This window comes from Denticeps clupeoides, chromosome 5 (genome assembly GCF_900700375.1).
Source record: "Denticeps clupeoides chromosome 5, fDenClu1.1, whole genome shotgun sequence".
Taxonomy (NCBI): Eukaryota; Metazoa; Chordata; class Actinopteri; order Clupeiformes; family Denticipitidae; genus Denticeps; species Denticeps clupeoides.
Window position 1 is genome coordinate 14,037,717 of NC_041711.1, and position 69,788 is coordinate 14,107,504.

At 44.8% G+C, this 69,788-nt stretch overlaps 3 protein-coding genes across 4 annotated transcripts; 1 reads left to right on the plus strand and 2 right to left on the minus strand.

The window, feature by feature from the left end:
• Window positions 1-17,012: 17,012 nt before the first annotated feature.
• On the minus strand, window positions 17,013-21,810 carry utp11 (UTP11 small subunit processome component). Its single transcript, XM_028981254.1, has 8 exons — window positions 21,666-21,810; window positions 21,461-21,522; window positions 21,267-21,369; window positions 19,423-19,536; window positions 19,216-19,309; window positions 18,992-19,122; window positions 17,450-17,560; window positions 17,013-17,223 (listed from the first exon to the last, which is right to left on the minus strand). The coding sequence occupies exons 1-8, from the start codon at window positions 21,723-21,725 to the stop codon at window positions 17,140-17,142; spliced, it is 759 nt and encodes a 252-aa protein (XP_028837087.1). The 5' UTR covers window positions 21,726-21,810; the 3' UTR covers window positions 17,013-17,139.
• A 5,465-nt stretch (window positions 21,811-27,275) lies between these two features.
• On the plus strand, window positions 27,276-55,763 carry fhl3a (four and a half LIM domains 3a). Its single transcript, XM_028981460.1, has 6 exons — window positions 27,276-27,513; window positions 48,766-48,944; window positions 50,606-50,780; window positions 52,049-52,218; window positions 53,296-53,482; window positions 53,949-55,763. The coding sequence occupies exons 2-6, from the start codon at window positions 48,789-48,791 to the stop codon at window positions 54,098-54,100; spliced, it is 840 nt and encodes a 279-aa protein (XP_028837293.1). The 5' UTR covers window positions 27,276-27,513; window positions 48,766-48,788; the 3' UTR covers window positions 54,101-55,763.
• A 5,910-nt stretch (window positions 55,764-61,673) lies between these two features.
• On the minus strand, window positions 61,674-66,785 carry LOC114790244 (chromatin modification-related protein MEAF6-like). Of its 2 annotated transcripts, XM_028980130.1 has the most exons (8): window positions 66,607-66,785; window positions 65,428-65,543; window positions 65,258-65,345; window positions 65,141-65,186; window positions 63,751-63,937; window positions 62,983-63,012; window positions 62,583-62,616; window positions 61,674-62,190 (listed from the first exon to the last, which is right to left on the minus strand). In XM_028980130.1, the coding sequence occupies exons 1-8, from the start codon at window positions 66,694-66,696 to the stop codon at window positions 62,182-62,184; spliced, it is 600 nt and encodes a 199-aa protein (XP_028835963.1). In that variant the 5' UTR covers window positions 66,697-66,785; the 3' UTR covers window positions 61,674-62,181. The 2 variants fall into 2 exon arrangements, with proteins under 2 accessions (XP_028835963.1, XP_028835964.1); XM_028980131.1 differs by lacking the exon at window positions 62,983-63,012.
• Between the last annotated feature and the right edge of the window lie 3,003 nt (window positions 66,786-69,788).

The following is a 69,788-nucleotide window of genomic DNA, read 5'->3' on the forward strand; positions in this document are numbered from 1 at the left end:
CATAATAATAAACAAGATTTTATCCTGATGCTGTTTATGTTATTACAGTGTTGAATTTAATGTCTTGCTTAACACATGTTTAAATGCCTCAGATGCTGATATTTAGCAATGGTCCAATCAGATAACTGGACTGGAACTACCTGACTCCTGAGTGAAGTGAAATAAAGAAATAACAGATGTGTCTGTAATGTGCATTCGCTGTGCAGATGTTATTGCCTGTAATAATAATAATAATTATGAATTATGTGCATAGGAAACTAGAAGCTGATTTTCAGGAGTCAGCCCAGAGCTTGAGTTAACAAAACCCCCCTCGCTCGCCGCTGCACTGAACTCGCCAGCGCAGAAGAGAAGAAGAGATGAGACACAAAGACGCAATTAATGAGGGGTCCAATTAAAAAAAAAAGGGGAAAAAAAAAGAAACTGCAGCCCTATTCTGGCTCCCCTCCCCCAGTTCAGTATGTTAAGCCTTGTTATTGATCACCTTTAACCTCAGCTTTCAGTGGTGTCAAAACTACCATTTAGGCTCTCCCCAGGGCTGAGCACACATCGATGGCACCCCTGGCCCATAAATCATTACCGGGGCAGGGAAAGTCGGCTGCCCAGGGGTCTGACATTCAGGGCCACAGCCCCGTGGATTTTCCACCCCCACACACCCATACACCAAGGGGTCAGGGGTCGCCCTGACACTCCCTGGTGCACCCCGGGTCTTCAGCAGCCCAGCGCCGACTCCTTTGATTTTTAAATAAGACAAAGGTCAGGAGGCGCATCCCCTCTCTCTTTCCCCCTCTGTCTCTGTGGCGCTGTGATACTTCCTGTCTGTTACTAACCTCCTCGTTTCAGGTCGAGACGAGGAGCGGCATCTTAATTCGGCGGTGGGGGGAAAGTTTCTGAAAGTTCGCCTTTCAGAGGGATGGGAAGATTGGCACTGAAGTTTGATTAAGGCCTGAAACTCCCAGGGCAGTGTACTGTCCTCCATTTATCATAAAACAAATCCTCAAACGCCGCCGCTTCAAACGGGACAGTTAAAGTGCTGACCAGCCAGAAATTCAACAGAACGCGCGTGCGCTCGCGAGCGTTAGAGAGGTTCTGAGAAGCTGGGAGTGGTTCCAGATTCAGAAAGACATAGGTGACTGCCGCTTCATCCTGTATGGCTTGCTGCTTTTTTTAAGGACAAATGAAAGAACTGTCTCTTTTTTTTCAAAAGGCTAAAAGATGCTTGGCCTCCTACGGACCATCCTGCACATCGTCCAGATGTCAAGCCACAGTGTGTGCGTGTGTGTGTGGGAGAGAAGGAGAGGATACACTTCGCTGCCTACCCCTTATGTCTTTCAAAGCCCACTGCCCACAGCGCACCTGCTGCTGTTGCCTGGTTGTAAAAGGGAGTCCAGCAGTGTCTCTCACACTCACACACAGACAGGACAGGACAGGACAGGGGGATGTGGAAGCAGTGCTAACATGACAGGAGCTTTGTCTGACAGACTAAAAGGAAGACAGTTAGACACTGGCCTGTACGACTACCCAGATTCTCACCCACAGCCCTGGGTGGAGGCAGAGAAGAGTGCAGAAATCACGCCACCAGTCCATATATTTTCTTATCCAGTTCAGGGCGCCCCGCTGAGGATGTCTATCACATGGAAACACCCACACACACACACACACTCACGGCACCTCCAAATCCACCTAAAATATCTGTCTTAGGACACTGGGAAGAAATCCACAAGTAGCAAACATTCCATGCCAGATAGCAACAAAACCAGGACTCCAAAACCTCTCTTCTACACCATGTTGCACCCCTGTAGGCCCAGTGATGGATGAGTCCCTGAGTGGGAAGCTTCGCCGTTCTCTCCTGTCAGTCTTTCTCTGTCTCAAATGGAGCATTAGCGAGGGGTCCTTATCCCAAGCAGGATCCCCTGTGTCACCCCAATTACCCACCATGTCATTGCGTAAATTATAGAGGTAAATATGAAAGGAACTAATCAATGGCATGTAATCAATGACATGAATGAGTATGACACCATGCCACTGACATGAAAAGATAGAATGGTTTTATAGCAGGATTTTATCAGGTATTCATGCAGAGACCTCCACGCAGGCCTCACACCTTCAGACACTCTCTTGTACCAGGATGGGGAATAGGGAGTAGGATGGGTTTGGCACCTACCTGCTCCACTTGACCTCCGAAATTAAAGGCTTTCCTCATAGGCCATTAATATGTGGGTACCTGTGCTCACCAATTGGCACTTTCATTCGCATGCATCAGTACAGTATTTGTGTGTGTGTTTGGGAAAGGAAGAGAGGGTCTTCTTTATAATTCAATCGGGAAAAGAAAATGGTTTCAATGATGAACAGAAAATGAGGAAATTTATTCAATTTATTTCTTAAAATGTGTGTTTGTGTGTAGATCTTTATACACTTGACTCGCAGAATTGATAAATTGTAAATACCACTTGCTTTAGATCCATGCTTGTGTGTTTGAGGGGACTTAAAAGAGGGCGTCTGATGCCTTTCATATCTCTCTCTCTCTCTCTCTAAATCCCTCCAGCCATCAATTAACTGCCTGGCCTTGTGAGAGTCTTATGCTCTTTCACACTGGCCTTTGTCTGCGCTGCATTGACTCTTTCTCTCGTCCTCTCTCTCCCTCCTGTTCCTCGCCCTGTTTGAAGGTTAAGATAAGAAGGCAGGCAGGTTACACTGAGGTCCCCTCTGGGGTGCTGGCTTCTGCCTTTAAGGGTAAATAAGGGACTGGAGTCTCTCAAACGAGTAGGTGGCCAAGCCGGGAGGCCTTTAAATCTGGAAAAGAAAGAGAGAACGGGGACAGAGAGAGAGAACAGAGTGAGAGAGAGACTGGACTAAAACTGGGAGGAAATGGGGAAATAGGGACTTTGGTGAAATCAAATCATTGAAAAAACATATAATAACAGGGTTAAGCATGCAGACAAATTCTAAACCCAGTTTCTCAACTCAGATCCAAATCCAGGAGCTGCTTTCAGTTTTCTCAGTTAGTTGGTTTCTTTTAGTTGAGTCCTCATTCCTGACTCACAGGTAAAGGAGGGTTGGAAGACCTCATCCCTTAATGAGTTGAATGAGTTGAAAAGCCCAGTTGTAAACCATTGTATCTTGTTCAAGTCAAGTCAAGTCAACTTTATTGTCAATTCTGCCACATGTACAGGACATGCAGAGAATTGAAATTACGTTACTCTCTGACCCATAAGAATAACATTAAATACAAAAACAGTAACAGTAACGAATACAGAGTATAAATACAATTTAAAAAGAAAGGCACAATATACAATTTTAAAAACACCATGTACAAATAAGGGCACTGGTGGAGAGTGCAACATCAGGAGAGTGCAAAAACCAATAGTGCAACAGAGTTTTTAGTTTAAAGTGACGAAGTGAAAGTGAGGTAGATGGCAGACCAGAGCTGCACAGAGTGACTGGTGCATGGTCAGTTTGTGTGATTTAGAGTTCAAAAAGTTTGTGGAGCAGAAGAGGGGAGTGAGGGGAGTGGGGGCAGAGCCGGGAGGGAGTTGAGTTTCCTGACCGCCTGATGGGTGAAGCTGTCCTTCAGTCTGCTGGTCCTGGCCTGGAGACTCCGCAGTCTCCTCCCTGATGGCAGCAGGCTGAAGAAGGTTTGCATTGGGTGGGTGGGATCAGCTGCTATGCAGAGGGCTTTTTTGTTGAGGCGTGTGCTGTAGATGTCTGGGAGGGAGGGGAGAGGGACACCGATGATTCTCTCAGCTGCTCTTACTATGCGTTGGAGAGTTTTTTGACAGGACGCATTGCAGGCTCCAAACCACACAGTGATGCAGCTGGACAGGATGCTCTCGATGGTTCCTCAGACCTTCAGCAGGTCTGTCCCAGAATATGGCACGATGAACACACCAGTGCATGAAAAAAATGACATTTATGCCCATTTATGACTGTGGGAGATAGCTGGCTAACTTGCATTATTGCGAGTTAACTTGCTGATTAAATTGCATTGATATGAAAATCATTAGTGCAGCAGTTCACATACGTTTTAGGAGAACTGAGTCACTCGTCATGGCTCATTGGCTTCACAAGAAATAATAAAAATCTACAGCAGCTCTACCTTACTGAATATTAACCATTTAAATGCAACAGGTTAAATATCATGATTAACATTATGTACTGTTATAATGTATTTTGTTTCTATGTTGAATATAGGATTTGAAACTGTGGAGTCGCCGTACAGAATTATTAGGCTTATAAATCAATTTTAACAGAAATGTTTTGGTGGACCACCCAGAATTATTTACCTCTAATATCATGAATAATGCACTGGGCTTACTGGACGAGGTCAGGAATCTGTGTGCATGTCAGGAAGACAATTGTAGAAGATTTTTTGATTCTGTGAATGGTCAGATGTAGGGTTAAAGCTCGAAATCAAGGTCTTCAAAAGTGTGGAATCGTTCACAGCGATGCTCAACTCTACAGCGAGCAAGAGACACCAGTAGAAAGAGAAATCTTCCCACCCAGGGACTCATCCATCATGGCGTCTCATGCCCCTTACCTTTCCTTCCCTCTGTCCTGAGGAGGCAGTGCTATCACTCACCTGCTGACACCTCTGTCGATGTCCAGCCACATCACACAGGCGGCGGTCGTTCACCCCACACACGCTGCTCACAGCCTACACCTCTATCCATCAACAGATGGGAACGTTCATTGTGTGTCTGTGTGTGTGTATGTTTCCGTCATTTCAGATGACAGCAAAGCCCAAGCAGAGCCATCAGGAATGATCTGAACGCTGAACGCTGAACACTTCCGAGACTGAAATGCATTTGTCGTCAACTCCATAGAAAACAGGCCACTCAGAGCCACCGAATCAGACCCACTGGCTCAGAATGCAAGAGAGGGCTGGACCATGACAAAGATCCAATTGTCCCCATGTCCTGGCTTTATTAAATATGTATGTGTCGATTGCTGGACAACAAGAAAACAAGTGCATGGCATTATCACTTACAATAACATTGACCATTGCTCCTACTCAGTGTTGGCTCAGAAATCCACGCTGCTGTGTCCGGTCCAAAGTGTCTGTTCTGTGTTCCCCAGTCAGGCCAGTGACTGGGCTGCTGTCCCAGTTTACAAGGATTTGTTTATTTCTCCACACAGGACAACACAGATTTTGGTCCAGAGAATCTGGGAATTGTAGAAGCTAGCAGAGCAGTGCAGCCGCGGCGCAGAACACTCTAACTCTCACAACTTCAGCACAGATAAAGGGATCTGATAGTGGCCCCTCCGGGACAATGGGCACCAATGGGCACTCAGGGGTCACAAAGGCCACCCACGTCACAACGGCAAGTGGGGCGAGATAGGAATGCCATGGGTCAGAGACCCCGAAACCTTAACACCAGACACACCCCTGGCCTGTGACACCCCCATCAGTGGACGGTAACCCCTCCGCCCCCCCGGGCCCCCGCTCACAGCGACGCGTGACGTGTATGTGCGGGCGCAGACAACAGCAAATTCTGATGGCCTTTAGCTTGTTATGCTATCACAGCATCTGGTCGGGGGGGTTTGGTCCACAGAGGCGAACCAGATAGTGTGAGTGTGTGTGTGTGTGTGTGTGTGTGTTACAGATGTGGTAATGAATGGCGGCCGTTGTGCACTCGACAGGGAAACGCGTCGGAGGGCTGGCCTACGCGCGGCCGCTGTCTCAATAGACGGAATTCAAGATGGACGACGACAGGAGCTGAGCGTGCAGACGTTAGACAAAGGCTTCTCTTTCTTCGCCTTTCTCCGTCTCTCCCTGTCACTGTGGCTTTTCATTACCCCCCCCATCGCTTGCCTCTCTGCATACAGCTCCTGCTCGCGTCCCATGCGACATTTTCGGCGGTGATGGGCTCATCCGTGAGCTCTTTCGGCGCTTCCTCTCTGGGCTTCATTACTGCGGCAGGCCCCGCAGAGGAGCCAGTAAATCATAAGGTCTGATAATGGATTTTTTATGACCGAGCTTGTGGGAGAGGGGAGATGAAGAACGCTTGAAGATGGCGATGGTGTTCCACCTGTGATCTGCCTCTCTTTGGTCTTACACCCCAGCGAGTGTGCCAAATCCAGCTTTGTTCCCTGCTCAGTTTGACATAGGTCTTTGTTTTATTATTATTTTATTTAAAGTTGGATGAAATGGATGTACTGTCTGAAGATTCGGGGTTCAGCCTGTTCCTCAAAATGCGTGGGAAAGTAGCACAAAACCAGAGCCATGGGCTGATTAATGACAGGCGATAATTTTATGATTGATCCATTGATTCTCTGCACAGTGGCGTGAGGCTCGTTAACGGTGGACATATGGCATCACTCACGGGAGGTTAAAGAGCTTCACCGGGACCCGTCCCCGTCCCATTCTCATGGGCAAACCTCTCCTGTCATGCGAGCTCAGAAAAGAGGAGAGGAAAATGTGTGTCAATGGCCATATGTCAATATGTGTCGCACTGCAATCTAGCATTGTTGGGGGTAGGCAACCTGGGAGTAGAAATTATGAATGATTGAATGAATGATTAATTAAACCAAAATACAACACACTGTTCTCTGGTTCTACGTTCGCATCTACCATACCTGCTGTCCCTGTCGGTAACCAGTCTAACAATAACACAATTTAATAGTTGAGTTTTAATCATTGACTTTAAGCATTCTGCTTAAATTATACTTTTAAATAAGGAAGATCATCAATACGCCACCGCTCAATAGTTCAGTACTGACACCGAAATGGTCCGGTACCATTTGCTGAATTTTGCCTATTTATTTGGAGGTTTGCATGAATTGAATAATTGCATTGGATTGAGTACAGCATGTGTGGACTTTACGTATGACAAAGTGAAACAATTAGACCTCCGCATTTCTCAGTAAAGAAAATAATTCATTCGCAACATAACAACAACAACATAACAAATTTGCCACAATAATTCCCTGATGACAATAAAATGATTATAGACACAAATATATAACATATGTATATAAGGCACCAGGGGCTAATAAAAAAAGTAAAAGCCAAGGTATTTTTAACATTTTTCATGATTCCTAATGTTTTCAGGGCTTTCTTAAAATCAGCTAACATTGATCATTAGAAAGTCAGATGAATAAATTTTGCCTTGCACTCGGAACAAATCCCAATGACGCAGCAGAACAAAAACGCTGTCTCCTCACCTCGGTGGGTCAGCAAATCTCCAGTGTACACACACAATTCTCCAATCCAACACAACAGAGCAGCTACTAGCCCTCAAATGGAAGCGATTAGGCCACTTGCTCCAGGACTTTGTGCGGTGAACTCATGGATGACTTCATTCAGACAGGAAAGGTTCAGCAGGATGATGAATCCTGGGAAACTAATTCAGCTGCTGTCAGAATAACAGGTCATCTACTCTTTGTATTTGCTCATTTAAGACTCATCGCAAAAAGCGATTGCGTCTCTTATTTTAATATCTGCTCTGCTGTCTGGTATACCTACTGCCTGTAAGATAAGCGCATGAAGATGAAGAACGATATCTGAATACATCTGAATATGACAACGTATAATAATCAGACAGATAACACCCCTGACTCAGAGACAAACAGATGAAACTGATCTGTACTTGTGGGTCTAAAAGGTCCCTTTCAATGACAAACTAATGAAAACAAAGGGAAAACCTTGCATGGAGAAGAATAGCAACCGCAAGATGTCCATTTCAGGTTTGGAATTTGGTCACTGACCACTGAGACGTCCTGTCATCTCAGGGTAGCTTTTGCATGAATTTCGCTAAAATAAGTAACATTTATGTTTTATTCTATGCAGCATGCGTCCAATTGAAGCAGATTTGAGAAGACTCAAGGGAGATCGTTTTCAAGTGCACAGTGCCTGTTGCAGTGTGGGGCAGGGAGACACAAAGTCAGAGAAGAGACAGAACAAGAAGTGGAAGACTGTCAGGCTCTGTGTGAATGAGAACGAGAGAGTAAAAGAGCACGTCTTGTTTGCCGGAGCTTTGTTCGGTTAGGTCCCCAACAGTTGGCGTACTGCTGTGAAGAGAGAAAAACATTATCTCACTCTCGCTGTGTCTCTCTCTGACCAAAATGAACGATATATGTATTATAAGAGAGGCACTACTTCTATTTAAACAAGATTTAACCCTTTGTACATCTTTAGGTGAAAAGCCTACAGATTTAAACATTCCCCTAAACTGAACCCCACCTCTTTTGCCTCTTTTAGTTTGTGTTTGTTCTTTTTCCTTGTAGGGACCAGCAAAATAGGGACTATTGCTCTTAGTCTTATGAGGACATTTGGTCCCCTGAAACACCTAAAACCATAATACTCACTTCCCAGTCTCTTGTCTGTGTGTTTGGGCCTGTCCTGGCATAATCTCCACTGCCACTGTGCCCTCTAGGTAATGTATTCTCCGAGTGGCTCTGGTCCCTCTGGAACAAAGTGCTCGGTTGTTGGGCAGGGAGACGCTCTCGGCCCTTCTTGCCCGGACGCAGTCCTTTGGGGTCGTGCCACGGGGCTAGTGTAGTTCAAGGCTGGCCACGTGCTGCCCATTAGGCACCCACAATGGAGTGCTTCAGCGCACCATTTAGAGTCCCATAAAAACATTATTGTCCAGCTTTGGGCATCATTTGTCCACTCCACAAAGGAATCGAAAACCAAAATGTTAACCCTCCTGTCTCAGTAGAGCACATTTTTGGGATTCTGTCCCTCCTCGCTTGCGGGCACTTTCACCCACGCTGACGTCCATCGGGGGCCTAACCCTCGCCGCTCCTACGCCACCGCACTCAGAACAAAGGTGCTTCCAAAGGTTACTGAGCTATGAATTGCCATTCATTTTTTCTTTTTTTCATCTGAAAAAAACTGAACAAATGTGTTTTTTATCCTCGTAGGGGTGGGAGGGTCGTTTTATTGGCCGCCTCCGCTCATACAAGTGCATGCGCACACATGCAAGCATGTCCCATTATGCCATACAGACACACTCCAGAAATTGTTCATCAATCAGGCTGGCTGAATTCTGCGTCATCACGGGAATAAATCTGGCCACGCAGCAAGGTTCGGCTCCGGCACAATATGTACCTGCAGAGTGAACGGCCAAGGTCATGCCAGCCTATTAACCATATTAAAATCTCCCAGTTATGCTAATTGCTGGCCTCCTAATGCAAGCTTTGCTAGCTCAACTCCCTGCAATTAATCATAATAGACGAGGCCACGATTGGGCGGAAGAGAACAGGCTCGCCTGTTTGCCCAGCAGCCCGCCATAACCCTGGCAGGCCTTCAACTGAAGCAGCGACCTGCTTGTCTCACCACTCGTTCTGCAGCGGTTATGAAATCATCAGGCCTCTTCATCCTGTCCCTATAAATACTGGAGCCATTAAATTGTCCTTGCCAATGTCTCCATTTACAGGGCTTGGAGTAAGAAGGGCTTTTTAGAAAACTTGACCATGTTAACTAAAACAGTGTCTTTCAGTGCAGAGTTGTGCCTTTTTTCTTTTCTTGCGATGAGAACCATGGAGAACATTTTGCCAGCTTTACGGGAGAACCAAAATGGTCAAAAATCTAGTCAGTTAGCAAAAATAGAGTCAAATAAACATATGATTTGCAGCTCTGGAAAAAGTTGTACCATGGTTGTACCATGGTTGTTATTTTGTTTGATAAAAAAATAAATAAAAAATATATGTAAAAATGTGGTGCACAAAAAGAAACGCTTTTAACCCATCACTTTAGTGAGCAGTGGGCAGCCATGAAAGGCAACCAGGGAGCAGCATTTGGGACGGTGCTTTGCTCAGTGGCACCTTGGCAGTTCAGGATTCAAACCACCAACCTTCTGATTACGGGCCCATTTCCTTGCCTGCTAGGCAAACTGCTGACCCTCATAATAACACTTCAACAGGATTTAACAGAAAAACAGGATGAAAGTTTCTTGTTATGTGAGATTTGGTTGAGCTGATCATCCAATCAGCATCTTATTATGTTGAAGGGGCATGGAATGGCTGCCGTATGCTGTTGATAATGTTGTGAAAATCCAAATTTACTCCTGCATCTTTCAATTGCATTTTTTATTGCTGCATTGTTTCATTGTTTTGACACAGCATTATAACAAAGTTCATATTAAAATAACAAAATGAAAATGAAAATATTCTGAAATGTTGTACAATTGTGAATGTCAGCCGAGTGTGTCAGCCAAAGTGGTGAATGCAAATGTAAACTGAATGAAAGTTTCTGTTGTAGATAGATCGATCGGATGAGATTGATTGATTTCCTTAACACACACGCACACACACACATTCACACTCACACAAACACCCCCCGTCCTCCCACCCCCCTTCAGAAACGGCCCTGGCTGGGCCCTTCTGGGAAGAGAGCGCTTTCTCCTTTCATCCCTCTTAGAGGACAAACATCAGTCCCATCTCTCCATGCATACATATTCATGAGCCTCTTATAAATATCTGATAGAAGCTGCCGCGCTCTACAGCTGTTTGGCTGTGCAAAGCGGGAGCCATACACACACACACACACACACACACACACACACACACAGGTCTGAGCCTGATCTCGGCCCCCGTGTCTGCCTTCATGCAGAGCGGCGTGTCGGCGGCCCACCGATAACATCGGCTCATTGCAGAGCTATCGTTTGTCGGCGTAATTAAAGCGAAGGCGTGACCGCCAAATGAGAGAAGAATTCTTAAGTGGCGAGTTTACCTTCCCCGGACAGCACGGCGCTTATCACCAGGCCAGACTCCACCAGGCAGGGACCCCGGCAAATCGGTGCTAATGCTAACATTCACCTCTTTCTCTTGCTCACGCACAGATAATCAAGAGTTGGAGGACAAACCTGACTTTTAAGAAACAGTAGTAATGTGATATCTGCATTGTATCTATTACTTTTGGCGCCCATCCAGAAGTATTGCCAGGTTTATGATCGGTACACTCATAAATGTACGACTGTCATGTACACATCGCATTTCTATTACTTACAATCATTGTACATTATCTACAAATGACCCTGTAACTACAAACACCTCTTTCAAGTTGCACAGCTTTCATGCCATTCACCGCATTTCCATTCATTTCCATTGTGTTGCTCCATTGATGTGCATTCTTCTTTAGCCCCTCCAATTAAATCTCATTCCTACATACAGGCTTTGCGCACAATTTTATCACAGCAGAATCTAAAAAAAAAAAAAAAAAACCTTTGTCCTTATTTTTTCCGACATTCATATAAATCCAGTATTTAGGTTAGATTCAGCCGGCCTTGTACACGCGTATAGATCACAGCGCGTGTTTTACATTTCCCCCCGTCCTCATACATAATCCTGCTCATAACACAATGACACGTTGATGGATGGACTGTAAAATTAGCGCCCTGTTCCTGACTGCAGGAGGTGCCGTCAGACTGTAATTTTAACATTACACAGCTGTTATCAGTGGACATGAAGCTGCTGATAATCTACACTCCAAATTTCCTACAGAACCCAGCAGGAAGATCCTCACACTGGCACGGACTGGCACGGACTGGCACGTCCAAACAGTAGCATTTGATAGTTTAGTTCATGTTATAAATTTGTAAATTGCAATTATTGCATCATGTTAAAGGACTTTTGCCTGCTTGAGCTCAAGTTAGCAATATATTTTGTTTTCCGATTATTGGCAAATTGTGATTTCTGTTAATATGTATTTCTTGTTCCGGGCCCCGTCCATGAGCCCGTCCGTGAGCCTGATGCAGGAAGGAGTGAACAGACCTCCATGGACAGTTGTGAGGACAGCGGCTCACGGTCCAACTGAGGCGGCAGCAGCGCAGAGTTTTTTTTTTTTTTTTTCCGCCAGTGAACGAGCGAGGGAGCGCTCACACTCCTACCCCACCAACTCATTAGAAACATCAGAAGTGCTGATCCAGGCAAGAAAATGCACTCTGCCGCGCTCTCCAGAATATCTTTGTTCTGTTTCCAATACAAATAGAAAGAAATTTAAATATTGCTCGTCTACAGAGTGTGTGTGTGAACAGAGATACTGTGTGTGGTGTCTGCGTGCGTACCCATTGTACTTGGAGAGAGGATGTTATCGGGGGTGTGAGTGTGTGCATATGAGGAGGCGTGAAGGCTTCTTGCAAAGAACACTTGGAGATTGAAGATAAGCATGGCGGTACCCAGTGGGCCCAGTACACAGCCCTGTGCTGTAAACTGCAGGAGGGGAGGATGGTAGGAGCAGGAGCTCCACGAACCACAGAGGACAGGGAAACCAGCTCAACCCACCAGGGAGAGCGTGAAGGAACACAGGCGCGCAAAAGACGCAGTCTGTCCAAAAAGAAGAAGAGTGAGAAACAGCGAGGACCACACCCACTTGCAGAATTTCATCAGGACACATGTAGGCACACAGTGCTGAATGACGAGAATAAAGGAGCAAAACCTGTGACAGAAGAAGAGTGAGAAGAAGAGCAGAGGAACGGAGGAGACATTGGGAGAAGAAAGCAGGACGTAGTTGGGACGTTCTCATTAGCAGTGGCACATGCTCTGATGTCTTGGCTCTTCTCCCGCACCTCCCAGGATCATTAGTGGCGGCCGCCCTGACTGCCAGCGCTGAACCCCCCATCCACCCAACCAACCCCCCCACAATCACACCCGCAATCACACGCTCTAATTAGGTTAATTAATTTGTATCAATGCTTGTAGGGACTTGGTTGATGAGGCAGGCATAATAGCATCAGAGCTTGGACTCCTCATAAAAGAGAGAGAGAGAGAGCGAGGGGGGAGAGAGTGTTTTCTCTATATAGTGGTCGCACCTCTGACAAGAAACCATAAACCATACGTCCCCGGCCCCATACCCCTCCCCAGCTGGGGGGCAGGTCCTGCTTTCCTCTGTCCCCATATGCAGGAAGAGCACGGGAAGTTCAGGGAGGTGTATGGGGGGACATTGTGTGTGTGGGGGTGTGTGTTGAGGGAGGACTAGATAGACGTCGCATTACAATCAGCCTCATCCTCTCATCAGGACACTGAGGAACACACTCTCTGATTAACACTGAGTCCTGATTACTCTAATCACACAGGACAGAATAAGAGGCCGAACGCGAGACACGCGAGAGGAGGAGAGAGAGGAGAACATGGTGAGGAGACCAGGAAGGAGTACACACATACATACAACAGGAGAGAACAAGAGGCCGAACGCGAGACATGCGAGAGGAGGAGAGAGAGGAGAACATGGTGAGAAGACCAGGAAGGAGTACACACATACATACAACAGGCTAGAACAAGAGGCCGAACACTACAAGAGGAGAGAGAGAAGAACATGGTGAGAAGACCAGGAAGAAGTACACAAATACACACTACAGGACAGAACAAGAGGTCGAACACGACAAGAGGAGAGAGAGAAGAACATGGTGAGGAGACCAGGAAGAAGTACACAAATACACACTACAGGACAGAACAAGAGGCCGAACAAGAGGAGAGAGAGGAGAACATGGTGAGAAGACCAGGAAGAAGTACACAAATTCACACAACAGGAGAGAACAAGAGGCCGAACACGACAAGAGGAGAGAGAGAAGAACATGGTGAGAAGACCAGGAAGAAGTACACAAATACACACTACAGGACAGAACAAGAGGCCGAACACGACAAGAGGAGAGAGAGAAGAACATGGTGAGGAGACCAGGAAGAAGTACACAAATACACACTACAGGACAGAACAAGAGGCCGAACAAGAGGAGAGAGAGGAGAACATGGTGAGAAGACCAGGAAGAAGTACACAAATTCACACAACAGGAGAGAACAAGAGGCCAAACACGACAAGAGGAGAGAGAGGAGAACATAAAAATAAATAAAAAAAATAAATGAAGTGATTGTCACATGATACACAGCAGCACAGCACACGGTGCACACAGTGAAATTTGTCCTCTGCATTTAACCCATCACCCTGAGTGAGCAGTGGGCAGCCATGACAGGCGCCCGGGGAGCAGTGTGTGGGGACGGTGCTTTGCTCAGTGGCACCTCAGTGGCACCTTGGCAGATCGGGATTCGAACCGGCAACCTTCTGATTACGGGGCCGCTTCCTTCACCGCTAGGCCACCACTGCCCCAAAGAGTAAAGTAGCAGAGGATGGTTGGAGACCAGGAAGAAGTACACAAATGGTGAGGAGACCAGGAAGAAGTACACAAATACACACTACAGGACAGAACAAGAGGCCGAACACAACAAGAGGAGAGAGAGGAGAACATGGAGGAGAAGTGAAAGGGAAATTAAGAGAGTACACTGAAATGTCTCTGCATTGAACCCATCACCTTGGTGAGCAGTGTGTGGGGATGGTACCTCGATCAAGGGGACCTCAGTGCCACTTTGGCGCCTCAAGATTCCCAGTTACAGGTCTGCTTCCTTACCTGCTAGGCTATCACTGCCAACACTACACACATACACAACACAGGGAAGAAGTGGAACATTCGAGCTCCAAATTCCAGTTTACCAGAAAACAATGCAGACGTGTTCTGAATAGTCTGTAGAAACATTATTCAGACACCAGACGCTCACTTTCTATGTGAGTTTTTGCCAAAACCTGCTGGAAAGGACGAAGTGAATCTGCTGTGAATCTGTGAATCGGTAAAGTATTTTTAATGTTTTCTCAGTGGGTTTTTTTTTTTTAAGAATGGGGTATTCTGGTCCATAAAGTAAATACATTAATAAAACCATCATGGATTATATTTAAACTCAAATCACCAAACATTTTGGCTGAGCAATCCATGGTTGTGGCTCCTTGCATTCAAAGCGTGTGAGTAAGTATGTGCGAGAAAAGGAGCGAAAGAAACGTGGGGTCAGCTGAGTGTCTAGGAAGCCCGGGCTGAGACAGACACCACTGCGCGGTGAGACGGCAGACAGACAGGGACAGATCCGGTAGTTAAGGCGTAATGAACACGTCCCAGAGGCTGCGCTGCCACCAGCAAGACTGATGGGCCGGGAGTGGTACCGGCGCAGATGGGTGCCAGGCAACGGCCCCTCCCCCCCAAACACATACACACCCGCGGCCCACCCCCTGCGGCTCTGACATGACGGTGGGTATAAGGGAGGGGTGTGTTCTTTTGGCTCTGCGCTATGATTTAGACTCCCATGCAAATTTAATCAATTCGAGTGCCTCTTTCCACCCCGCCACACGCCTCATTAGTGGCAATTTAAAGAGGTTTCTGTGATCCTACCTCTCTCACTTTCTCTCTCTCTCACACACACACACACATATGTTCTTTCAGACACACACACACACACACACACACACACAGGCCTGTAAAGATTTTCCTTCAGAGATCTTCCCCCTGGCACAGAAACAAACCCTCTCACCGCCCACAAACCCCCCACACAGAGACTCACCCTCCGCCATCCACCACTTCAAAAGCAAAGTGACACCAGACTGAAGTCAAAGGAGGAGCACTTGAGAAGGTGAGCGGAGAATGATCCTCCTCCTCTTCCTAACTGCTACCCCAGGCCTCAGCTCCCTCGCCCTCTTCCCCTTCAGTAATTGGTGGATCGATTAGCATCGTCCTTAACCTCTCCGATGAAAGGCACTTTTGAGGCTGGGCAGGGGCGGAGCAGGTAGACGGAGAAGCCCTGAGGTTGCAGGTGCTCTCGACGTGAGCTAAGTCCACGGAACACATCTTCAAGATGAGACAGAGGGACAACTCAATAATAGTGAAGTGGCTCAGAACTGAACCTGGCCTTTCATCTAGAATGAAATGCACTAGTCAAGGTGTACAGGCACAGCCATTGCACTCCTACATTTGATTTGATTATGTGGTAAAAGCACTAATTGCTATGTTATAATAAGGAGTGGGGAATATGTTTATGATGGAATATGTTTGGAACATGTTTGATCCATGATCTCCAACGCTTATATAAAGTCACCATTAGATTATGTAGTAAATGCACTAATTGCTGTGTTATAATAAGGAGTGGGGAACGTGTTTGCAATAGTTGAACATATTCTTTGAAGAACAGGAAATGAATGAAAAAAAAAAGTCAAACAGGTCCTTCTTGTGTTGGACAGCACTGCCCTCTGACCCCGGCAGGCCTGAACACTGGGCTCTAGTCATGGCCGCGTACCCTGCAGCTGCGTCTAACACCAGCACCCTTAACCAACCTCCGGAAGACACAGTCCACAATAAAAAAAAAAAAAAAAAGTAGCCAAGGCCGGAACAGTGAGACGGAATGCCGACGCGTATCAGGAGAATCTGCGGGTCACACTTCACCCCAGCACCCAACAACACCCCCTCCTGCCAACCCCCCCCTAAGGGCCTTCCTGGTGATGAATAAAAGGTCAGCTCCAGGCTGAACAGTGAGACGTCTGTGTGCCGCTCGGAGAGATGGTGATACTGCATGCGCAGCTAGCGGAGCCCCCCCCCAACCCTGCCCCATCCCTCATCGGCTGGACGTGGAGCTTGGTGACGCACACGCGCCGCTGTGGCCGCATGACGCACAGTGAGGAGGGGTGGGTGGTGGTGTGTTAAAGTCTGTCGTCCTGTCGCCAGGAAAGCAGTGTAAACAAAGAAGGTCAGAATCGATATGCCATGCTGCGACCTGCTAAATATCACTGTGTGTGTGTGTGTGTGTGTGTGTGTGTGTAGATGCTACACTTGAGTTTTACAGCCTTAATAAAGAGTAAGATGTAAAATATTCAAAATACATAAAATAACATGGAATAAGGTTCCACGCGTCTTAACTATGAATACAAAAAAGCTAAATTTCAATTACTGTCATTCAAAATCATCAACAGTATTTCTTCCTAAGTCCTGAAAATTGTTTAGCGAGCGTAGGTGGACTATGGAGGCAAGTACTGCTTAACAAAGAGTTTACTACTACATATTACACTACTCCGTTAACCTACGTTAAAATAAAAAGATTGATGTAATGGTTTTTAAAGGAATCCATTCAATCTTCAAAATTTGGTTAGATAGACGGAGAAAGGATTTACTGCCATCTATTGACATTAATAAAAATCACATGACAAGTTGCAGGATGTTTGTCCCGCTGCTGACATTACGCACCATAATTTATAATAAGACATCAATGCTTTATCTTTTTCAAACCAAATAAAAATATTTATTTCACAAACAATACAGTTTAGGAATCATTTGCTTCTATTAAATATGTACATGAGGAGACTCAACTTTTTGAAAGACAAGATTTTCCCCAAACACATCTTCAACGTTTCCTCTTGGCATCAAATTTGTAGATGGCGGCAGCACCCGGGGTCTCCTTTTTCACCTTCACTTTCCTGGTTTTATCCTGAACAAGAAGGAAACGAGTGAAGGAAAATCTGTAATATTTCAAATCAGCTTGAACACCATGCTTCAGATCAACTCGAAACTTCTCCACGATGGTTGATTGTTCTAGTAATTAAATAAATGCTACACAGACATACTGTTGAGACATTATTTGGGAAATTAACCTAGAAGTCAATGTGTAAACCGTTCATTAGGTAGAATACAGTGCGCTGATGTCACACACACACCTGTAGGTCTTTCCGCATCTGTATCTTCTGACTTATCACATACATCTTCTTCTCCCTGTCGATACGTTGTGAGAGAGTCTCGTACTGCAGTTTTCGCTGTTTGGCCAGTTTCTGTTAAAGGGAGAGAGACACTCATAAACTAGAAAAAAAGGCTTGGAGATCAAAAAAAGAAGTTAAAGATGAAAGGAAGAAAGATAAGGGAAATGTCACAAATTTTGCATATTAGAATGCTATGGCGGCACAGCGGTTAAGGAAGCGGCCCCATAATCAGAAGGTTGCCGGTTCGAATCTTGATCCGCCTGTCATGGCTGCCCACTGCTCACACAGGGTGATGGGTATGCTGCTGTGCATCACAAGTGACAATCACTTCACTTTCTTTAATGTCAGCATCTGTCATTGAGCAGGGCCAAGATGCATCGGGTGAAATTTGGGACATGTTAGCATATAAGCATGCTGTTATGGCCACAACATTTTAGGATTATTAATAGGGGTGCACCAATACCGTTATTAGCATTGATACTCGTACTCATTAAAAGCACCCCGATACCAGGGACCGATACCATGGTCTGAGAAATGTCTGTTTGAGCGGCGTCTGTTTGAGGGGTTAATCATTTATTAAGTACTCTGTATCAGTATCGGTGAGTACTGAAATGCAAGTGCAAGTACTCGTACTCATTCTCCAAAAAAGTGGTATTGGTGCATCCCGAATTATTAATATTCTTTGTGGTTGGAAAGCTGTAAGTATGACCACTGTTCTGTAAAATGAAAAAGTGTAAATGGGAGTGGAGGATAGGGGGATGAGAAGATTGAGAAGATGAATTTGGTGAATAAGTGATATTTGTGGTGGTTGGGAGCTGAAAGTATGATCACTGTTGATATATGAGAAGAGAGTGATAAAGGAGGAGTGGGAGTGAAAGAGGAAAGGAGAAAATTAATTTGGCCTCAGATGAAGAGGTGCAAGTTTCATGAATATATTTTGAATCATGAGTAGCCAGGAATGGGTCAAATATCCCATTATCACAGATTAGAAAAAAAACAAAAAATTGTTTAACCAAATCTTTTAACCAAATGCACAGGGTGGTAGTAGCCTAGTGGGTAACACACTAGCCTATGAACCAGAAGACCCAGGTTCTTACTACCATTGTCCCTGAGCAAGACACTTTAACCCTGAGTGACTGTCCCTGTAACAACTGATTGTAAGTCGCTCTGGATAAGGACGTCTGATAAATGCTGTAACTGTAAATGCTTGTGTTGTGGGATAATAAAAAAAAAAGAAGGTGTGGTTAACCCGCTTTGATGCATTGTTTCTATTGGTTCTCCGTTTTTTTTTTTCTCAGGGACCTGAGCAGCATGGATTATCTCACCCAACCACAGCAGAGATTTTTTTCTCAGCTGAAGATGGTGTCATAAAATGCAAAGTTGACGACTGGGATGACATCATGCTGACATAACCAATAAGTTGATCTGTCGTTAATTAGACGTCCAAATACAAGAGGGAACTGCATGAGGTCATTTAAACCCAGAAATGAACAACAAACGTACCATTACACTTTGTGGATCTACAACCCCCTGGATGCTTTTCTTCTCTAGGGTCTCCACAGTGGGTCTGTTATAGACTCGGTCCACCAGTTCAGGCACAATGTTCAGATGTTTAGCCAGGTCAAACTCCTTCACTGTTACAAAAACACACAATCCACCAGTCTGGTTTAGTGTAGTCTAATAAAAAGAATTGAGATATGTAATATGCATGTCGCAAGTCAACTTACCATTTTTCTTTGTGTCAACAAAAAATGTATGTTTGTTTCGCTGCTTCCCCAGAGCATCCAGGAGATGAAGTTCACCCTTCAAACGTTCTATTTTCTATGGAAAATAATTTTGTTATGCTAACCAGTAACTAAAAAGCCACATCTAACACAGAGGTGATAATCTGCAGCTCCTCTTCAGATTTAAAACATTTAGCAGAGCAAGCTTACCTTGGCCTCTGAGACCCTCTTCATCTCCACATAGTTTATATCCTGAGTTCTCATCAACTTCTTCTGTTCCTCAGTCATCACCTCCTCCTTGGGCTTTTCCACATGAACCCCATCCTGTAACAAAAATCACACCAGGGTCAGGGCAAGAGATCAAACATAAACTGAAAAAAGCGATATTAAATAACATATTCAAGATTTGTATGTCATGTGCATAATTATAGCAGTACAATATGCAGTTAAATGTTTCTGAACCACTCGATTTAGGCTAAGTTATAAGAATACGTAAAATAGAAACAAAAAGTTAAAATGCAAGCAAATACACTGCTCAAAACACTGCATGTGGTGACCACAGACCACTTCACAGTTCCTCTGCTTTCTAGGTGATGTTTTGGTCACTTTTGAATGCTGGTGGTGCTTTCACTCTAGAGGTAGCATGAGACAGAGTCTACAACCCACACTAGTGGCTCAGGTAGTGCAGCTTATCCAGGATGCCACATCAATGCGAGCTGTGGCAAGAAGGTTTGCTGGGGGTGCTGTATCTGTCAGCGTAGTGTCCAGAGCATGGAGAGGCTACCAGGAGGCCATACATCAGGAAACATGGAGGAGGACGTAGGAGGGCAACCACCAAGCAGCAGGACGCTACCTCCACCTTTGTGCAAGGAGGAACAGGAGAAGCTCTACCAAAGCCCGACAAAATACCCTCCAACGGTCAGAAACAGACTTCATGAGGGTGGTATGAAGGCCCGACGTCCACAGGTGAGGGTGCAACACTGTGCAGCATGCTTGGCATTTGCCAGAGAACACAAAGATTTGCAAATTCCTGTGCTCTTCACAGATGAAAGCAGGATCCTCAGACCCCTTGTAGAACCATATGCTGGTGCAGTTGGAACTGGGTTCTTCCTAATGCAAGACAATGCTTGACCTCATATGGCTAGAGTGTGTCCTGCAAGATGAAGGCATTGATGCAATGGACTGACCTGCCCGCTCCCTAAACCTTAATCCAATGGATCACATCTGGGACTTCATGTCTCGCTCCATCCACCAACAGCATGTTGCACCACAGATGGTACAGGAGTTGGCAAATGCTTTAGTCCAAGTCTGGGAGGAGATCCTTCAGGAGACCATCTGCCAGGTCATCAGTAGCATGTCCAGGCGTTGTAGGGAGCTCATACAGGCATGTGGAGCTGCCTTTGAACTTGTTTTAAGGACATTACATCAAAGTTGGATCTGCCTGTAGTGTTTTTTATCCCCCACATTAATTTTGAGTGACACCAAATCCAGACCTCCATGGGTTGATCAATTTAATTTCCATTGATAATTTGTGTGATTTTGTTGTCAACACATTCCACTATGTAATGAACAAAGTAATAAGAACATTTAATTAATTCATATCTAGGATGTCTTGTTTTTTTGTTCCCTTTTATTTTTTGCGCAGTGTGCATATCTATATGTTCTGTTTTTCCCCCTGGGAGATTACCACCTTATGTTCAGGGGGTTTGATCAGCCTTCAGCCTTTGGACAGGTCTTTGGGTAGAGGCCTGGCAAAGTGCAATCGAGTTACATGACAAAAACAGTACACCAGAGCACCCCACCCACCCCACCCATTTCCCACCTCCATTGCCACCACGTGCCTTTCTAGAACCGGCCATGTGTGGGGCATATCCTGGTTCAGCATCCTAATGGCCTCAGGTCCTGGCCACAATGCTTTTGTCTGATTTTAGATGTCTGAAACAGGCTGCTGTTTGGGTGCGATTCGCAGGCCTACGGTCAAGTTGTTCACAACCCTGAAACCCCTGACCATACAACACACACATATATAACGCTGAACCACGCAGACAACTAACCTTCAGCTGAGAGTTGACCATTTTAAAGTAGAACTCATTTGGGTTCTTGTCCAAGGCATTCCTGCGCAAAGCTGCCAGGGTGTTCTGCTTCTTATGGTAATCACTAGATGACAAACAACACAAGTGTTATTGTTATTTATAAGGATGGTCAGGACAAAACCAAAGAAAAAGACAAATATGCAAGTCACACTTACTCTGCACGAAGTTTGTAGTCTTTTTTCTTCTCCAGCAGACCCAAATGTTTTCGAAAACCAAGCTAAACATAGAGAAAGAAAAAATTATATTCAGAACGTAGCGTGCTGGATTAAATTGAACTCTCGTCTGTTGTGCTAACGCAGTAGCAAGTTAGCTTCTTTCAGTGACTCAAAACAGCAATCAGTGAATATTCTTTTTTTTTACCTGAGATCTCTCTTTGTGGTCGCGCTGACGGGATTTTAAAGCTTTTCTAAACGACGACATGACTGCTGGGTAAAAAATATATAAAGTTAGGAAAGTCGTCGGGCTGGTGTGTGCTTGTATTTTAGTATTTCACGTGTGAGACAGACTACGCTGTGGTGGAGCGCGCATATACTTCCGGTCCGCAGATTCGCGACTTTTGCACAGGAATTGTTTCACGTAATGAAATATATGATATAATATATCATACATGTTTAAATGTTTTATATTTATTTTGTAGATAATAAAACACGTGATAGCTTTAGGCAGAGTAAAAACATCAAAATAGTTTAATAACAATCTGTGAACAGCAGATGTCACTGTAGCGTAAGCCTTTGATTGAGTATTGCTGACATACTACTTGTGAGCTCCTACATCCTCTGGAAAAAAGAAATCCGATTAAAGAAAGTAAACAGCAAAGAGTGTTTTTTATCCTGCTCAGCACCCGCCGGCGTCGTGCTGTTGTAGTTTGAGTACGCGGCCACAACTACAGAGTAATATAAGCTTGCAATAAGCAGCATCCATCAGGGAAGTCAGCTGAGTCTCTGCAGGCTTGGCACACAGGAGTTGGTTTCTGATAAACATGCCACGCTCAGCTACTTGGCCGCAGTGTTGACACTCTAAATGACTTTGGTCGCAGTAATGGATGCCTGCGATTGCCAGAGAGATTGGTCACCTCTGACAGATAATATGTTACGTTCTTCCCCTTTTTTTTTTTTTTTGCTGAGGTCCAGACCCCCTTGTTGAACAGCTCCCAAATATCAGCAGTACCTGGCTGGCCCTCAGAAGACGAATTTCAGTGAGTTGACCTGTTTTTCTAGACTTCTAGTCTGCTTGGATGATGTAGGGAACGTGAACATGTGGTGTGTCGAAGCAGTTTGTTACACGAATATAAATACAGCGTCAAGCACTGCATTAAAAAAAAAAAACGTACGTGACACATACTGCTCTGCAATAGCGTGTAGCTGTCATGTCTGAATAATTAGTCACAGGCATTATTCACCAAAAGGTGCATGACTGATGTTTCACTCGTTGTAAAAGATATGACACTAACCAAGACTGATTTATAGTGAGACGTTTTCAAGAGCGTATGATGAGTTTGAACACGGTTCTGACACAGTCTCCCCACGTGTTGACACAGTGGAAAATATGAACGCAAAACGAGGGGGAGCTATATTCTGTTGGTCTCATTTCTATCCAACCTTTTTTTCCACCATAACCACAAAGAATTTGTTTTATACGTGTGAGTTTTGCACAGCATGCAGAATGTAATGTGGGCGATGAATCCCTGAATAGAATCACTGTTTCCATATTATGTCACTGACTTCTTTATTGGTTTAGAAGTTGAATGTAGGCCTTCTGTGCCATTGCCATGCCATTCTAAATGCTAAATTATATGCAAACTAATTGGCTAAAATTTGAAATTGACCATTTGAAAACATGAGAATTGTGTGGTTCCCTTGCTGGACTGGTTTCTGAGGTTCTGGGGACCGTGTGAGCATATGTCAGCATTACTTCTTCAGTCTGTTAGTATTTTATTAAATTTTCTTGTTCTTTCACATCGCTCGGTTATTTTATATCATATGGATAATAAAAAATAGAAAGTTCTGGCAAAAAATCACTGGTCTAAATGCAAAAATAAATCTGAGCCTGATGACTGATGTGTCATGGTATCCTGCATCCAATTTTAGGCACACTGGGTCAGGTCAAGAGTGCATTAGGGGACAGGGTCAAGGAAGAAATGTTACAGAAAAGCTGGGATTTTAATGCGTGACTACAAAAATAAAACTAGTGACATAATCTGTGTGGCCATGTGTCAACTTGGGGATGATGACGATAAGTGTTTCCTGAACACAGAAATGGGTAACAAATTAGGAAGATAGGATTTAAACACAGCCAAGTTGTATATCTCAGTAAGGCAGTCCATTCCACCTGCAATACACTGCTATGTGTTCGTAATGTGTTCTTGTGAATGCCATGAAGTTCAAGTTTTCTGACCTCTTAGCACCTGTCACATTTATATCCTATGATTGCCATTTGGCATTAAACATTGTTACATTTTCATTCATCCAAGTGACATTTTTTAATGATTAAAGTTTACCATTCTTTTCTGTGGCACAGTAACTACCTTAAAACTATTCCCCTCCACACACAAACACACACTAATATGTTAAAATGAAAAAAACGGAGAAAGTACATGTACATAAGTATTCACAGCCTTTCCCATGAAACTTAAAATTGAGCTCAGGTGCCTCCTGTTTCCTCTGATCATCCTTGAGATGTTTCTGCATCTTAATTGGAGTCAGTTGGAAACAGTTGGTTGGACCTGATTTGGAAAGGCACACACCTTCTATATAGGGTCCCCCAGTTAACAGTGCATGTCAGAGCACAAACCAAGCATGAAGTCAAAGGACTTGTCTGTAGACCTCCGACACAGGATTGTCTCCAGGCACAAATCAGGGGAAGGTTACAAAAAATGTTCTTCTTTTTTGAAGGTCCCAATGAGCACAATGGCCACCAGCTTCCATAAGGGGATGAAGTTCAAAACCACAAGGACTCTTCCTAGAGCTGGTTGGCCACCCAAACTGAGTGATTGGGGAGAAGGGCCTCAGTCAGGGAGGTGACCAAGAACCTGATGCTCCAGAGGTCCTCTGTGGATAGAGGAGAACCTTCTAGAAGGACAACCATCTCTGCAGCAATCCACCAATCAGGCCTGAATGGTAGAGAAGCCAAGTTGTATATCTGGATGGAAGCTACTCCTTCGTAAAAAGAAACCTGAAGGACTCTCAGACCATAAGACACAAAATTCTCTGGCCTAATGAGACAAGGCTTGAACCCTTTGGTATGAATGCCAGGCGTCAAGTTTGGAGGAAACCAGGCCCCACTCATCACCAGGCTAATACCATCCCTACAGTGAAGAATGGTGGTGGCAGCATCATGCTGTGGGATGTTTTTCAGCTGCAGGATCTGGAAGACTAGTCAGGATAGAGGGAAAGATGACTTCAAAAAACCTGCTCCAGAGCACACTTGAACTCTGGAAGGTTGGGGCGATGGTTCATCTTTCAGCAGGATTATGACCTTGACACATAGCCAAGATATCAAATGAGTGGATTAAGGACAATGTAAATGTCCTTGAGTGGCCCAGCCAGAGCTCAGACTTGAATCTGACTGACCCCTGATCTCTGGAGCTTGAAGAGGTGCTGCAAAGAGGAATGGGCCAAACTCGCAAAAGATAGGTGTGTCAAGCTTGTGACATCATATTCAAAAATACTTTTTTCACATTGTCATTATGGGGTGTTGTGCGTTGAATTCTGAGGGGAAAATGAATTTAATCAATTTTGATTAAACAAAGTGTGTAAGAAGTGATGGAATGTGAATACTTTCTAAATGCTCTGAAAGTACTTTCAAATCCAGTTTTGGTGAAACAGAATTCCATGTTGCAGCTCCTTAAGCCCATGACACTCATTAGAGTTAACTGGGAGCCTCATAAAGAAAGAAGAGCTTAAGTGTCCTACCGAGTAACTCAAGGTTACATTCTCTCCCATTGGATTCTTGTTTCAGAAGTCAGCACTGAAGCAGAAATGAAGCCAAAGCTCTGCTTTGCCATGTACTAAAGTGACCAGGCCCTCAAGCAAGACACTCCTCACACCTCCAAAACAAACAATTTCTTATGGTTTCATATAAACCCATTTTACAGCGTGGCTGGAAGTAATCAGGTGTCGACATGGTCTCATAAAATCCTGTGGAAGTCAAAAGAGAGGGGCCTGCATCAGAGCGTCATTCAGTTCTTCCACGTTCCGCAGCACGACGTCATCATCTCCATGTGCCTCCATGATGGAAACTTCTCCCACGATCATCACAAGTGCTCCTGTCCTCTAATTTGTAGCGCAGGCCTGGGACTCCCATGCCGCAGCATGTGAAACAGAGTTTATAATTTGGAGAGGGGGGGCGGGAGGAGGGCAATCACCACTACAGACTTAACTACATGTGCAGAATTCATGTTTTTCATCTACACTGTTTTGAGAAAAGTCTCATAAAAAGGTGATGGGTAGTGGGCTATGTGCTGTGTTGAGAGCTCTATATACTCCCATGAGAGACATGAAGCCATCAAGCGAATAAAACGTTCAGTGGATGTTTAGGTTTCCAGCTTTTAGGGTTTTCCACCGCCTGCCCTTTAATAGTGTCTATTTTAAATTCACAGTCATTCGCTCGCTGATTCACCAAAATCCATATCCTGTCCTTCAGAAGCCCTGAGCAGAAGTGCATGGAGCTGGCGGGAAAGTGAAGCGCTTTTACCGAAAGCGGTAAAAGGAGAAAATGGCTTTCCAATCGGAGGGCAGCGAGCAGCTTTGCCGCCTCATTAGCGGTGGGTGGGTGGCTGTATGCCGCCTGGAGAGCTATGGTTAAGGGCTCTTGTGAACTCTTTCAATAAAATATATTGTACTCGTCGTTAGAGACACAGAGTGACAATGAACTGAAGAGATTGTACTGCTGATCAAGCGTGTATGTGCCGTTTTTTTCCCCTGTACTGAATGTTAATATGACACATGTATTGAGCATTAGTGCTTTCATTAACCAGTAAAAATGCACCTATGCATATGGATCATTTTTAGAATGTAGGTTAACTATATACACATATATATACACACACACACACAGATAATACATTTAACACAAGAAAACACATTGAATGAGAAAGTGCGTTCCAAATGTTTGCCCTGTGTGTGTGTGTGTGTGTGTGTGTGTGTGTGTGTGTGTGTGTGTGTGCGTGTGCATGTGTGTGTGTGTATATATTTATATTTATACAGGGCAAAAGTTTGGACACACTTTCTCATTCAATGTGTTTTCTTTATTTTCATGACCATTTACGTTGGTAGATTCTCACTGAAGGCATCAAAACTATGAATGAACACATGTGGAGTTACGTACTTAACAAAAAGTGGAGACCTGGCCTCCACAGTCACCGGACCTGAACCCAGTCGAGATGGTTTGGGATGAGCTGGACCGCAGAGTGAAGGCAAAGTGGCCAACAAGTGCTAAACACCTCTGAGAACTCCTTCAAGACTGTTGGAAAAGCATTTCAGGTGACGACCTCTTGAAGCTCATCGAGAGAATGCCAAGAGTGTTCAAAGCAGTAATCAGAGCAAAAGGGTGGATATTTTGAAGAAACTAGAATATAAAACATGTTTTCAGTTATTTCACCTTTTTTTGTTAAGTACATAACTCCACATGTGTTCATTCATAGTTTTGATGCCTTCAGTGAGAATCTACCAATGCAAATGGTCATGAAAATAAAGAAAACACATTGAATGAGAAGGTAGTTAACCATTAGGGTCCTAGTGGGAATTGGCCTATTGTTTCCAGATTATTACAGACCTATTTATGATTCTCATGGTTCAGTGTAAAAGCTGTTTAGATGATTTATTAATTATCGGTAAATAGCGCCGCTCTCCGGGGCCTTTTATTGCGTTATTATTCTCCAGCTTATATTGCCGTGTGCACAAGCCCCGTTCACGGCGCGCAACAGGTGACAGTGCGCCGTGCCGCCGCTGGGAGACGGGTTCCAGCCGGGAACCTGGAGTCGGGAAGGCGGGAGCAGGACCCGGGGCGGGATCTCGTGACTCAGTCACTTCCTGCGCGCTTTAGAGCCGCGCGCGGGGCTGCAGGGTTCATCATCATCATCATCATCACCACCACCACCACCATCACCAGTCCCCGCGTCGCGCTGCGGGAGGGGAAGGGAGCGACGAGCCGCGACGCTGCGCCGGGGAGGGAGAGAGGAGCGCCGACTTACCTGGAGCAAGGAGCGCCGGTAAGCGCGACATTCTCCAGCCTTTACAAGTCGTGAGCTTCTCGTTTATTAAACGCGCTACCTGCTTTGGTCACTTATTTAATCAGGCGACTGTTTCAGTAAAGTATATAAAACTCTATAACAAACCAGAAATGCAAATGAGCTTCACTCTTCTTCATAAGTTTTATTTCTAGGACCAACACACACACACACACACACACACACACACACACTAGATCCTCTCCATCCTCCCTCCCATATTTACGTCTTCAGGTGAACGTGATGTTACCGAACGGGCGCTTGTTCGTGGAATTGAATCGGCGTTTAATAGAGCGGACGCGGCGCATCTGCGTCCCGGCGCTCCCGAACGCGCCCCTCCTGCCGCAGGACGTGCGGGGTCACGTGCCGACTCATCATCTGCTTTCAAAGTTGAACACGTTTTTTGCTCGAGTCCTGTCACCTTATCAGGTGAGTTTGTACAGTGTGACGAGTGGAAAAAGCATTTCACGCGATGGCAGATTAGATTAAACCGGACTGGGTTTCCTTGCATTTCCCGCGCCTGGCTTCTGACACCGAGGCCGGCTGTGGAGGGTTTCCGTCCTGTTCCCCCTTTCTGCCCTCAAACCTGAGGCCACCCGGCCATGACTCTGGCCTGCTGGTCGGCTGCGGTTGTGCATGTGCACGATTGTTAGCCTGAGAAAGTCCAGGCATCTCCGGCCGTCGATAAGTAATTATTCCTCTTATGAATTCACCTCCATGGTGGATGTGGCCGGCCCACGTGAGACCATTTTCTGCTGCTCCGGGGAAAGCCTGCAGTTGTTACGTTTCGTCTGAGACCTCCAGCCCTGAGCAGATTCGCAAAGCCATTCCCAGAATGCGACAGAAATAGCACAACTAGCTCTGACACAACCCTTGGCTTCCTATTGTGAAGAACCCAGTGCCTCAGGAACCCCGCTGTGCCAACAAGGCCAGTCTGTCCATGTTTTTTATAACACAGCATGAATGCAGAAAAGAGAGGGAGTTAAAAACGCATCATGCTGTTATATAACCCTGGCCAGCCTGCGTGTGGAACTAGCTGCACAACTTTGTCGTGCGTGGGCTCGTCCGGCTCAGGGTTGACCGTAAAGGGAGCTTGAAGGGCGGTTGCTTGTCAAGGAGGCGGGGTTTCGCCTGCTGGGGGCGGGGGCTCAGTCCAATCCCGGCAGGTGGCGAGGAGTAGAATTTTGCTCCCCGACTTTTCTCTCTTCGTCTCTTTCTGACATCTGTAGAGCGTTTGGAGGGGAAAGCTGAATAAACTAGGCTGGAATCTTGTTTGCGGTGAGGAGATTTCGTCTTAGTGGGTGAAAGCGATGGTGACTGATCAACCTAATCGTGTGATGAAACATTTCTGTTTGATTGTGCATGTTGCATGAAGACAATGCTGTCATGAGCATCACTGAACACGTGAGCATCGTTGAACAATTGATGAAAATGAAGATACGACATAACGATTACGTCAGTGGGATTTAACAGAACATTTACAGATGACGTCCCTCAACCTTGCAAATTCACTAGGAGAAAAACTAAACCGATCATCTTCCATGTATTATGGGCCTATAATAGGTAGTTCATTCACCAGATCTCAACCCAAGTCAACAACTCGGTGACATCGAAAATTCAAACTACCCGCTTTTAAAGGTACTTTAAAGTACTTTTAACCACTTTTAGTCAGTCCCACCATGAGATTGTGTGCGTTTTAAATGCTAATGAGGAGGAGAGAGGTGGGACGAGGAGGAGCGCGGGTTATAGAATTAGCGGAAATGACGTCATCAACACCATTCACCCACCACAATGTTTGGTGCAGACAGGAAGTCGTGTCGGCATCTTTCCAGAAATAAAACTTTACTAACCCACTGGTTCTGTAGAGTCTCGTGCGACGGAAATAATAAAATACATTTGTGGTCATTTTCACATCCAATCACCGAGCAACTGCAATGCTTCGCACGTTTTCAAGCCATGATGGTTGGTGGATTTTTTTTTTTTTTTAGGAAGGGGACGGGGGAAAAAAGCATGAGAAACGGGAATTAATTTGTCCTCTTATGTCGACATCGATCCGACCATCTGAGCTGCCACTCTCAGAACGGCGAAGCAGAATAGCCAAAGCACTCTTTATACGAATAGCCATCTCTAGCCACTGCAGGAACTCGTATTAATGTTAAATAATCTGAAAAAGTGAAATTTTCATGATAGGGGACCTTTAATCCTAATTTTACAATAACTGAAACAGAAAAAGCCCCAAGTCAGATGCAAATTTGCTGTATTTAGGATTCCAGAGACACATTGTACAGCTTCATCTTCTCACCATGTTTCATCACTGCCAGTTGAACTGATCCTTTCTCATTTATAACATGGCTGTGTCACAGTGTGTAGAAAGTAATGCAATGTGCATCGAGCCTAAACCGAGTGTAATGCTCCAAAAGATGTTGTTCATCAGTGGGGCATTTGTCTCCTGTCTGTATTACCATTACCACAGTCAGCAGTGTAGGACCCGGCTTCCCAGCGCCGCCCTGAAGAGGACTTGTCATTAGTTCCCTCTGTTCTGAGCCTGACCTTCTTTTCAGTTCTAGTGTCTCTTCCTCTACTCCAGCCTTAAATCTGCGATGGAGAACGTGCTGATGATTACCGTTATGCCGCTTTTTGCACTGAATCGGGGGAAATGACCTCATGCTTCCTGCACAGGGGCTCCAGGTGGTATGCAGTGTTTGTGCATGTGTCTCAGCTTCCTTGTCTGTGAATCCGCTGCTGGAGGGACGTGGTCCTGGGAAGACCTACATCTTCAGCATTCTGTCCCAAGTCGCCACCAGTCGTCATGCCCATTGAGTTCAAGTGACTGAACTTAAGTAAGTGTGCCCACAAAGTTAACATGTAGCGTCCAACGGTGTTACGGTCTGTCCCACTCATCCATGTGTCACCAGCCTGACTCACCGCAGGCCCTGGAGTGGATCAGAGACTGGCCTGGCGCCACCAGCCCGGAGGAGAGGCTCCTTGTTGGGTGTGATTCTGTCGTGATTCCTCATGACTAATGAGCTCCCGTCGGAGATCACCAGCCCCGCGACGCCGGGCTACCGTTCAGTGCCGGTGCGTCGGAGGACGGGTTGCGTATGAAATGTGTGATCTGGCCCCAACTTGTAAACTCTCCTATGAAGAATTTGCTCTCTTGGCTCACTGACGGTGTCAGGCTGCCAAGCAGACTGAAATATGCTCCCGGCGTAAATGAGTTGGTAAATTAAACCGGTTTGCATGGGGGTCTGTTACAGGCTTACAGGGGCATAACATTTAAAAAGAAGGTTGTGAGCGTGAGATACAGATTGGTACAGATTGCTTCACAGCTTGATTTGCTGGTGGTATTACGATGACACCGGTAGAGGTAGCTGGTACATTATTAAAGTGATGCTGGCAGACAATCTACAAAACTGAGATGATATTTACTTTGCACAGATTGGACTTGTTATTGCCTATGCAAGGCTACTGGCTTCTCTGCCCGTTGGACGTGCTGGATCCATATCCTCTGGCTACATGGATGAACCGAGAAGAACATCTGCTTCACAGATTCATAGAGGCTGAAATTGTGCCGCTCCTGGGCTTCCAGACTAACATGTCCCAGACTGGATGTACTGCTTTAATTGAGACTTGAGCAAAACCAAAGCGAGCAAGGGCAGGATTTGTAATCTAATTTGTAAGCCATTAATTACAAACAAGTAAAGGATCTGTAGCTATTACTAAATGAAGTCCACATCTTTGACCGGAGTGATAGCCAAACGATAGCCTAGTGGGGAACACACATGCCAATGAACCCGATGACCACAAAGTCACAGGTTCGAAGCCTTCAAAAAAATGACTGTTTTGTCCCTGAGCAAGACACTTAACCCTGAGTGTCTCCTGAGGGACTGTCCCTGTAACTACTGATTGTAAGTTGCTCTGTTTAAGATCTTTAGATAAATGCTGTAAATGTCCAAGCACTGAATCGAAGACACCAAAAAATCGAATTACCCATTTGAAAAAAATATGACATTATTGATGTCTGAGGCTGAAGGCTATGGTGTCAAAGCAGAATAATGTTCTTTACCAGTTATAAGTTGTTTTCTGAACCTGTGACCTCCCTGAAATTGACTTTCAACCTAATTCATGTTATTGCTATCTGGAACCCCATCATTACATGATGCCCATCTCTGAGCCATATATCTTCCATGGAAAGTTACCCATACCAATACAACAAAACTGTTCCTTCTTGGTGGGAAAAAGAGTGGCTGTTGGTGGTTATGAATGTCTGGTTATGTTATGAAGGGTAAACTGCTCTGGCCTGTCCTTGTTTGGTTTCTAACCATTGGCTCTGCGGTTGTCCCCATTTGGCCAGATGTGTCACAGCAGAGTGAGGTTCTGCAGGTCCCATCTGTACCATAAGGGGCAGGGTACAGATTTGTTTTTGAGAGGACATCCCTTAGGAGAAATTTGCCTAGGGTTGCTTGTGTTGGGTTGTGCCACACAGAACCCCTGCAAAAGATCACTTCTTGAGCACACACACCAAGTGAAAAGTGCCCTGAAGAGGGCATTAGGCCTGATTACTTCCCAAAGCTTAATCCGCTTACACATGTGCAAGGGGTAAAAGGGATGAGTATGACATCATTGGAGATGGAGCTAAATTGGAGGAGTTTTCCCCAATGATCCCATGTGGAAACACTGTATGTGTGTGTGTGTATGTGTGTGTGTGTGTGTGTGCGTGCTATGGCACTCTTTCTTGTGCATTAGATGTTGACAAAGTCTCTTTGATTGAGTTGTCTTCAGTGGAGCCGAAAAAAAAGCCCACCACATGTCTTTCATGGATCTCATGCTCTTGCTGACAGTGGCTCCCATTGATAAATTACAAGGTCAGTACCCCTCCAGCAGCATTAGGTTCAGAGTGGGCTTCCAGTCTGACTTGATTGCTTTGTAAGGTGCCAATTGAACTTACAGTTTCCCTGATTCAGCTGTTCCCGAGCAACATTATCTAGGCAGCAGCTTGTCACATTATTTTCATTTACATTCATGGCATTTACAGTAGTTACAGGGACAGTTCCGCAGCCCCCTGGAGACACTCAGGGTTAAGTGTCTTGCTCAGGGACACATTGGCATTAAGTGGGGTTTGAACCTGGGACTGTGTGGTCTTCTGGTTCACAGGGAGTTTCTTACCCACTAGGCTACTACCACCTCTACCAGATATTGTGACTGTATAGAATTACTTTCATCCAATCACAACCTCTTGTCAGAAATAACTGTGGTGCAATAGTAATTGATTAACAAACCATTTATAGTATTATGTTGTAGGGGTCTGGTGTGAATAATCTGTCATCTGAAGGATCTTTATCCTAAATCCCAGACCCCAATCCTCTGGATCCTCTGGCTCACGTATTATGAGGAATGAGTGTGTGTTGCCATGCAGGCTGAAAATAAGCGGAGTGCATGCTCCTCTCCAGAGGAATACTGCCTGGCTGATGCCTGTGTTTTGTGTGTGTTTGTATATGTGTGTGAAATGGCTTCTGGGGTTATGATGGGGCGCGTCAGGTTGGCCTTTGCGTCATGCCTTTCTGGAGCCCATAAATGACAGAAAGTGTCCTTGGTCTGTCTTAAAAGGCTCTGGGCTGAAAAGATGGAGGTGATTTAAGAGCAGGGATGAGCACTGTTTTTTAATTTCAATTTTTGGATCACTCACTGTACCAGTGTGGAAAGCTGCAGAAAAAAAAGAGCGAGTGTTGAACCGTGTACATCAGGCGCTGACAGGAATCAGAAACCGTAATTCTATAATGGCTGCAAATTGCGGCTTGGCTGCAGTGCTGGGTGTAATCTTGGATGTCTTGAGCCTGGGCTGCCAGCTTTAACACCAGTTGATAACATGATAATAAATGGTTGCATTAAGCTGTGCCATGAAAAAAAAAACGTTCCCTAAAAAGCTGAGAGGGGTTTTAATGACACAGTCCAAATTTAAAAATGACTCTATTACTAAATGTGCAGTGCTTAGTAAAGAAGGTTTCCAATGGACATGCATGCACACACACATATGGACAAGAAGGGGCAATTTTGATTCGGATTTGCTCTTCACACAGTCCGGCCTGCAGAATTTATTGCTCGGCAAACGGAGCCTCGAAAAACGTCTCCGTTCGCAGCCAACGTGTTTCCCATCCCTGACATCAAACACGTCCAGATTCAACACAAGGCTGGGAAAAAAAAATAACGTATAAATGATTAAATAAAACGAGGCAGATAGGCATGAAAGTGGTGTCCACAGCCAGTGACAGCAGTGGCATTACCTCACAGTCAAAGCATCCAAGCGCCTTCCCCCCTGCCAACCCCCTCACACACACACACACACACACACACACATACCCTCCCTGTTCTTTACGATCCTATAAATGAATATAAATGGAAAGTGTCCAATTTACAATTTTTCTGTTAACCAAGACATCAAAGTGATTTAAAGCTAGTAATAATGGTTTGAGATAAGTGCAGATATGTGTGTTTTTTTTTTTTCTGTGCTTCGGTTCAAGGCGTGTTTGTGTGCTTAAGGTGGTGTTGGGATGTTGAACTGTGCTGAGTGAAACCGGAGCAGGTTGGGTATTATGATCCGAGGCATGCCGGAAGCCACGGTGGCCACTAATGCACACCTACGTGTGACATATCTATAGTTCCAGAAGATCGATGGTGGGCATTTTGGAGAGCCTGGCGCCTGTAACTACCTCTGAATGGTGTCTTTGTGTCTACATGTTGGTCTGGTCTGGCCGTCTGTGTGTTCATCTGTCTGTGGTGAAGCGCTCCGCAGCTCCCCCGCTGGTGCCGCAGCCTTGGCCAGGCCTGGCCCAGCTGGTAAAGTGGAGAGGTGCGCTGGAAACAGCACGGTTTATTCAGACGGGGATATTATACTGAAAAAGAAAAAAAAAAAGATGTACCGATACAGGCCACAGAAATAAAGTCTGGTAGAGCTCCTCTTTCATCTACGCAAGCCGAGCCAGGCTGTGCATTTTATCGCTTGTAGAGAATTAGCGGGAGAAGATGAATGTTGTTTTGCATGGCTGCATGGTAAAGAGATGCCGTGTGACTCAGGGAGATAAGGGATGTGATGGATTGTGCTCCTCGAAAACTACAGAGGCAAGTTATTCTTCGGCCGCGTCTTTCTAATCCTGTTTTTTGGGGGGGTTTGATCTATAGTTAACAAGATTTGTATAGTTCTGTTGTGTCAAAGCCAGTCAGGAGAGGCTTGAACCTATTAAATGGCGAGAGGATCCTTATTGATTAAACCTTGATTAAACGCCTTCTTCTGTTTCATATGGATCGATTAGTGTGGCTTCGAAAAACCCCACCAACCTGCAGTATGAACTGCAGAACACGCTCAGGCAGTGACACCAAGGAGCCTGACCTTCATGAGCTAGCGCCTCTCCCAGGCTGGGGGACGGAGGGATGGAGGAAGGGGGGATGGGCCGGTGAGCGAGAGAGGGATGTGTGGGTCGTTCTGTTGGCAGCATGATTTATGAACACCTTTGAAGTGAGCTGGCCGCAGCCGAGCCGGCCGGGTCGTGCAGGGTGGCGCAGGGCTTGGCGGAGGGGGAGAGAATAACACCGCCTCGGGGTCGCGACCCCCTCGCCCACCTCCAGACGTTTGTATTAGTATGTGTGCTTCCTGGTCCTGTGGCCATTCATCAGCATGCCTCTGGCCTCATGCTAAAACATTCGGCCCGGTCTGCCCTTTGGGGCTTCGTTTTCCACCACGTTCTCCATGAATCCCGGACACAAAGTTGCAAACGAAAAAGGGGCGGAGTCAGGGGAGAGTCACTAAAAGCTGCTGGATGTGTTTGTGTATTTAGTTATTACCACCGTTAAACGCACAGCATAGGGGAAGTACTTATACCGGAACAACATGTCTGACGGTCTAGAGCTATTCCTCTGTCCACTTTCCATACTAACACCATGTGTCGGGGGTACAGGAAGCAGCCCTCTGTGGCTCCCGTTCCGTCTGGACCCATGTCCTGACAGGTCACTGTCCAGCAGGAAGCTTGAATCTTGTCTGGTCTCCATGACTAAGCCAAGACAAAGGGGAAGAATCTGCAGTGGGCTTTATGAGAGGAAGACGAGGGAACTTGAGACACTCCTCGTGGGTGAACTGAGAGGAAGTGCCAAAATTCTCTTCCTCTCTCTCTCTGCTATTTTAAGGTTGCGTGGCTTTTGGAAATTGGTTCAACTCTTATGGGACTTTTCCATGGTCAACAGCAGCACCAAACTCCCACTGCAAGGTCTGTTTATTAGGGCTGTCTTGTTCTACACCAAGTAGACTCCCGTATCCAGTGCAGGACACCGAGTGCCATGCACCACTATGACTCGGGACATCATACATCCAATCGTGAGGAGACATGTTTGGTTTGGTGGAAGATATGCCTGGTGGTGTCCATTGTCATTGCCTTGAAAAAGTGGTATTGCCATCTTGTCAAGAAAAGGTATAGATGAAATACCTTTGATTGGTCACGCTAATGGTGACCAACATTTGATTGGTCATGCTAATGGTGATTCATTTTAATTAGCACAAGAGAGATGTGAAAATGGATGTTGAGTAGGTGAAACGGAAGTTAGCATCTGGTGATTATTTTTTTAACCCGCTCGTTTCCTCACACATTTCCTTTCCCTCTTAGTCTAGCGCTCGTACCGCACGCAAAGAAAAAAAGCTGAAGTTGTCGGGTCATATTCTGTCTAACTTTTTAGGCCCAATTACATCTCTAATAGAAGAGTGAAGTCCTCTTCATTTCAGGCATCTAGCATCAGTGACTTGTTGATGGCAGTGGGTTTAAATCACCCAGAATGAGAAGACTGAGTACATCTTCTGGGCCATAGAAACCAATAAGACTTGGTGGGTAGTTGGTTAATTAGCAAGCTGTCTTTGGAACTCCTTAAGACAGACTTTCATCTCCCTTACCTTGTGTGGCCTACAGTCTTTGTCGATGCAAATAGTGGTATTGTGGGAAAATAAGTTACCATTCAAACATGAGCACTTCAGCATGGTGTCCACAAAACAAAGAGTGGAGCAGTTCTGTAAAAAAAAACATATACGAGCACACAACAAACCTGGTCATAACGTGGAGGTTAATAGAGTTCTTCAGGTGAAGGTTTGGTTATCTTAAATAAATATTCACAACCGGAGCTCTCAATTAGTTTGAAGTTCAAGAGTTCAACTCTGTCTCCTGCGTTCAAACAAACTACACATTTTCCAAAAAGTAGTGTAATCCTATCCATGATCGGAATTTGGAAGTAGGTTGTGTTAACTTGGCTGAACACAGCGAGGCCCAGCGGACGTCATAGCTGAATATTGCAGCATCCCGGCAAATGAGGGCACTGTTTACCGGTTGCTATGGAGAAGGGACATAAAAACCAATATCTGGAAACGACATCCGACTCTTATTCATCCCATTTGGCAGGTTCACTCAGCGCATTCTGCCATTACCAACTATCTCTACTGTTCGTTTTGAAATGATAGATTTTCAGTGTGTGTGTGCTGGTAAGAGAAGGAAAGCCGCATTTAATTAAGTGTGTGTGCTCCTCCACTGTAACAACTGTTGAGGTAAGGGCCAGCTACTTATAAACACGAGTAGATGAATGAAAGCCAGACATGTGAATCATGGAAGAAAAATTATTGGTATTTAATTACACTGTCTTGTATGTATGTTTAAGTAATTAGCCGGGTCTGGATTTGAAGCCTGGTGCCAGATATACTGATAATATTTCAATTATTAGAATGTTGTATTATGCAACTGGACAAGTGCTTATAATGACATGAATGTTTATAATTGTGATATAATATAACAGCCTGCTGATAGGTAGATGCTCGCCATGATATGGCAGGGACAGTGAGAATAAATACGTAGCTCCATCATACATCGGTGTCATAATTGTGAGGGCTGCTTGCGTCAGTGTAGCCACAAGTGTCCTTGCAGTGTGTGTTCGCGTGTGGCCGCCACCGCTGAGCATGCCGCCGTCAAGGCATCAGCAGTGGACCTGAGGGAGACCACCTGGGAAAGGCCAGCACACCCAGTTCAAAAGAGCTGCCCGGCCCCTGCGGCTCTGGCCGTCCTCGGGATTGTTTTCCCTGTGGCTATGCGAAGTAAAATGGAAAAGTCGAAAGACATGATGGTTTATCTTGGGCCCGTTGCAGTTTATCCCGAGCTTGTCCGCATCGCCGGCTCGCTTGCTGTCACGCACTGGAAAGACCCATTTGAGAAGCAAATGATGGATTTGCTGCAGACAATGTAAATTCCTCGATGCTTAGAGAGCCGGCACAGCGTCTGCTTTTCTGTTCCTCTTTCTAACAACCGGGGAAGAGGCAGACTTTGGGGTTTGAGAAAATAACTGAACCAAACCCTTCCTTATGTCCATAAAACTAAAAATGGAACATTTTCGGGGTCACTCGGTTTTGGCACACCTGTCTATTTCAGGAATAGCATATAAACGGTAGAATATGAAGACCTCACAGTCCCATTCTGGGTCAGTCCTCCCACTGTCCAGACATTTGTATTGGACACTATTTGCATTGGTTGTTACTAGGGCTGAAACGATTGTTCGAGTAATTCGAATGATTTGATTACAAAAAATGTTTGAGGAAAATTCTTCGCCTTGAGGCTTCATTTAATTTGTCACCAAAGTCCATCTATTATCATATCAATCTCGCTTTATAGACTACTGCTCACCGGTATCATTGCTTTACATGGACTGTTTTAACTGTAGCGCATTTTTAAGGAAGCTTAAGATTTAAGGAGGCGCGATTTATTTTGAGCTCTATGGCAATGGCGGAAAATGAAGATACTGGTGTGCCTAAAAGGCATGAAATGTCTAAAGTGTGGGACCCTTTACGCTGCGTGGACAACATAGGGCAGTGTATACACTGTAAAACGGACTTGACCTACCATAAAAGTACTTCGTCAGTACTACAGCACCTTAACCGAACAAATCCAAATTGCACTTCTCCAAGCGAACTCGGAGCTTCTACAAGGTATCGTATTTTTATGATTGCGAACTAACATTAGCGCTTCTTAGAACATACATTATTTGTGTTATGAGTGGATAGTGACGAGGCATGATAAGTAGCAAGAGAGCAAATACACCAAGATTTCACTCAAGTAATTCATCCCTCCTGCGCATGCCACAGACACACACACACACACACACACACACACACACACACTTTAGGGCGAGTTTATAGCATTTGTTGCACAAATCAATGTTTTTTTCCCCCCACAGTACATCACAGCGGCGCAGACTTATCTGCACACTATTGATAGAGTTGTTTAAAAACGCAAAAGTGCGATTTTATCCGACTACTCGATTAATCAATATAAAAAAAAAAAAAAACGACAGAATGCTCAATCCCAAAAATATTTGATCGTTGCAGCCAATTCCAACCATTGAAAGGAGAAGGACAAAGCCAGTAACAGCCTGAATAGCCTGTGTGCATGGACTTTGTTACCGGACCTGAGGAGATATTTTCCACCCTAAGAAAACCAGGCTGGGATCTGTCAGGTGTTCAGCATGGTCAGCCAAGAGAAATCATCCTGGAATTGTCTGCTGTCAGGACTGCAAGAGCAGTGACATAACTGCACGTGTTGCACATAAGTTGTCTAAGGAAACTGGGGAGAAGGGAAAATACCGAGAGAATTCCCAGTAAGTAGTCTAACGTAGTCTTTTTTTTTTTTTTTTTTGCCTTTTCCCCTCCACAGGATTTTGAAGTTCAGGGATGGATGTTGAGCTCAGTAATTATAGACAGTCAAGCCTCCTATTTACTGAGGCAATGTTTTCACAGGCTTTTCACATCAGAGATGACTCCACATGACTCCAACCTCAGTGCTGGTGCTCATATGACCTTAATATGGCCTTATTCACTTCATCTTTGTATAGTAATAAATGTATATCTTTGTATAGTAATAAACCTAGCTGTAAAAAAAAAAATGTGTTGCAGCCTTTTGGCAAAGCGTTGTGACCCGTGTTAAGGAAACACCACTTACAGCTTTAGACTTCACAACTGCCAGACCACAAGTCCTTCTGGTGGAGCTCCCCAAAATAGGCGAGAGGAATCCGGTCTGGACCCAGCAGTTGCCATTCCAAAATGAAGCCTTGACGCTAAAAATGTTGACGCTGTGTCCTGCCCAAGACTGGACTATAGCACATGCTATATTAAAATTTGTCAGATTCTCTACAAAATATACAGTGGCTGTAGTTAAAGAACCTAGACAAATCTTGCAACAATACAAGGAATTACATGTTTAAGGACATTTTTGATCCAGAACATTTAAGGATAGCACATAGCCTACTACACAGCTGGTGATGTATTTTTGGAGTGTATAGGCTATATAAATAGTTAATATTAAGTGTGCTATTTTACAGCAGATCAGTTATCAACAGCAAAAGCGGTGAGTGGCACATGTGAACCGAAGTATTAAAGTTATTATTTTTAACATGCGGCCTGTTGGATTTCGGATTCAGAGGGAAAATTCTGTAATTTTGGCCCTTGTGATCGTGCACCACACCTCGAGCCTCTACAGCAGCACAGTTTTCAAAGAGACGAGAGTATGGGGATGGGGTCGGGGGGGGGAGGAATGACCCCTGGCCCTGTGACCGGCCTGGGGGCAGAGGCAGGCCCGTTTTCGTCAGTGGGAACATGAGGGGAGGCTCGTGGGATTAGGAGCATGTTTTTTTGTTTGTTCTGCGCGGGCAAAATGCAGTCGGGCAATTTCCAAAGAAGCCCTCGGAAAAAAAACTCCCGGTGTGCGCCCTGGTCTGTCCTTTCCCATCCTGACTATTCGAATTCCCTCTTTATGCCGCTGTGGCATGGTCTCCTGCTGCTTTGTACCAGTGCCTACCACAGCTGTTCCCGTGAGCTCCGGCCAGTGGCTCTCCAGAACCAACTCTGGCGCACTGGAGTCCACGGCATACTTCTGTCCATGCAAACCAGATGTGAAATTCTAACGTATGGCAGTTTTTTTTTTTTTTCTTTTTTGTCTTCTCCAAAAAAGGAGAACGGAGACAGGGCCGCTCCTGACCATCGGCTCTAATATAAATACCAGCCCCGACCGTCCTCAGTGGAAGCCCTTGGAATGTTTGGACGAGCCGGCGTGATTTGCCATGGCTTGTCTCTGTCCCATGTACAGTAGACTCTGTGATGAAGGATAAGTGCCCTGCTGGATGACATGAAGTAGCCAAGTGCCTGAAAGCAGCGGCCCGGCAGTTAGTTTGGCGTGAAGTGGCTCCTTGAAGGGCGGACCGTGGCTGTAATCATTAGCGGTTAAAAGCGCGGTAAATCATGCTCAGCTTCTCTTCTTCCTGGTGTAGCAGTAGGTGTGGAGCCACACTGCATTGGAGTACAAGAAATTTCCTGGATCCATAAAAGAAACACAAACCGTCTGAAATTGTACCCCAAAAAACAGTCCCACCGCGCACTGCTGAAATGTCTGTTTCTTGTCATGTGACAACAGTGCCATTATTTGTTGAGAGAGGAGGCGTGTAGAAAGTGAGTGGAAAATAATGAATGCAGAATGGACCGGGTTTATTGTTTTTGCCCCTCGGTGAAGCATTAACAATGTCTGGATGGAAATAAATGGCCACTAGATGGTTAGGCAGTAGACTAGATTGTAGACCCGGTCGGCGGGGATGTTGGGGGACATGTGGAGGAGGACGAGGTGGGAAGGTTCAGCAAGGACCACAGCCGTCGGTGGTTTTGGGCGTGTTCATCCTTGCACCTCTGGGCCCTTTAAAAACCCCTGAAGAGGACAAATTACACAGCCTCCCACCGCCAGGTACTCATTTGGCGCCCTTGATGTTTACACAGTCCACCTCCATCAGTCTCCCTCCGCCTGCACACTGTAGTTAAGGGCTCGGTAGCAATGACAGGTTTGGTGCTCCCAGTGTCTGTTCCTCTTCGCCAAACCCTCAAACCCTTCCAGAATCCTCAAATTGCAGCCTCTGCGAGAGGCCAGCACCTGCTGGGTGAAGACTGCTGTGTTGAAAGGTCAGTGGACTGGCATTTTCTGTGGAACCGAATCATCCATACTGTCCGTCCCTGCGTCCGTGGACTCAGATCTGTCGTAGTTTGTTTACTGGCCGTGTTAAAGTCGATCCTGCTCGTCCAACCGCGGGATAAACACAGCAGGCCGCGACGTTGCACAAGAGCTCCGGTCCGGCCTGACGCGATGTGCATGTCCCGGCCTGAACGCGAGGAGAGAACACTTGACAGGCTCTCCCTCGAGATCTTTTTTTACGCCGTGGTCGCTTGTGTAGACTCTGCCAGGAATTAGGAGATTTGTGTCTGTTGGGTTCAAAGGGAAAATGGCAGGCTCCCTGATGTCAGTGGAACATTCCAGAAGGTGCGAGTCGTCACGATGCAGAGGAGACTGGTTTGGAACCCTTTTAATGAAGGGGTGTGTGGGAGAGGGGACGAGTGAGTTCAGTAAACACGAGTGTGTGTTCTTCTTGTGTGTGTGTGTGTGAGTAGTACAGAACAGTTGGGTGTTTGTATGGATGAGTTGTTTTTTTGTTAGTGCGTGTGTGTGTTCATCTGGGCGTGTGTGTGTCAGATGATTTAAGAACAATATTAGTGTTTATGTGTCATGTATGGAAGTTTATCAGTCACATGAATCCAACGATATATATGATATTAAAGAGAAAAAACAGTAATGAACATGCATGTATTGTACTGTCCTGTTTTACGGTTTCAGGAATGTGTGTGTGTTTACTGTGATGTATGTGTGTCAGTAAATGTGTACAGTTGTGTGTGTGTGTAGGTTTGTATTGGCAGCTTTGTTATCGTGCCTTCATGAGCAATTGCTCCTCTGCTTCCTCTGATAAGAGTCGCTCTCCCTCTCCTTCCTTTCGTCCTCCTTCCCGCTGTTCCTGCTTTATCTGATGCAGCGTAATGCGGCCCCTGCAGCAGCGCCAGCAGCACACACTTCTTCTCCTCTCCTCACGTCTCCTCTCCTCTCCTCTACTCACAGGTGCAGGATCTTTTCTTGCTGTTGTCCCAGTGGTTTGAAGGGCTGGGTGTCCTTGGCAGCAACCTTCCGAATATGGGGCCATTTCCTTACCCACTAGGCCACCACTGCCACCACTGCAGTATGCCTACTATAAATCAGAGGGGGAACTGACTGTGGTTATGGACATTTGGGGAATGCATGGTGCACGCTTAACGATAATGATGAGCTCATTTTGAGCTTTTGAAACTGACTGCTTTCCTGGATTGTGAGATGTCTATGGTTGTCTTGCCTGCTTTTACTTTGTGTGGTTTTCTCTGTTTTTTTTTTTTTTAATAGATTTTACTTGACGTTTATAACATGATTGGTTTGTACTAAAGTTTTTTTTTCCTCTCTTCTACTCTATTCTTCTCTTCTCTCTTCTCTTCACTTCCCACGTTATTTTGGGGGTACATGGCATATAAATATGACCCAGGACTGGTCAGACCAATCAGAGCAGAACAGCACATGAACTCAGGTCAAATGACAAAAAAACGACAAACAACTTTAAAAATAATTCAAATTCTTTATAGGATTTAATTCCATGATTTCAGGCATGGCAATCCATCCTGGAATATTTTTGTTCGTCCAGTAGCTAGGTTGAGCAAGAGAGCATGACAGGGGTGAAACCGTTTCGTTTTCAGACGAGCAGGCCCTTCTCTTTTTACAGAGCATTTCTTTAACGTTCTCTGATGACGCATTGCTGTCTGCAAACCAGGCGAAGAGTTCAGCCCTGCAGTCAGTTCACAACGTGCCGGGTCTGTCTGTTTATCCAAGCCCTGCCGTCTTTGATTTAGGACAAGTCATTGGGTTCACACATATTCTCTCTCTCTCTCTCTCTCTCCCTCTCTCACTCTCTCTCACTGTTTCTCCTGATCTTCATACACTCTTTGACCTCACAATTTTACAAAAAAGGGAAACTCATTCGTGTTTTTTATGGCTGGAATTGCATCCTGGTTGAAGGTTGCCTGCATTTTCAGACGATGTTTACAGCACGCCGAGTCTGTAAAGTGCACCCTTGACATTGTGGATAGAGCTCACTGAAGGACTCCGTCCGTCGGTGTTTCCACTCCAAACACATTACCCTGCACATTAGAGGTGTGGACGCAAGGAGGAACTGAAAGGAGACTTTTCCATTCATTTCATGTCCAGATGAGCACACACTGGAGTAGTGGAAAAAAAGGCTGTGTGTGTGTGTGTGTGTGTGTGTGTGTGTGTGTGTGTGTGTGTGTGTGTGTGTGTGTGTGTGTGTGTGTGTGTGTGTGTGTGTGTGTGTGTGTGTGTGTGTGTGTGTGTGCACGCGGCTTCACCAGGAGGTCTACAGCTGGCACGTGTGAGCACAGATCTGAGGGCTCCGTAGTCCCGCAAACTCACAATTAGGCACAACAGAAACACACACACACACTCACACACCTGCTGTGGGTTAAGAATAAACCCTTTGAACACAATAGGTGCCAAATCCCGTTTGAGCTGAGGCCAAATTAGAAGCTCCTTTGCCGATGCGTGTGAGGGACTGGTGGAGCAGCGATTCTCTCCGTAGCGTTAAATAAAGCGTTAATAAGGCCTTGTTAGTATTTATTATTGGAAAATGATTCCCAAAATGGTTCAGTAAGCGGTACACCCAATGCAAGCTTTCGCCGGGTCCGTACCGCCAGAGGTCATCTGGCACTGTGCACAGGTTTATATGCAGGTTTCCTGCGCAGGACTGGCTTCAGTAGCACTTACGTTGCAGTCACGTATATGCGCTGTACTAAAAATGTGGTCAATTTACGGTGAGTATATCACCAGGAAGACTTTAATTTTACTAAATGACATCATTTCTGTGTCTAGAGTTGGCATATTTGCATGAATGGATTTGAATTGGTTGGCACTTTCTTACCTTTCCCTTGCCGTCGCAGGGTTATGGATTGTGGCCTGGGTCGTGTGCCAGGGTGTAATTGTGTCTCTCCATTTCTCACCATCTCTCTGCCATATCCACACAGCGAAGAAGATTGTCCCACATAAACATTTATCAGCACCTTTCTGCTGGGATTTGTTCATGATCAAGTGATAATTAATCACACGTAATAAAGGATTAGCACACGCTTAGAATGTAAGTTGCAGAAGTGCACATGCTTCCTGTGTTTGCGTTTGTTCCTGCTGTTTCCGCTCTGGCAGCCGCTGCTCTCGTATTGTGCTGGATTCCCTCAGAAAGACATTTTCATTCACGTTTTTTCCACAGCTCCTTTGAAGCCACGGGACCGGAGGGGAATATTTGGAGTAATCTGATGTCCAGGCCTGTCCGCTCTTCTTCTTCTTCTTCACCACTAACGCTTTAGTTTGTAGGTCTGTTTCTTGCTCTAACTAGTTTGTGTCTTTGCCCCTGAAAGGAACCAACTTGGGACTTGTGTCCTCATGAAACCCTTCTGATTTACATTTACAGCATTTTATCAGACGCCCTTATCCAGAGCGACTTACAATCAGTAGTTACAGGGACAGTCCCCCCCTGGAGCAATTTTAGGGTTAAGTGTCTTCTGATTCAGCTGGGGTGCCCACTTTCCGAACTTGGAACAAAACAAGTTTTTAGTTTAAAGAAGGCCCTATTTTGTAGTTTTTTCCAGACTTGTTCCTGATGTCAGACATCGTGAATGAGGATTGAAAGTGAGATGCTGACTGTGATCACCCTACTGACTGTGATCACCCTACTGTGGGTGGTAGTAGCCTAGTGGGTAACACACTCGCCTGTGAACTCGAAGACCCGGGTTCGAATCCCACTTACTGCCATTGTGTCCCTGAGCAAGACACTTAACCCTAAGTTGCTCCAGGGAGACTGTCCCTGTAACTACTGATTGTAAGGCGCTCTGGATAAGGGCGTCTGATAAATGCTGTAAATGTATGTAAATGTGATCTTAGCCAAATCTGCATCATCTGTGATGTCATGTTCTATACATGAACCAATAAGCCACAACTTTAAACCACTGGCTGGTGAAGAGAACTGTATTGTATGTTCTCATTACAGTCAGTAAACCAAGTTTACCATCAGTTGGATACGTCGAGGTCTAGCAGATAAGGAAGCAGACTCGATTCGGAAGGTTGAATCCTTGAGGTCCCGCCCCTCACACACTGCTCCCCACTCCCCTCGCCTTTCATGGCTGCTCACAAGGAAATTGGTTAAACACTTCGTTGTGCTTGCAGTGCATCACAATGACAAAAAACAATCACTTCCACTTAAGAAGCAAGTCAATTACTGTAGAAAATGGTGAATTAACTAACAGTAGTGTTATTATTTTCCAGTACAGAGCCGCCATTGACCTACGTTCGAGCCACAGGGGCAATCTTTGCTTATTTGGATGCATTAAGAACACCTTTATAGTGCAGTAGAGAATATTTTCCAGTTGGAGCAGATGTGAAACACTTTCATGGTCTTCGGATGCTATCTGAGAATTTAGGTTGCTGTAAGTTGATGTAGGTGTGGACCATTTGGGGCTTCTTTGCACTGCTTCACACAGGAGAACCTCCCAGAACATTCTGCAAACCCAGCATCATCATGACCTTGTCATGCCCCATGAACTTCACAGCTTGTTCCAAGAGACACACAAACAAACATGTCTTCCAGACAGGGGAATGTGAGCAAAAAGACTGGGACAGATGTGTGTTATACGAGTCCTTCGGATGCCGATTACTGGCTCATGGGGTTTTTATTTGAGTCATGAGTTTTTACGGACAACTTGCACACTTTATTGCTCAATTTATGGCTCTGTGTGTTTTGAAGGGGGTTGGGTGTCTGATTTCCCATAATCCGAGGGATTGCCGTATTGTCATAGCACAACCCCACAGAGGCTGCGGTGGTATTTAAACCACAAACCTTTCCTCTTACTCACCAATCATCCCCCCTGGCATTGCTGTTCTCTTAATTACAATCGTCTCTTTCCATCAGGGATTAGGAATGGAAAGGTTTAATGTTTTAACACACTGTAATCCATCAAACCTCGTCATGTTCTGCAGTTCCCCGAACAAAAAGTATATTTTCTTAATCTAAAGCCCCGTCCACACAGCAGAACATTTTTCTCCACATGGAGAAGGCGTGTCAAAGGGACCCAGAACAGTCATTTTCTAAAACATGTGGACAGCGATGCTCACATATTAGACCAGCCTCCAACCTGACCTACAACCCCAAAGGCGACCTACATACAACACATTTGTGGTTGTGCTGAAGCGACTACAAGAAATCCTTTCAATGGTGCACATTTCTAATGAGAAGAGGAGGGTGGAGACCAACGACGTGATTTACTCACCCTGGAGGAGAACTTAGAGTTACAGCGCGACATACAGGTGTGGTGGGGGGTTAAAACAGTGTTCTTGATGTTCTCTGCCTCTCCGTGTGGAATACAACATTTCAGAAAACGCTCCTGTGGGGATGCAATTTTTTTTTTTTATAAACCAAAAACCTGTTTCAGAGAAAAGCGTTCTCGTGTGGACAGGACCTTAATTCCACCGCCTTGTTTCGATGCATTAATGTGAACTGTTCGAAGGCTAGTAGTCCTCTTCCTAAAGAAAATATGCACAAAATCCATTATTTTTTTTTCTCCTGCCTACTCTTCTCACCATCCTCTGGTCCAGTTTGTCCTAAACTCTGAGCGACAGCGCCCTGTAGTCTCCTGGCCTAGGACTTTTGACCCTGTTTCGATGTTCCTTTTTCGCTGATTGTTGCTCTAGCCGGGCTCATGTGATGTTTCAAACCTCTATGCACAGATTTATGAAAACAGCCCCTTCTTGGCAAAATATGTATTTATGCATCTGACACTGGAATCTCTGCAGGCGTAATGTTCCCATCCATACTCTTCAGAAGGAGGGCCTGGTGCTACCTCACTTTTAACGACTGCTAGCAGGCAGTTATTTTAACGAAAGCCCACTCTTCCCCCCGAGGCCATAAATCCACACGGAGAGTCCGGCGTCAGCCCGTGTGACTTGCGCAAGTTGCTTTTTTTGTGGATGAGGGTGCCTCGCAGTACACACTTCCCTTCCTGATCTTTTCCAGGTTCCACAAACAGCCTGTCCTCCGTGGAGACGTACGAGGTGCAACTCCGTCCATGCCAAATTAAGAAGCGCTGCAGCACGACATCTCCATCCAAAGTGCCTTATTCTTCATCTTGCCTCATATTGTTTACAGCTGCTTTGATACAAATGACGTCCCCAAGAGCCAGACCATGTTTAGACATGTGTGCTGAAGTTGCATTCAGTTCTGGTTTGTCACCGGGACGTTGTAGTGGAGAAGTACAAGACCTGTTCTAAAATCACAATATATCTTTTTTATTCACAGTCAGAATGAACATACATAATATACAATAAAGTCTAATATCTTATACGGAAAGATTCAATTTTCTTAGAAATAACCAAAATCAAAATGTACTGGTGCCTCCTCCGACGTAGCCAGACACAAGTGGGAAGGTTGGATTTCCTCTTTAGGAAACCTAGTGGTGTAGAGCAGGCCTGGCTATTGAACCTGCATCCAACCCTAATTCATCATCATGTTCAGCTCAAAGCAGCTAAAAGCATATCAGTTGTGTATTTATTATCACCGGGAGGTGCTGACGTATGTGTTCTCAGTCCCCATCTTCCTCCTCTCATTTCCTCTTTTCCTCTGCTGCTTTTCAGTGCACTGTAGAGGAAGGCTTTGTGCATTTGTGTGTCTGTATCGCTTATCACAAACCGTCCCTTCAACTCCTTACATACTAGTTTAAGGTCTCTTTAGCACTTTAAATTCTGTTTCTGTACGCTGGGAAATGTAGTAAAGTACGATCCATAAGGATGGTGGCTGTTTATACACGTTCTTAATATCAGCCCAGAGCCTCTTGGTGTGTGTGTAGTGTGTGTGTGTGTGTGTGGTGTGAGTCGGGGGTTATTTCTCTTCCTAATCTCCATAGGTGGTCTGTGCATCCCCTACATAAATATTTACCTCATGAATATTTACAGGTGAGGTGTGCTAATGTTTGCGCCACGGGCGACGAGGATCTAATGTCTCCACTCGGTAACCTGAGGTGGCCCCGGGCTGTGTTGTTCTCTCGCGCGCTTTTATCTTACATTTCAGCCGCAGGAGGCGCTTTGATAATGCGGCCGTCTGGATTGGGCACGCAGAGAGCTCGAGATTGACAGCTCAGACCTGCACAGGCCCTCAATGCACTGGCGTGAACGTTAGGAAGCCATCTCCCTATCTGTCTGTGTCACTCACGCCTTTCTTCTTGTCTCATTGTAGGAAGTGCGTCTGAGCCGGGCAACATGAGCGAGCGATTCGACTGTGACAACTGCAAAGAGTCCCTGTACGGGAGGAAGTACATTCAGGCGGAGGACAGGCCGTACTGCATCCCCTGCTACGACAGCCTGTTCGCCAACACCTGCGATGAGTGCAAAGAGCTCATCGGCCACGACTCCAGGGTAAGGCGGTGTTCATCGAGAGCATGGCTGACAAAACTCTCACAATACAAGCAATGGAATATCTCAATATGGTCTCTGACTGTCATTAATGAGACTCGCATATTGCAAAATAAATGCATATTGCTTCAATCTCTTTATGGGCACATTATAACAGATCCCTTCCGGTCATCATCCCGTCTTGTTTACCCAGCTGAATTGGCCACAACATAAAGAGACAGTCATCTACGGTCTGCATGATTTATGATTGAATGCCAACCCAGCTCCCTGCCAAATTCATCCCAGGGCACAAATACATTTTCTTTATTTTTATTGAAATATTGTCCAAATGTCAATTCATTTATATGAAGCTCATGTGAAAGCATGTAAGAGTGGCGAAACCCTCTTGCATTTGCAGTGCATTTCATTTTTTTTTTTTTACTTGTTAATGTTCAGTAAATTGTTATTTTTTATTTATTTTGTCAGTTTCAAGTGGTTTTCAGTGGCCGGGTACCAACAATTTTGTCCGCTTGTATAATAATTGAGGAGGCAGCGCGGGACCGGCCACCACCAGTCTCTTTGTTGTGCCAGCGTCCGTTTTAATGCCTCTTTTTGGGAGGCATAAGTCAGCTTCTTAATGATGCACTTTACTGCTGGACAAGGCCAATTAAGCACGAAGTGCTCCAGTCCTCTGGTCCATTCAGCTGGAGCAGCTGTGTGTGTGTGTGCGTGCGTGTGTGTGTGTGTGTGTGGGGCAGTGTCCAGAATATTCCCCCAAACCATGGCGGAAGGCAGACTTAATCCGTTGTTAGCATGAAACACAAACGGTCTGTGGAAGCGGTAAACAAGGCCTATATAACGGGCGAAGCGTGGCCTACAGTAAATAAAGCCACTGTTAGTCTTGGCTGTGTGCTGTCCGACCATAAACTTTCCCTTTTCAGTCTGTACCTCCGTCCTGGTGTTGAAGAGCTTCTCCAGGTCCACATCGATCAAGATCGTTAATTAAGACAGATTTTGACTTCACTGTTTATCTTGGGGCCGGGGGAAATCATGTGGGTGGGAGTGGGCATTTCAGAGGTTCAAGCTCAGGTTGGAGAACTCACTCTTTGTTCTTACAAGGGGCGTTGAAACGAATCTCATAGTCGATGCGTTGCGATGCAGACGTGGATGATTTTGCATTGATGCAGATGCTTGATGGTTTTCTGGCAACCGTATAAAAATTCTAGTTAAAACGTAGTGCCGGTAGTGACTGTGTCTGTTTGATCTGAGTGTGGTGATTTGAAAGCCAGTTGCGTTTTTGCTGTGCTTTGTAGCTGCGTTTCACAGGCGTTTGCTTGACGATTGTTTAACACTCATCGCGGTTTAATTTTTGTCAGGAGCCATTGAGCCATTGATAATCGGAATCGAATTGAATCGTGAGAGCAGTTTCAGTATGAAACAATGGTCAGGCATAACCAGCAATATGACTAGAAACTACAACAGTTGTGCTGTAAATGAAGTCATAATCATATTCATTGTGCCATACTGCCAATATCTCAAAGCACAGCAAAGACCTCAAGCGTACTGTTGCAAATGTAAGAGTTCTATCTTGCAGCATTTGTCATGGCTGCTTCAACAGTAAACATCAGCTGAGTGCATGGTCCTCGTGACAGGGAGCAGTAAAATTCATCTGTGTCGTGCTACAGGAGCTGTTTTATGAGGACCGCCACTACCACGAGCACTGCTTCCGCTGTTTCCGCTGCGACCGCTCGCTGGCCGACGAGCCCTTCACCAGCCAGGACGACGCCCTGCTCTGCAACGACTGCTACTGCAACGAGTTCTCGTCCAAGTGCGTGGCCTGCGACAAGACCGTCATGCCAGGTGGGACTCAAACTTTTCACCCCAGATAGTCTGTCTCCTAAAACATGGAGCGCTGACGCGGCTCACGGTTCATGAAATCCATCCGAAAACCGCAATTGCGCATGTAACCTTAGATCAAAAAGCATGAGAAGGCTGTGGAGCGCAGAAAGACCTGGCAGCCAGTGCTCTCTCTCTCTCTCTCTCTCTCGAGTAAACAGAGAAGCAGTAAAATAGCGTTAAACACCGTAGTAAGACGTGATCGAGTGATCGCCGGGCTGCCTGGCTGGCTGTCGCGCGGCCACTTTTCCTCGCCAGGCGAGCCGCCAAGTGTCTGATGACGGCGAGAGATAAAGCCCGTAAACTATTTCACCAGGGCTGTGGCAGCCAAGAGAGAGTCGTAAAGCAGCAAATGATTCCTGGAAAAAATGAGGTGTTTGAGCTTTTTATTTCAAGGCTTGGGCATTTCTTCTCATCAGAATAAAATGAACGACTGTTTATTGAAGGACAGAACCCCATGAAAAGTAATCTGGCCTACTCTCACACCATACTGAATATCCCAGTGCAATAGGTTTGATCAGCAATTTTATTTTGTTTTTTTTTACATTTACATTTACATTTAGAGCATTTATCAGACGCTCTTATCCAGAGCGACTTACAATCAGTAGTTACAGGGACAGTGACCCCTGGAGCAATTTAGGGTTAAGTGACTTGCTCAGGGACACAATGGTAGTAAGTGGGATTTGAATCTGGGTCTTATGGTTCATAGGCGAGTGTGTTACCCACTAGGCTACTACCAACCCTTTTTTCTTCATCCTGAGTCCTGGTTCCTCTGAAGGTTTGCTGAGAGTTTCAACACAAATAACTGTCCGTCCATATTTACCTTCCAATATGACCTAATGTAACAGCCTTAACTCTTCAGGTGGTGACCCATGGACCAATGTTGCAGGACCAGCACTTTGGCTGGATCATCACATTGATGGTTGAAGGTCTCTAGATGGGAAAAGCATCATCATCACCATGGCATAAATGCCCTTTCATTGGAGTTCTCTCCAGTGTTCTTTCTAACAAAAAAAAATGTAGTCCTTAATTATTATGCTGGCAAGAAGAAGAAATACCAAGACTGTTCTGTTCTATTTACTGTTGACCTGCCATTGTGGCGGTGTGATGATCTGGTATAAATGTGTGCACAACACATGCAGAGACTGCAGCCCAGTCAACACATGCAGAGAGTGACTTGATTAGAGCATTAAATGGGTTTGTTATGTAAAAATTTTTTTTTACATCTGCAGGCACACGGAAACTGGAGTACGGTGGCTCCACGTGGCACGAGGCCTGCTTCATCTGCCACAGTTGTGAGCAGCCAATCGGCTCAAAGTCCTTCATACCGGACAAGGAGGAGCACTACTGCGTGCCCTGCTATGAGAACAAGTTCGCCCCGCGCTGCACCCGCTGCAAACAGGTCTGTCTCAAACATGAGCCTTTTGTGGTTAACTGCTTCCTGAGATGCAGCCCAGCAGGTCTTCACAGATATTTATCCGTGGACTTGCCAAGCTCGGTTATAGATTCTTACAGGTGACATGGGTCAAGGCCCGACGTGACCAGAAGAACTTTGCAGAAGTCTTCGGTGAAGAGCATTCTCTAGTGCTTTTATTTCTGGTTTGGCTAGCTGTGTCAGTTCCATTGTTAATGGAACTACGCAGTTGCAGGAACAACATGGTGTGTGTGAGTGTGTTTGAGGTGTAAGATAATTGAATAGCCATGATAAGAGTTGTAACTCACAATGCTGTTATCAGTCCATGGCCACGTCCCACGCCCAGATTTCGGCCGCCGTGTCCCTCGTGACTCGCATACCTCATGCTGGTTTAACCATTTACTGATGCGCACACATGCCTGAGTCAGCAGTCTGCGCCCAGACAGATTTTTCTCAATATAGCTGACAGACTGATGTTTTGCAAAAGGTGAAAAGGAAAAGGCACAAATGCTCGACATCATGATGGAATTATATTTTTAATAAAGGAACTTAAAAACAGAGCGATGGTCACAAACAGAAAACAAAAACCTTCAGCACTGACATCATGAACATTAGCATTTACAATGCAGGACAACCCGTGTTTCCTGCAGGCCCGCTGATAAAGAGTCCTGTGAGTGATCAGGACCCAATAATCAATAATGAGCATCACAGTTATTGTGAAGGGATTCAGCATACGTAACAAACGTGTGTCCAGTATATACATAAAAGTAGCAATTTACAGGGGCAATGAGAAAAGGGGGCAGTGGTGGCCTAGCGGTTAAGGAAGCGGCCCTGTAATCAGAAGGTTGCCGGTTCAAATCCCGATCCGCCAAGATGCCACTGAGGTGCCACTGAGCAAAGCACCGTCCCCACACACTGCTCCCCGGGCTGCCCACTGCTCACTCAGAGTGATGAGTTAAATGCAGAGGACAAATTTCACTGCTGTTTATCACAAGTGACAATCACTTCACTTTACTTACTTAAATTAAAATTGGTAAAAGATTACCCACATTGATCTCTCTCCAGATCCTGGCTAAAGGTGGAGTCACCTACCGGGACGAACCCTGGCACAAGGAGTGTTTTGTGTGCACAGGCTGCAAGATGCAGCTGGCTGGCCAGCACTTCACCTCCCGTGACGACAGCCCCTACTGCCTGAAGTGCTTTGGCAACTTGTATGCTAAGAAGTGTGAGGCCTGCAGCAAACCAATCACAGGTAAGGGGAATGTATTTCATGTGATGTCATTAAGCCAATTAAAACACTATGGCAACCTTAATATAGGATGGAACTGGCTGTATTTAATAGGTTGTTATGGAGCATGATGAATAGCGTGAAATTGTAATTTATAGGTTGTGTTTAAATCAGATCATCAGATGATGGGGAATTAATCTCTAAATCTAAAACAGGCTGAATTAATTAAGAATTGATTTTATTTAGTTTAAAAGTGGAGGACTTTATTCATGTATTTGGATATATTTCAGCAGAAATGTGTCAGCATATGACACATTTCATTAATTATTACTATTTCATTTCCAGTTGTTTCTTGTCATATTTAATTAATTAATTGATCTATTTCATTTTGCCACTTGTAGGATTTAAGTTAATGTTAGCCAGTTGTCAACCACTATATGAACCAGTAAGTTTCAGATGAAATGGCAGGATCCTGTATCCGTGTCTGCAGGTTTCGGTGGGGGGAAGTACATTTCGTTTGAAGAACGACAGTGGCATCAGCCGTGCTTCACCTGCTCACGGTGTTCAGTGTCGCTGGTAGGAGCCGGCTTCTACCCCGACCGGGATGAGATCCTGTGCCGCGACTGCAACAGCAAGTTATAACGCAACATCGCCGGCGCGCCTCTGCAGTCGACTGCACCCCTGTTCCAACCAGCCTGATAAACAAGCCTACCCATCAGCTTTGCTGTTACCAAAAATGCTGCACTCCTCAGGTCAAACTATTACAAAACTCCCAAAGGAAGCAAGATCTAACCAACCATTCCAAAACATTTCATCAAATCAACACAATTCATGATACACATTGTGTCACAAAGAATATTCTACTTCAGTTTGTTACTTTTGGTTGAAATAAATGAAAGAAATGAGCTTTCAGTGGATCTTATGGTGATGTAACTTGCTTTAGCATGCAAGTCATGGCATGAGAGAAGTTGAGAAATATTTTTGATGTACTGTACATAACATGTACTTTCCATAACATTATTCAAAATGCCTAATCAGTGCTGTTATAATCTTAATGTTGTCGGGGTTGTGTGCACAAAGACTTCCTGACGCAACCCTCCCCATTTCTCAGTGTCTGTGTTCCTCAGTACTGATACAATATAGAGCATAAATATACATTCATATTGCATTCTAAAGTTTTCTGCAATTATATTTATATACAAATGCTACTTAAAATACGGTAATAGTCGCATGCTGTATACATATACATGATTCTACTGATCAAAGCAACAAAACTACCAAAATGTTTTTCAGTTATTAGTGAATAACTCCAGTTAGTGCTTACATATTACAGAGACCTAAACAAAAACACTGAAGGTAGATGGACCAGAAAGCAGGTTACACAGTTCATTTCTCACGCCAACATGCACCAGACCACACCATAAAGCAGCGTCCGGGTCTACAGTTTCCTCCTGAAGGCTGGGGGTCTGTGGGGGACCTTCAGCAACGGTTACAAGGGCCTTCAAACCACAATTCCCTGATAAACGCACTACGCATGGATTCCATTACAACAAGCCATAGAAACGGAGACATCTGAAATGTCTGCACGTGCTTGTGTGAGTGGGTGTTTGAAACTGTATTGTGTTAAGTGCACTTTTGTTAAGTGCTACATGAAACCAATGCTTATTGCAATGCTTATTTCTTTCTTGCGTTCTTTGTATGTGTACTTTTCTGTGTTACTACATTCTTTGCCTTTTCATACGTCACAGAGAAACATTTGTATCTTGAACAATGCCTTTGACCAAAGAAAACTGTACAGAACCAGTTGATCACTGCAAGAAAGGCCTAAATCAAAGCAAGAGCAATTTTTATGTTATGAAACAGAATGCATTTGCACTATTGAACAAATACTCGCCCTGCGCCCAAACACATATCCTGCACATAAACAAAGGCTTCTACTTTACTACATTGTATATGAACACAGCACATACGACCACTCTGCCCTGTTAAAGCTGCTTCTTTTTTTCAAGAGCCATAATTTCTAAGGATGTATGGACAAGATCCCAGGATGTTCCCTGCATTGTTTCAAGATGCTATGCATGCTGTTATTTTTTTTTGGTTTGTTTCTTTCTTTCATATAATTATTGATTTAGCAGAAATGATTATGATCATATATGTTTGTCAAATTGAGCTTTGATGCTGGCAAGTCAGAGTTGGTTATGTTATGGAAGTGACCTCAGTAACAAATATATTTGATTTTTTGAGTATCCTGAAAACATAGCCCAGGCCTTAACTTTCCAATTTGTTAATAAATCCTTTTTGTCTACATAACTTGTACTGCACTCTACATAAAACCAATTTCAATTTTTTTCCATCAGATACCATACTTCAGGTAAAAAAATACCTCCAAAAGCAATTTTAAGAGGTCGCACAAGAGTGAACTTAAAGGTGTTCTCATGTTTGTATGGGTTGGGTAACTGTCAACAGTAACAAGTAGCCCTTGGCTTATGCATGTGTGTGTGTTTGTGTGTGTGTTTGTGTGTGCAGCGGGCTTGCGTGCCTTCCCTGCAGTACAAATGGCATGTTCCTGCCCTGCACCAGAAGGTTTTTGGGGATTGGTTCCTGCTTCACTACAGGCCCTTACATGGATAGGTGGCCTTTTGCTTTACCATTTTTAAGTAAAAAAAAAAAAAAAAAAAAAACTCCTCTAGGTGTCTTCTATGTGTTTGTGCTGAGTTTGCACTTTTATCCTGACAAAGCCTTGACGCAGCTTACCAGCATCTTAAGAAACAGCCTGCCAGATCTCCTCTCCTCTCGGCGTTGGAGAATGTCTTCCTCCCCTCTACCGTTTCGCAGTTTTCACCAAAAAAGGAAATGGAAAAGTTCCACTGGAGAAAGGGGGGTTTGCGGGGGGAGGGCATAGTAAGCGTGTGGGAGAGATCTGTCGAGGGATGAAGAAAGAGAGGGAAAAGGAGGATATGAACATCTGGAGTGAGTCCACAGGCCTTTCGGTGGAGGTCAGTTCCTCACACGGGCCTGGCCTGGGAAGAGCACTGAGGCAGAGAGAGTTACAGGCAGACTTTGGAGAGTCCAAATTAACCAGGATGAAATGCCATTTTTACTTCTACACTGTTTTACCTCAAGCAAATGCTCAAAAAGCACACGGACGAACGAAATTTTACCAAACCACAACCAGCAAATATTTAACAATTTGAATATTTATTTCTCATTTCCCAATGCACATAAACACTGTATTCAAATTATAAAGATTTTGATGCAATCATACATAATCATGCATGAACATTTCACGGTGTGAGTTGACTTTGTCATGATCGTGATTGGAGTGATGAACTTTTCTGACCCGACCAGACATCTGGCTCCTGGTTCCACAACGGCTGGTGCATCTGTTTGTGAACAAATTAGCCTTAAAAGACGTTCTTGTTTTCGGGGGCCCTCCAGCAACGCGGCATTGTAATGATGCCCATTCAGAAAAGCGTCCTTAGCCGAACGAAATGTTTAGACACCTCCTGACATATAAAACAGCGTCCAAACAGCATGTACTTCACATGGAATGTGTAAATATTTGTTTGGCAGAAATAGTGAAAAATAAGCTCGGTTCAGCCAAAAGCAAGCGTAAACATATAAAAAAAATTGCTGCCGCCGACTAAGACGTGTCTCCACATTTCTTTCCCATCTGTCTCTGATCGAAATGTAAACTACATGCTCATGTGGCCAGGGGTCAGTGTCAAACTCAAACTTGATGCGCAGAAAAGGGCCTAATGATGACAAGCAGACGTAAGTCGTCCCAGAACGGCACCACAGTGCTGCGTGAAGATGAAAACAACAACGCATTCCACTCACATGTACTTGCGGCCCCCGGAACAGCAACCTTGCAAGTTCCTCCTCCATTGTTTTCCAGGACCTTGGGTAGCAGGGAAAGGCTTGGGAAAACACACGAGAGACACAATAGGCTCGCAAGGCTAAATAGTGTCCATTTACAATAAAGAAGCGGCGGGGGGGGGGGGGGGGGGGGGACAAAAAGGAAAATTTCTTCCCGAGATCATGCAAAGACAACCAAGGCCGCCACGCATGTCAGAAGTTATTAGGTTATGTGCTGTTTACTTTGGAGACGAGTGGAGGAAGAAAAAGCAATAACTGATAATCTGGTGTGGGTGCTGCCAGAGGTTGAGTGCTGGTACAGAAATAGACTTTAGCGTTTACGCACGTAGGCATAGTGCGCACATAAATGGAATACACGCATCTCCAGACAGTGGTAGGTTGGTAGTAGCCTAGTGGGTAACACACTCGCCTATGAACCAGAAGACCCAGGTTCAAATCCCACTTACTACCATTGTGTCCCTGAGCAAGACACTTAACCCTAAATTGCTCCAGGGGGGGGCTGTCCCTGTAACTACTGATTGTAAGTCGTTCTGGATAAGGGCGTCTGATAAATACTGTAAATGTAAATGTCCTACATTTCTGTAAACTTGGTACAAACGCGACATGTTTAGTGTGTATGTCCACTCTTACAGAGCCCATCCCAGGACACAGGGCACAGGGTGGGGACTCACCGCAGACCACCGCAGTCTTCCGTAAAATGAATGTTGCGTGTGCATGTAGATTTTATAACCACTGCTGCTGGTTTCTAATTATCAAGCGAGCTTTCACAGTCGCACACTTGCACGGTTTGTGCAGATACTCCATCATTAACGGCCATTTCCAGCTACCCTTGTCTAGTGTTCTAGACATTTCCAAGAGAAAAAAATATGCAAATTACATTTGTTTAAGCCTAATTTCTCTTGACCTTGGCTCATTTTCTGAGCCAAACAGCACATTTCTATGAACGTCACACTACACTTCCCCCAACTGACTGAACAGCAATCGTGAGCAGCCACTTGATCTTTTTCTTATTTCCTAGTGTTCTTTTAAAGCTATTCAAAATGTCAGCTATGGAGACATACCTGATTTAATTACAGTCCCTGAAATGTACTGGTGCTTGAGCAGTATTACCTTTTTTATAATGGGGGCATGAGGTAGGGGTGCCCATGACATAGTTTTTTCAAAAGCCAACATTATATTAAAAATTTTATCTGGGACATGGGTGTTTATTATTTAATAAAAATATGACCAAAAAAATTCTAGCAAAAAGGCACACACAATTTATAGGACGTATAAATTGAATGTGTATGTATTCTATATCTATGTGTAAAACTATATATTTACTATATGTGTTTTTGTGTTCTGAAAGAGCACAAATTATTCATAAAAAAAAACGCAGTTAACAGTGCGAGGGCTAAATCTGGCTAATTAAAGCTGGAAGCAAGCTTCTCCCCTGCAGCCCTGATGTGGGCTGAGGATCAGACTCCATATCGCTTCCACATGTCTTCCCCATTGGCCACAGATGTGAGCAGCTCTCAGTGTGGCCCCGAGGACTACAGTGTAAATATGATTTCATGTGATGATGTTAAAAATGGCAGCTGGAATCATATTCAGAATGTCACATTTTTCACAGAAGCCATGTGGCCCTTGTGTGACTTCCATCTCTACAACAACGGTTGCTGAGGACTAACTAAATCTATGTCAATTTGATTTACATTACTGCACAATTGAACAGTCGTGTTGAATTCTCTTTCAGAATTTGTCGATGCAGCTTCATTATAAACCTAACTATTATGTTTTTAATAACTGTACGTTTGTGAGAAAGAAAGTATGCAAATCGGTCAAGGATCACTTCAAACTGACAAATTCTCAAAAGCCATTTTTCAATTTGTGGTTTAGGCTTCAAACACAGCAGATCCTTGCGCACGGGTTGCAACCCTGATTTCATTCTGATGCCGGCACACAGCGAGGTCCACTTCCAAGAATGTAATTTACCGCGTTTGCCTCGGGTCACGCTGAGTTAATGCTGAAACGAGAAGGATCACGTTGCTATTTAGATTCACTGCAGCCTGTTTACTCTCCGAGTCAACAATTATCGCAGATTTGGAGAGTACGCCGCTCCGAGCGCCAGCATGCTGCGAAAAGGTGCGGGAACCGTTCACGGCCTTCCTGCTGAGAGATGGTAGTGGGAACCTCACCCTGTGTAATCCATGACGTGATGGATGCTCCTTCACGATGGGACAGGATAATCCCAGGGAAAATGTCTGGGCGCGTACGGCAGAAAGAGTTTAGTCAGCAGAGACGCCGCTGCACGGGGTCGGTGCCCTTAAATAAACCGCTTTGAACTGTGTGGAGCCTGGATGCCATGCGGTCACCTAGGGTTAGTCAGAGAGCTGAGATTAGTTCATCCAGTCGTGAGACATTACCACCCTTCTCCTTATTCTGGAGGCAAGGTCTCATGTTATCCAATCAGCTCCACTTTCTTAGAGCCTTTGGAAACAAAAACGTTTCAATGCGATCAGAGCTTTGGTTCAGTGCTGACACAATCCAAAGGGAATAAATGCAATTAAATAAATCATCTCCTTCCACATTCCGATGATGGAATTACAGGTTTCAAGAGGGCGGTACACTACAATCAGAGCTGAAACAGAGGAAAACGTAAAAGAAGAAAAGAAAACCACTTGACCTTTGTCTGTGAAGCATGGCAACGCAGGCGTGTTCGTTGGACGCCGTAAAACCAGGGAAGTTTAGTTTAGTCCTAATTCCAGAGGTTTCTGTGAGCACTTGGTTTAGTTTTGTCCAGAAAACAGTGCTGTCATGTCTGTAAACTGGTCATTTTTGAACCTACTGTTTCAGAGCTTTGAAGGCCGAAAATGTACGTTCGCCTTTGCATAATTTTCAAATGGAGACGCGCTCAAACACGTCCGGCATGCAGAAAGTGCAAATCAGGCGTGACCTGATGAAAATAAACCAAATGAAGTACAACGTGACACGTGGTTCAGTGTCTGAATCAGATGAGATTTTTAAAACATTTTACTTGCTCCATGTTCATTTCTATTATTTCTAAATATTGGAGATTACTGGCAAACCCCCCTTGAGGGAACCACAGATTTAGTGACAAGACATGAGCCTCACCGAATGGTTGGCGAGAACAAAAAAATTATTCAGATCAATGACACAACCTTCAGCCACCAGACGTTAAGACGGCAAATAGGGGGAAGTGTATTTGATGAATGGTGGCCTTCACTCCTGTACAGGAACAGCAACTGGAGTCCAAACACATTACTGAGGCACTTTCATTTCTTTCGTTTGTTCCGTCGAGAAAACGTGTCGTGAAAGAGGATCGATGCAGGCATCGGCAGTGCTGAGGTGGAGGGCCACACGGTGGGTTTGGTCATTGTAGGTTAAAGGTTGGGATTACGACCTGATGTTTGATGGTGGAGGTTTCAAGGCAGTGTTTGTGGCTGGGCATCGCTCTCCCAGATGAGGTCAAACAGGTCTCCATGCCCTCTAGCCCCCGTGAGCCGGAATCCAAAGCAACTTTGATTTCCAGATCCGTAGATGTAACTCGGTCCAGGAGAAATGGCAATAAACATGATCTCCATGCAACACACTGCAATGATTTGTTGTCCACCAAAAAGGCGATTGCTCCACATTTGGCTCAGGGTTTCTTCACGCTATGGGAAATAGGAACATGAGGATTCAGATGACTCCAGGTGCCTGCTGATGCCGTCACCTGTCTGACACAGCTGGGAACATGGTGAAGGAATGCCGCCTCATCAGTCACTGTGCTCTGACTCGACCATACTTACCGCTGTCTCACCGGGAGTGCGCGCGCGCACACACACACAGCACAAATGTCCACGTCGCTGAATCACAAACCTACTGCACTGTGTTCTTCATATACATTCCACACAAAGTTCAGGCATTGTGTTCACTCGGACCAAAACTATGAATGCAGGTTCAATCGTAGGTTCTACAGATGACCTGTAACTAGTGGTGAAAACATGTTTATATATTTTATATATATATAGATATCAACCTAAGGTAATGATTTTGTGTTGAGGTCAACAATTTTGCAAAGGGCTTTAGAAGGACTAAGCAAAGACTGTATGGGGTTAAAAGAATTATAACGTAGGACAATTTATGGAAAGTAACATTATAACGAAATTCAATGGTATATATATATTTTTAAGGTCGCGCATTGCAAAAAAGCATTTCACTGCATATTGTACAGGGTATGATGGTGTATGTGACAAAATCTGAATCTGATTTGCAGCGATATGGGCAATCAACTGGTAACTGTTGCCCTCTAGTGTACAGATGGGAGCGTGCAAGTGAAATAATATGGGCAAAATGGTTAAATACATCTATTTAGGCTACAACATGAACATAATTCATTTACAAAAGTTAACAATAAGTTACAGATGATATACATGTATATATATATAAAAAAAAATTTGTTTAATGAAATTTAAACCTTAAAACCATCTGACACAAATGAAACATACAAAAGAAAATTGTTTTGAAAAGTCAAGTACTATTTGGCAATAAAAAACACATTAAAAAGAACACACTGTAATGGCTGATATTGCTCGAGCATTTTTGTGTGTAAAAAGTTAAGAGGAAAAAACAGGAATGCCCCAAAAAGGTCATCTTAATGTCCCAGCCATAATAGATTTTCCTGATCCTGAGAAACGACACACAAAAACAAGTGGCAGAGGAACAGCAGTATGGCTCTCCGTCCATGTGGAGAATGAGCTGAATCATCTGGCACATCACGTGGCGGCACATCTAGTTCCATGGAAACGGTGATCATGATTGAATACCTTAAAATTCTTCTTTCTGACTGCATCAGTGGACAGTCAATATTCCTAAAGGTTAAAAAAACGTAAATCTTCAAAATGTGCCCAAGACATCTTCATACAACTTCTTATGAGTCATATTTTAAATTGTTATTGAAACATCTGGAGTTAGAATCAATTAGGTTAAAACCCCACTTAGTCCCATTGTGTCCCTGAGCAAGACACTTAACTCCAAGTGTCTCCTGGCGGAATGTCCCTGTAACTACTGACCAACACACTCTAAGACGCAGGAATATATTGTGGTTTGGTGTTTTATAAATTTCATTATATGCTGCTGCCAGAGTCGAGCAGGACTCCCTTGAAAAAGATATTAGTATATAGTGTCTATCCAGGAACAATCCTGGTTAAATACAGGGTTAAAAAGAAGAGCAATACAGAACAGATGGAACAAATGTACTCACTGCACGAGGTTTCTTGTTTATCTTCACGTCCATTCTAAACACATATAAAAAGATGTTTTAATGAAAGGCAGACAGAAATCAGATTCTTTAAAGAACGGTGATGAATGTATGTGGCTTGTTAGAAGATCAATAAGTAGGTCACTCAATGGCTTCTGGTTTCAAATGGGAAATTAAAATGATGGTGGATAAAATGTCAATCAGCCCCAAATAGGTATGATTTACAAAAGACCATTTCAATTCATTGAAGTGAGCAGCATAAAAAAAAAAAAAAACAATAGCTCTACGTAGAGTTGCATACTGAGGCTCAAAATCAAAATGAAACATGGACTGATGAGATGTGTAGCGCTGATGACGGGATCAGACACCAAGGCAACACATAGTGGGCCATAAATCCACTTACTCAAAGTCACAGTCATTCATGCCACCCGGACTGAAAGCAGTGATAAAAGGAGGGAAGACAGACAATTAGAGACTGAAACACTAGTCCACTGTAGTTCATGCCTGAAAATTTTTCAGAACAATCACCTCCACGGTGACTGACAAAATGTATTCCACCCAGAACCTGAGTCTAGTGTTGGGAAAGAGTAAATCAGCAACCAACAGGCCTTCTTAGAGATGACCTAACAACCCTCAAGCACAGATCATCAGAAGAATCCATCCACAATGTCTTTACATGGGCCGGTCTGCTATCTTGGCTAACCGGATACCCTTTTCAAACTGGACCCATCCTGTAGCCAGTTGCTTGCTGCGTATGGCAATGTTGAAATTTCTGTCATTTCAGTTGTTGTCTAATTCACACTGTGCAAAACAAAATGTACCCATGTTAGTGGAGTGATCGTGAAGTTCTGGATATGGGCCTTAAAGTAGAATACAGCACCAGAACCAGTGGCCTAGTGGGTTAGACACTCGCCTATGAGCCAGAAGACCCAGGTTCAAATCCCACTTGCTACCATTGTGCCCCTGAGCAAGACACTTAACCCCGAGTGTCTCCAGGGGGGGACTGTCTCTGTAACTACTGATTGTAAGTCGCTCTGGATAAGGGCGTCTGATAAATGCTGTAAATGTAAATGTAAAATTTAAATATTTTGAGGGCTTAGACAATCAAGGAAAAAAAATCTATCAGGCTGATCAGTTGCTTCCAGTTAAACTGACTCCTTCAGACACCGACCTGTGGCGGTTTTTGTTCTTGCGCTTCTTGTGGCTGCCATGGTGACCACCAGAAGATGATGGGGCCTTTTGAGGCTTGCCACCATGCTGTGGCCCTTCGGTGTCCTCTGGCTCCTCAGGGCTCGGCTCATTTTCCTGGTTCTGAGAGTCTGGAGATCCATCGCTTTCCGTCCCACTTCCTGGTTCCCCTGTGAAGCACCAACAATGCTCATCTAGCTCATACAAAACCTGCGGTCGTGGCCAAAGGTTTTGAGAATTAAACAAATACTGGTTTCAAATAGTCTCCTAAACCTGATTCAGCTGTGGGATGGGGGTGCCACCAGTGCAGATCTTTCTTAGGAATGGCAGCAGGCAGGCGTGAGTAAATCTGCACTCATAGTGACGTGAAGAGTTTTGGAGGACGACTGGTGTTAAGAAGGTTAGCAATGAAGCCACTTCTCTCCAGGAAAAACATTAAGGACAGACTGATATTCTGCAAAAAGTACAGGGATTGAACTGTTGAGGACTGGGGGAAAGACATTTTCTCTGATGAAGCCCCTTTCCGATTGTTTGGGGCATCTGGGAAAACAGATTGTCCGGAGAAGAAAAGATGAGCGCTACCATCAGTCCTGTCTTGTGCCAACAGTAAAGCATCCTGAGACCATTCATGTGTGGGGCTGCTTCTCATGCAAGGGAGTGGGTTGACTCACAAATAACACAGCCATGAATACAGAATGGTACCGAAACATCCGACAGCAACTTCTCCCAACCATCTAAGAACAGTTAGGTGAAGAACAAGGCCTTTTCCAGCATGATGGAGCACCGTGCCATAAGGCCAAAGTGAGGACTACATGGCTTGGGGAACAAAACATTGAAATTTTTAGGTTCACGTGCAGGAAACTCCCCGGAACGTAATCCAGTTGAGAACTTGTGGTCAATCCTCAAGAGGCGGCTGGACAAACAAATTCTGGGTCACCATCAATCAGGATTTGGACCAGAAGTTGATTGACAGCATGTCAGGGCGAATTGAAATAAGGGCCAACACTGCAAATATTGACTCTTTACATTAGCTTGATTTAATTGTCGATAAAAGCCTTTGAAACGTATAAAATGCTTGTAATTATACTTTAATACACCACACAAAAACACTGAAGCGGCAAACTTTGGGAAAACCAGTATTTGTGCATCCTCAAAACCTTTGGCCATGGCTGTACACAACATCTGCGTCAGTCCATGGTGCAACCCTATTTCTGGCAGAGATGGTCCACACATGCTACTAATAGCCAAGGTCCTCCATCTCTGACTAAACTGATTATCACTATACCGTAAGAGCAAAAATCTCAAACCAGTGTCCCGGTGATTTAGGACATGGAACTGGTTTCAGCAAAAATGCTACAGATTAGAAGACTCACGTTTTTCTACCAACTGGTCCTGGACTCCTCCTAAAGCACTGACAGCCTGCGAGCAAAACGTTACAGGTCAGACGTGTGGAAATTACAACGCATGCAGCGGAATGCAACAATACATACAGCTGCAGAGGTGACCGATGATTTGCTGAAGAGACGCTCCGCTTCTTTAAATTTCCTGTTTCGTCTATCATTTTTGCTGTTTGTGTTTCTGAAAAAGAATAAATGTTCATCGTTAAAATTGCTGCTCAGCAGGCACAATGAAGACGGATGCTGCTTTTCATTCAGCATACTTTTGGTTGGTGAGGTAACGGTCCCATCCACGGATTATATTCCCATACATCTGGGTGTCTTCAAGGTAGCTCCCTTCAAATGCATAGATCTGTCTCTCCAAATTTGCCAATGTATCCTGTCAATAACGGCAATAAAATAATAATAAGTTAAAATCATAAGAATCAATTCTCCTAGACGGTCAATGGCTTTTTATCATGGATAATTACAAACTGAATCATAGAGGATTTTTCTAAACTATGATACAACAGAAATGTAATGCTTTGTAACAAGTTTCAGTTTTCACCCATATTGGAGCTCCAATATTTCAAGATTTTATATAGGCCATCCATCAGGTATAGTTTACCATGAATCAAGGTATTTTTAGCATCTAAAAATTCCTTTATCAGTCTGTGAATGCTGCATGCGCACAAAAGAATCACATTTTCATAAATTCATTTAGTGAAATGTTGCTCCCCGGGCGCCTCTCATGGCTGTGTGTATAATCCTTTATTCTACAAGCCAATTTTTTCCTAGGAGAATTTAAATAATTTTATTTTAAACTCAGGTCTGAGGTTAGCTGCAACTAACACGTCAACTCAAACATCCTAGTAAATAGTAAATAGCAAAAGTTACAAATCGATGAGCAGTAAACCGTAAAAGTCTTGTTTTCTTGTCCACTGTTATTTAAAAAAAAAAAGTTCGTTCATCCATTGCTGATTTTTATTGTGTTTGAGGTTTCGATTTTATGGCTTTACGATCACTACCGAAATGGATCCCATCACTACCGAAAACAGAACCCGCCACACCCACAGCTCCACCCTAGAGCAGAGGCCAGTTGGAATCCACAGAACGCAGTCAATGACAGTTCGCAAGAGCCTTAGTAAAAATACTAGACATTCACGTCTTATCCAGCGCGACATACAATCAGTAGTTACAGGGAGAGTCCCCCTCTGGAGCAATTTAGTGGGATTCGAACCTGGGTCTTCTGGTTCATAGGCGAGTGTTACCCGCTAGGCTACTACCACCCTGGTACTGGACGTGTTGCAGATATTAAGCGTTGCAAACTAGACGGCTAAGATACAACCATTTTACCGACATGTAAAGGTTAAAACAAAATGTTCCCTGTTAAAATCTGGTCAAAACAAACAATCGCGCTCGCCTCAGACGGGCTGCGCTGCTCCAGCCGACCAAACACTCACCGCGAGCTCCTGTTTCCTCTTCAGCAGCTCGGTTAATTCCTTGCGCGTATCGGGGATTTGCGGAGGGACGATCTTATTGTGCACTGCCATGTTTGACAGGGTGATATAAAACCGGACGGGACGGCGGACGCGCGGCGAGCGGAGGTGCAGGTTGCCCGCGGCGGTCTTTTTCCGTCGTCGGCGGTGGAGACAGGCGCTTCAGCGCCGCCTGTTGGGCTGGAGTAGAAACGCCGAACTCACGCTCGGTAATGATCCCTCTCATCGTGAAGGCAGCACAGCATCCAGGTCACACAGTGACATGCGGTCTCTGCACTTAACCCATCACACTTGGGAAAGGTGCCCGGGGAGCAGCGTGTGGGGACGGCACATGGCTCAGTGGTACCTCGGTGGTTCGGGATTTGAAGTGCAGTCTGTTTCCACTTCCCTTCAGGCACCATGTTGAATGTATATTTTGCCTTTCATAGGCAAGTCAGGACATAAAAAATACTTCAGGCCATTCACCACAGATAGAGTTAATTATTTTCACATTTGTGATGTTACTTGACGTCTCTATTAACCGAGGTTGTAATGTTAAACACATGAGCAGTGGTGGCCTGGTGGGTAAGGAAGCAGACCCGTAATCGAAAAAGTAGCCGGTTCATTTCCCGAACCAAAAGTACCGTCCTCACACATTGCTCCCTGGCAGGACTGGTTCTAGACAGGCATTTATGACAGCAGAAACAACAACATTTTTATCTTATACAGCCCATAATCACATACAATATGTCCCAATAGGCTTGACAGGCCCTACAGTTGACACCCCCCCACACTTGGCCCTTCTGCAGCCCGTCCGAGAAAAAAAACTCTAGGAGAGAGAAAAAAAGAAAGGAAGAAACCTTTTGGAAGGAGTGATACAGTGGAGGGATGCCAGTGTCAGTGCAGTGTTGGTGATTTGTCCAAGAAAAGGAAAAAGTCCAACCGGTGTAGGGGTGGAAACGTCCAAAGTGTAGTTTAGAACATCCGTCCATGATTGGAGGTACTGGACAGTGCAGTGTAGGTTTTAGTCCGGTGTCATGGTGTACATTGCATGTCCATTATGATGCTACTGGTCTATTTGAAGATCCATGAAGCTGTAACTGTTACAGTGGTGGTGGCTGTGGTGACCCTCTGGTGCTTTTCATGCTGAGTTGTTTCATCAGCAGTTCATTGCTGATGAACCAGGATTCCACTGGTGGTGGCAGACAGATATGTGATGGGGGTACATGGTGGAAATGGGTGGGGTGGGTTGCTCTGGATAACTGTTTTTGTCACATAATTGGATTTCACTTTGTCAGGCCTCTACCCTAAGACCTGTCCAACTTAGGTTTCCCACCTGAGCTTATGGTCACTGTTGGACACAACCCCCCTGACCATGATGAGGGTGTAATTAAAAAGTAAAAGAAAAATTTAACAAAATATTCTTCACCAGATCATTACTAAAAACCTAGCATTTATATTCATTGAAATATATACAAACCCAGTTGTGGTGTTTTTTTCTGGAGTGGGTTGCTGTGAAACTTCTGAAATAAGTTATGATTTGCCTTAGCTTGTCGCGCATGTCTGCAACTCTTTGCGGTTGAAAAATGTTTTTCAATTGACAACATTTATTTCATTTGTGTTCCACCACAACATTGCATGTTGCCAATCGCTAGTATAAATAGTTCCTGAGAAGCGGATGTGAGAGTGTGGACCCTGACATCGAACTTGAGTTCAGATGCTGGAGGAAGACCGTTCGTGTTCTGCACCATGCGTTTTGCCAGTAAAGGCGAAGTTGATCAGCGTTCTTGTTGAGCGGTCCATTTGCACGCTGACACAGTAACGTAAGTCCGCACTTCACAAATTACTGGATGGACTAAATAACATTGGCAAAAGTGAGAAGTGTTAACAAAACTAAAAAATTGGGTTGGCATAGTTGAAAAAATGAATGCATCTCACAGCATACATTTCCTTTGTGAGCTGTTGGGGTGGAATAAACTTTAGTTTGTGTCTGAATCCTTTAGTCCAGGAGGCAGTGGTGCTTGAGAAAGAAATACTTCACTATGAGACTGAAACTGTGAGAAGAAGGGGTGATGGTAGCCTAGTGGGTAACACACTCACCTACGAACCATATATACAGGTACCATTCTGTACCCGAGCAATATTTAGCCAAATTGAGGTCGAATCCTGTTTGCACCAATCCGCTATCACCCTTAAGTGCACTGCATGTTGGTAGTCTCATATTAGGCAAGTCCAAACCATCATCTGACCCAGACATCTGAAACCATGCCAGTTTGATATGTGTCTTCCTTTTGCACTCAGCCAGCCTTCCAACACCTTAAGAACATCAGGATGAGGATCATTTGTAAAAGGGTACAGTATATTGTAAGATATTGTCTTTACTGAGCCAAGACACAGGAAGAGGAGCCCAATGATCTGCCTTTTAAGCATCTAGAAGGGGAGTGAAGTAGGTGATGGTATGTGGGAGTCACATAAAGTACAGGCCAAAAGTTTGGACACACCTCACTCAATGTGTTTTCTTTTTATTTTCATAATAAATAAAATAAAAATAAAGTGTAGTGATTGTCACTTGTGATACACACGGTGCACACAGTGAAATTTCACCATCACCCTGAGTGAACAGTGGGCAGCCATGACAGGCGCCCGGAGAGCAGTGTGTGGGGACGGTGCTTTGCTCAGTGGCACCTTGGCGGATCGGGATTCGAACCGGCAACCTTCTGATTACAGGGCCGCTTCCTTAACCGCTAGGCTAAACCTTTTCATGACCATTTACATTGGTAGATTCTCACTGAAGGCATCACAACTATGAATAAACACATGTGGAGTTATGTTGAGTGGGCAGGCACCCAGGGAGCAGTGTGTGGGGATGGTGCTTTGATCAAGGGGACCTCAGTGACACCCTGGCAGTTTGGGATTTGAAGTCACAGCTCTTCAGTTGAGTCCACTTCATTACCCGCAAGGCCATCACTGCCCCACAAAAAAAAAAAGAGCTGTCAGCATGGAGATGCTGGGGATTGAACCCGAGACCTCAGACATGCGAAGCATGCGCTCTGTCCCTGTAACTACTGATTGTAAGTTGCCTGTGATTTCCTGGAGGGTTGTGATCATTCTCTGTTGGTTTTATCAAAATCAGAATAGTATTTATTAGCCGGGTATGTTAGCACGCA

Excerpts from the sequence above, each read along its gene's own strand:
- utp11 (XM_028981254.1), bottom strand. The coding sequence starts at position 21,725 with ATGTCGTCGTTTAGAAAAGCTTTAAAATCCCGTCAGCGCGACCACAAA. Across the intron at positions 21,370-21,460 it reads GACTACAAACTTCGTGCAGA|TGATTACCATAAGAAGCAGA; the intron begins GTAAGTGTGACT and ends TTTGTCATCTAG. Across the intron at positions 17,561-18,991 it reads TAGATCCACAAAGTGTAATG|AAACTGGCCAAACAGCGAAA; the intron begins GTACGTTTGTTG and ends TCCCTTTAACAG.
- fhl3a (XM_028981460.1), top strand. The coding sequence starts at position 48,789 with ATGAGCGAGCGATTCGACTGTGACAACTGCAAAGAGTCCCTGTACGGG. Across the intron at positions 50,781-52,048 it reads CGACAAGACCGTCATGCCAG|GCACACGGAAACTGGAGTAC; the intron begins GTGGGACTCAAA and ends TTACATCTGCAG. Across the intron at positions 52,219-53,295 it reads GCTGCACCCGCTGCAAACAG|ATCCTGGCTAAAGGTGGAGT; the intron begins GTCTGTCTCAAA and ends ATCTCTCTCCAG.
- LOC114790244 (XM_028980130.1), bottom strand. The coding sequence starts at position 66,696 with ATGGCAGTGCACAATAAGATCGTCCCTCCGCAAATCCCCGATACGCGC. Across the intron at positions 65,544-66,606 it reads AGAGGAAACAGGAGCTCGCG|GATACATTGGCAAATTTGGA; the intron begins GTGAGTGTTTGG and ends CGTTATTGACAG. Across the intron at positions 63,938-65,140 it reads GGACCAGTTGGTAGAAAAAC|GGGAACCAGGAAGTGGGACG; the intron begins GTGAGTCTTCTA and ends GGTGCTTCACAG.